The sequence below is a fragment of the Gracilinanus agilis genome, chromosome 5, assembly GCF_016433145.1.
Source record: "Gracilinanus agilis isolate LMUSP501 chromosome 5, AgileGrace, whole genome shotgun sequence".
Lineage (NCBI taxonomy): Eukaryota > Metazoa > Chordata > Mammalia > Didelphimorphia > Didelphidae > Gracilinanus > Gracilinanus agilis.
In genome coordinates, this window is record NC_058134.1 from 286,514,487 (window position 1) to 286,584,346 (window position 69,860).

Here is a 69,860-nt window from a genome sequence, read left to right on the forward strand (position 1 = left end):
GAGGAGAATATGTGGAGATGTTCCCAGTGGAGCACCCCTACCCACTCATGCCTGCCTCTCTAGGCCATTCCAACTATGCTCTGCCCCCTCCTGAGACTCATTTGACTTTCGAACCCGCCCCGTTGTGCCCGGGCAGAGCCAAGCCGTCAGGGCGAGGGGAGACGGGAAGCCGGGATGAGCGCAGGGCTCTGGCCATGAAGATCCCCTTCCCCACTGAGAAAATCGTCAACTTACCCGTGGATGACTTTAACGAGCTGGTGGCCAGGTATCCACTGAGCGAGAGCCAGCTGGCCCTGGTCAGGGACATCAGGCGGCGGGGCAAGAACAAGGTGGCCGCCCAGAACTGTCGGAAAAGGAAGCTGGAGACCATCGTGCAGTTGGAACGAGAATTGGAGAGGCTGGGCAACGAGCGGGAACGGCTCCTCAGGGCCCGAGGGGAGGCCAACCGGACCCTGGGGGCCATGCGCCAGCAGCTGGCAGAGCTCTACCGAGACGTCTTCCGGAGGCTCCGGGACGAGGCTGGCAACGGCTACTCCCCAGAGGAGTACGCTTTGCAACAGGCTGCGGACGGGGCCATCTTCTTGGTGCCCAGGGGAGTCAAGATGGAGACGCCAGACTGAAAGGGGAGAGACATGAGGAGGGAAAAGAAATGGGAGGGAGTAAGGGGAGCCTGTCCTTCTTCCCCTTCTCCCAAAGGTGCTCCTCAAACTTGGCCTTCGGGGCGGAGCTTGGTGAATCGATGGGGAGGGCTCAGGAAGGGCATCTTTGGGGAAATGCAGCGTAGAAGGAACAAGGAGGGCGACTCCAGGGGAGCCTGGTTTGGGGGCATGTGGGAGGCCTGGGGGCATCTGCCTCCTTCCTAGTCTCTCCTTTCCCTTCCATTCCCCAGACAGGCCCTTCCATCTCCGAGGACTTATATTAAGCTTTGAAAGATAAAGTCTGATACAGAAAACTTTATTTGGTTCTTCTTCACTTGTACAATTTGGGCATCCACGGAGCTGTTGGGGTAAAGGTGGCGGGCCTGGGCAGGGCATGAATGGAGAAGATCCTGGCTAGCCTGACAGCAGAAGGAAGAAAATGGCAGGTTCTAGAGACTCGCATCATCTTCTCTGCCCTTCCCAGACCAGAAGTCCTCCGTTGGGACAGGGGACGCTAGTCGGCACAAGATACCTTCAACCCCCCACTTTTCAGGGCCATTTCCCCCCCAGAGGGCTGGGGGCTGGGAAGGAGAGGCAACAGGGCGGCATCATCAGAGGCTAACATATCCCATCCTGCCCTTGTCTCTGAAAACCCCTCAGTTCGTGCTCTGACCTAACTGATAAAGAGCCCGGATAGATCTCATGGGAAAGTTTTAAGTGGGCTCCACCATTACCAGGGATCCTCACTGAAAAACGGGATAATATTCTCATCCCTTTAGGATAGGCTGGCTAGAGTTGTTTGGCCTAGATCAAACGACTGTGTTCCCCGAATTCACACACACTGTTTGACTGGCTGGGCAAATTAACTCAGAAATTCAGGAGGAAGCTAGCTTAGGAGTGTGCCTCAGCTCCAAAGACATGGGTCAGCCGGCCCGGGCTGTTTACAGGAGAGACAAGATGGTGGGGAAAGACTGGCAAAGTGGGACCACAAAGACTTGGTACCCCTGAACGGACCCCAAGCTGGCTGAACGGAAAGTCACCAAGAAAAGAAGTCGGCTGGTGGGGGTTGTGGTGGAGCATAAGAGGCTAGTAATATCATTAAGCAAGATGGAGAACCCAGGAGAAGAGAGGTTGAGTTCCAAGGGGATGGAGAAGGGGGAATAAAGAGCCATCCAAAGTAATTCCTGTGCATTCTCATTTCCAAAGAGTCAGAACAAGGATATATGATTAGGAGAAAGATCAAGACCTGGGGTCGTTGGGTGGCTGGGTAGATTGAGAGCCAGACCCAGAGTAGGGTCCTGGGTTCAAATATGACCCCAGACACTTTCTAGCTGGGTGACTCTGGGCAAATATCACTTAGCCCCAATTTCCCAACCTTTCCCAACACTAATGCCTTGGAACCAATATTGATTCTAATTCAGAAGGTAAAGGTTTAAAAGAAAGTTTAAAAGATGTTTAAAAAAAAAGAAAGACAAGCAGGACTTGAAAGCAGGATGTGGAGCTAGAGATGTTTATAATCTTAAAATCTTTTTTCCCTTTCCTTAGAAATGCCGCCATCTCTCTAAAGTTCGTTAGTTTTTCATTACATACATTCAATCCTAGTTTTAAAGCTCAGAAAAATGAGTAACTCCAAGTGGTCCATCCCACTTAATGACTCAGAAGCTATCTGGATGGCCCCTACTCTACTGGAGGCTCTAGGTTGGCTTTCAGGGAGCTGCCTGACCCCCAGCTTCCTGAAATCAGATTTCATTGATTTAAAGGGATAGTTGAGTCACTGGGTGAGGAATGGACCCCTGTGATCTCATTAGTAGAGGGAATTCGAAGGTGAGGAAACCAGTTCCCTGGCTTTAAGACTCTTCCCTGTTCCTCTGATTTCTAAAAGCAAAATGTCCATTCACGAACAATGATGGACCATACGCCTTACAACTATTAGACTATTAGATATTGCTATGTCCTTTATATTGTCTCATGTGGTCCTCATAAGATGCCTGGGAGGGAGGTGCTGTTATCCCCATTTTATCGATGGTTGACTTTCCCAGGGTGAGTGTCTGAAGTCAAGATGAACACAGGATTCCTAGATTCCAGGCCCAGAGCTCTATGGTGCCAAACAGTGGACCCCTGACAAGGATTCTTAAAAGGGGACCCCCAAGTGGAAAAAATTCCACTTTACCTCAACATAATGGACCCATTATAATCCCATTGAGAAGGTCCATGTTTTAAAAAGCTGAACATACCCTTTCCTGGAGGTAGATCATCTCAAAGTACCAGAGTGGGGAAATACCCTAGTAGACAAATGTGCACAAATGAACTAGACTAGAACTAGATTACAAGAAAGTGCTCTGTGCCAGTCTGAAGAATGGGGTAAGGAGGGCTATGATGCTGAGAGCTCAGGGCAGAAGCTGCCCCATTGGATTTGAACTTAAGGCTCAACTGGCTGTGGATTGGGGAAAACTATCAAAAGGGCAGCTGGGGAGCCTGGAGACTTGGGTTCAAAAGCAACCTGACACAAGGTTAAAAAGCAAAGGAGGGCCAGTCCCACTGCTAAGGTAGGACTCATTGTTTACCTTCTGTACAACCAAAGGACACATGTGAGCCAGCAGAAGACACTCCCATCCCCCAACTGCCCACCTCTCCCAGTCCAGGAAACATCCCCAAACATTTGTCCTTCAGATCATTCTTCCCTACCCTAGCATGGTAGTTTTTCAGTGTTATTGAGGGCATTTGTAAAATGGAGATAATAGCTCATCTGTGCCCCATGATTGGGAGGGTCAGACAACTGTTGGTTATCAGTATTTTGATATTTCCCGGGCACATTAGAAGAGCTACAGACCCGTTAGCTAGTGTTACGTTCATCACAGAGTGAGTGTCTTCAAATTAATTTCAGAAGGTGCTGCAGAGGGAGGAGACATTACAACAGGAGGCGGGTAATTCATTTTAAAAAACATTTTATTAATGCAAACAAATCAGAGTTGCAAGCTGCATGGCAGCCTAGAATCAAAAGCAGCTGCATACCAGCTAAATTTACAAGTGGCTTCAATGCTGGACCTTAAATGATGTTCCTGCAAAAAGAAAAGGAGGTTCATTCAGCAAGCACAAACAAGCCCATAGCCAGTTATCTCCTGCCCAGCTAAAACCTGGCTGATTTACTGGCAGAGACCACAGTGGCAATGAGGCCTCAGAGAACCCTACTACCTGCCCCATGAAACCGGCCACATTTTAGTCAATTTTTTTTAAATTTTAAACCCTTAACTTATAGGTGGAAGATTGGTAAGGGTAGGCAATGGGGGTTCAAGTGACTTGCCCAGGGTCACACAACTGGAAGTGTCTGAGGCTGGATATGAACCCAGGGCCTCCTGTCTCTAGGCTTGGCTCTCAATCTAGTCAACTTACTTTTGAAGGAGCCACTTGGATCCGCCAAAGGCCTCTAGTTTCTAGAGGGCTGACCAGTGAGGGACAGCAACTTTCTTCCTGGAAAAGTAAGAAACTCTCAGTATTATCTCCTCCAGAGGCTTAAAGCCATTTTCAAAATACACCCCCCACCCCCAGCCACCCCTTAAAGAAGAGTACACCCCCACACTAGCCCTTTGCAAAAATTAAACAATTTAAAAACAAAAATGCTTAAAGGGTATTCCTAAAGCATTACTGTGAGCCACTGCTGAGAGATGGGAAAGAAAGAGGGCCATAGAGGCCCAATACTTTCAAGTATGATTATCAACTAGGATAATTAAAATTGCTGAGAGTTCAGGGCAGACTTCTTGGAAGAAGAGGCCCTTGATGGGTATTAATTACATTCCATTTCATCATGAGGGTGAGTGAAGACACTGCAAAGGGGTTTTTAAAGACTGATTTGATAAGTACAGCTAGACTGGACTAGTTAATAATCGGCTGGGCTCAACATGATCATTTAGCAAAAAACAAAAAAAACGAAACAAAAACACAGAAAACTATAATTTCAGACAAACTATATGGACAGAAGTAAAATCTGTTCTTACCTACCAGTATAGCAATAAAACCTTTCCTTCTGGCTCTGACTGCTAGTCCTAAGAGTCAGATGTGCCTTACTCTTGTCTGCCTCCTTCCTTCCGATGGGCACTGAAACTTCTCTCCCTCCTAGCTTTCATGGATCGTGCCGAGGCCTGCCCCTGGCTTATCTCTGTACACTTGACTCCATACCACAAGTGTCTAAGCGAGGAGCCATTCGCGCTATACTTGCTAGCAGTTCCTAGTAGCTGAACATCTCCTGGATCTTTAAAGCCATTGATTGTCACGATTCCTGAGGTATCTGCAAACTCCCTGAACAGTTAAGGTTCCACCTGCCATTGCAAACTCAGCCAATAAAGCCCAAGGACTGGAGAACTTTTAAACACAGCATAACCATGCTTCCCGCCCCCTCCCCATACCCTCCCCTTCCCACTCATCCAGCCCCCACCCTACCTCCCCCCCACCAAGGCTTTCCAAAAATCAGTTAAAAAGGGAAGGGTAACAAACCAATGGAATGGAGTACACAGACCTAGTAAAGAAAAGCTTCTTCTAGTCTACAGGGTACAAAGTTGCTGGGATAAACATAACAGAAATGGACTAAATGAGGGAACCAAAAGGCTTTAAGGAATGACTTTGGAACGTGTCTTCTAGGAAGTGGGGCTCAACACTACACTGTATGGCCCAGTTAGATGAGTCTGGGTGATGTGTTACACTCAGAAGGAAAACTGCAGTTGAGACAGCCTCTGGCAAGGCTGCCAGAAAGTTACTCTCAACTCCCCCCACCTCAAAAGCAAGGAATTTGAGACCTCCCCCCCAGGAATTGCTCCCCCAAATCCAGCTCCATCCATTTCAACTTTTATCACTGCAGTTTTCCTTGAATGATCCTCAAGCCAGTACATGCTCTCTTAAATCAATCATGAACATGGCAAGAGCTTTACCCCCAACCTCCCTTCCCTCCATCCCTCAATTGGGGCTCTTCATTCTCTGGGGTATGGCATAACCCAGCTGGCTACTGCTGCTAGTGATCACTTTGAGCTTAATACTGGGAGATTGTAGATTCACTTTCTGGGAGTCAATATACACAGGGGGTCCCTTTCAGTTTCCATTCTAACAAAATTTCCAAATTATTTCAATGGTCAGGCATTTGAGAATATCCAAGCTTTTCATCAGCTTGTTAAAACACCAAAACCCTTACTTTCTGCCTTAGAATCAATACTGTACATTGTTTCGAAGACAGAAGAATTTAGGGCTAGGCAGTGGGGATAAGTGACTTGCCCAGGGTCACAAAGCTAGGTGTCCCAAGGCTAGATTTGAACCCAGGACCTCCTGTTTCAAGGCCTGGCTCTCTATCCACTGAGCCACCTAGCTGATCCCAACTCTTTAACCCTGAAGCTTTGTTTGCAAGGTTTTCATTCTTAGGAATCAGTAAGTCAGATTTTGTGACTAGAAATTTCTTACTAGGGGGGCAGAGAAGCTTTAGCAACTGCAATTGCCAGTTTCACCATGGCAGGACTCCACTATAGAGCACACAAGGACTCTAGGCATATACTCAGGAGTTGTGATCACTTTAGGAGGGGCCTGCCATCACCACCTTGGGTCTAAACTTGAAACTGCATGCTTTTGGGGGCAGTTTATGGGGGGCTTCGAGTAGACTAACTTAACACAGCACATTTAAAAAAGACACATTTATTCAGCGTCATGATCAGACTATTACATTTAGCAATCAACAGCATGGGTGCAAAAAAAAAATCTACATTAAAACCCTTTGTTGGAATGCTTTACACTTTCCACAGAACAGAAACTAAAATAACCTGTTATACAATTAGTCACAAATACAGTCCTGGTGTTTTTTTTGCCCATACACAAAAAGTATTGTCTAAAACATGTCTTCTTGTAGCAGCTAGGCCCTGCCACCACTGTGCTTGGCTGAGTTCACAAATCTGTTGTAACCTGTAGCTTCCCTGTCACTTCTCTGGCTCTCCTCTCCTGCTAAGCTTTGTTTCCTGTTGAACAATACGAATAAAGTTGTTAATCTAAAACACATATTAAGACTCAAAGCTATAATCCAATAGCAAGTTTTGTTCCCCATAGATTTTGCTGATCTGAATTATTAACATCCACAAATTTACTGCAATTAAAATGTTAACTATGTTGCACTGCTAACTACATTAGTATTACTGGGTTCATTAATAAATGTAAACTCAAGTGTGAAGCGAGAAGGTTTAATACTTACCTAACAGTTAATTAAAATCTTCTGCCACTGCCGTAACTACTGCTACTACTGGAACCACCATAGCCACCTAAGGACAAAACTCCTTCCCATCAGTTTTTCAAGGTTCACTCTACTCTATTTCCCCCAGGTTAAAAAAATCTTTCCCCATACCAATATTTTGTGGCTAGGGAGCAGGCTTTGGAATTACATACACCATCCTTGACAAGCCAAGTGTCTCAGGCTCCTTGAAGCTGCTTTTGGTAGTGAGTTCTTTACCCAGAATTCACCAACTGAAATCAATCTAACCCACTCCAGGGATTGTAGCCCTACTAAGTATAAGAGTGCCCAGTACTTTTTAACATTAAGTCCATTGAGTATGTGATCCCAACCTCTATGGAGCCTTAAACATGATCACAGAACTATTAGCTGTGCCCCAAAACAGCTTTGACTTAACCCATCCAACTTTAAAAGTCTCTTTGAGTGGCAGATAAAGATTCAAATATTCTACCTTGATTACGTGGTTTGGCAAAATATTGGCCTCCACCATAAGGGCCTGAGCTCCGGCCTCCAAAATTTCCTCCCTTCATGGGACCAAAGTTTGAAGACTGATTGTTATAGTTGCCAAAATCATTGTAGCTTCCACCACCTCCAAAGTTGCTTCCTAGAACAAAAAGAGGGACCCTGCTAGTTACTAGAAGGCAACCAGATGTTAGCATATCATTGCCATCCTCCCACAATTCTGAGTCACTGACAGCCCACTACATGGCCCTTTGTGCACTCACTTTCCATACTAGATGAGACAGCCTATTTGGATATAGTCCAATACATTATAATGCCACTGGCTAAGTAAAATATATCTCTGCAGGGCTTTGAAAATTATTGATCTATTACATAAAGAATCTGATCAGAGTACTACTGCCTATCACTGCTGGAAAATGTAGTGTCAAAAGGCCCAAAATATAGTCAACACTAAATTCTGCTATGGAAGTGACTTAGTAACCTAAGACACCATCCTGCATCCATCTAAAGACTTTAGGCAGGGAGTGAGGCGGCCCAGCTTAAAGCTGGGAGGAGGTAGCTTTTTGAAAACCAGGTTTCATGCAGTGCACTGTTCAATGCTGTTAAGAGCATCAAACCCAAGATATTAAGTACTTTTTTTTTTTTACTACAATACTAATCTAGACTACCACACCACAGTCCTTGTTTGGATTCACTTGATACCTACCACTACCACCGCCAAAGCCGCCTCCGCCTCCTCCGTTGTTATAGCTGTCATAGCTGCCACTCCCGCCATAGCCACTGCCCTGGTTTCCATAACCCTGTCCACCACTTCCATAGCCTCTGTTTCCTCCAGAGTAACCAGGGCCGCCTCCTCCATAACCACCTACAGAAGAATACAATTCTTCTCAGTAAGACAAATTTGACAGTCAAAAATCCATGCAAGCCTAAGGCTCAAGGCCAATATACAGCATGCATGTTATTTTGGGAGAAGCAGGTCAAGCTCAACACATGCAGCACTTAAATAGCAAAAATAAGATAAGCAAAAAACTAGGCCTGTTCTAAAGAGGAGAGTAAAGAATACTCCCATTTACCCAACTTTTAAGTCAAAGAGTACTAACCATCATTTCCAAATCCGTTGTAGCCATCTCCACTTCCACCATATCCACCACCACCACGACTGCCGCCAAAACCACCTGGAAGAAAAAGGGCATTCAGTTGGGAACCAATTGTAAAACCCTAAATTTTTTTAGCTGCACTCAACTAATAATCAAGTCACCTTTCCCACAAATCAAATTGTACTTGATTAGTTACTTCCTGGCTAAATAGGTGTCAAACCAAGAACTTATTCTAAAACATAGGTTACACCATTAATCACCTTGCCTCTAGTTAAAAAATAAGCTGCCCACATTAGTATCAAATAACCATTCAGAAACGGCCCAACAATAGAAAGGTCACTAATGACAAATAAATTGGTTTGTTAAGTTAAGCATGTCTTGCTTAATGTGAAAATACATACCTCGACCACTGAAGTTCCCACCACGGCCAAAGTTATCATTTCCACCAAAGCCACCTCCGCGGCCACCACCAAAGTTTCCAGAACCACTTCGACCTACAGAGGAGACCACCATTTTACAGCTAGAAACTATGCAGGAGACCAAGACCACCACCTCCACCCATTTAGTGGATTGGAAAACTTACCTCTCTGACTAGAAGAAGCACTGGCCATTTCTTGCTTTGACAAGGCTTTCCTTACTTCACAGTTGTGGCCATTCACAGTATGGTATTTTTGAACTAGATGAAACAAAAAGTTCACATCAGAACATCTAGTGACTAGAAATTTAAACAAAGCATATTTGCAAACCAAGCCTGGTTATTTTCAAGGCCACTAAGAATACTCACTGACTATCTTGTCCACAGAATCATGGTCATCAAATGTTACAAAAGCAAAGCCCCTCTTCTTGCCACTGCCTCTGTCAGTCATAATTTCAATCACTTCAATTTTTCCATATTGTTCAAAGTAGTCTCTTAAGTGATGCTCCTCGGTATCTTCTTTGATGCCCCCCACAAAAATCTTTTTCACAGTTAAGTGGGCGCCTGGCCTTTGAGAGTCCTAGACAAGATAAAAAAAAAAAGGGGAAAAAGGAAAAAAAAAAAGAGTGGAATGGTCAGGAGCTCACTTGACTCTCCATAGAAAAATAGCCAAAGGTGGGGGGACACGTACCTCCCTGGAAACAGCTCTCTTTGGTTCAACGACTCTGCCATCGACTTTGTGAGGTCTGGCGTTCATGGCTGCATCGACCTCTTCCACTGTGGCATAGGTAACAAAGCCGAAGCCCCTGGACCGCTTGGTATTGGGATCCCTCATCACCTAGGCCGCGAAGAAGGCGGGGAGGCATTAACAAAGGCCATTTTAGGCCCCCATCCCCACACCCCTGTCCTTTCTCGCAGACTCGGCACTTACCACGCAGTCTGTAAGTGTGCCCCATTGCTCGAAATGGCTCCGGAGACTCTCGTCTGTCGTCTCGAAGCTCAGGCCTCCGATGAAGAGCTTCCGCAATTGCTCAGGCTCCTTGGGGGACTGAACAAAGGATTGGGAGGGGAAAGGGTCGGTTAGGCAGTTCCCTGGGCACCTCGGCTCTAAAGGACACGTGTCCTCGCCCGCGTTCCGGTTCCGACGGATCAATTCCGAGACAAAGAGCAGGCCCCGAGCGCTGCCCTAGCGGCCAGAGCCGCCTGTCAGACTCGGGTCACTGATGGGGAAGGGGCGAAGAAAGGAAACGCAACGCATGCGCAACAAAGACAGACAAGAAAGACGGCCGGCTACGAGGGCCAACGAATAAAAAAATCTGTCAGGAAATCAAAACCCGCCCTGAATGACTTGGAGATGAAGCGGAAGCAGACAAAGGGTCTGGGCCGATGAAACGAGAGAGCGCCTGGAAACTGGGGAGGGCCGTGCGGGCTGAAAGCTCATGGCGGCCGGGCCTACAAAATGGCGACTCCGAAGGAGGGGGTGGTGGGTAAGGAGGGAGCAGGCCCGAGCAAGAGCGGGCTCAGAAAACTGCGAAGCGGATCGTGCTGGCGTATCGAACTAAGCCCCCGAGGCGGGAACGGAGAAGAAAGTTAAGGAAGTAGGAAAAATCTACATGTCAGGTTTGCCGACTCTCTTACCTCTGACTTCGACATGGTGAGAACAGTGGCAGATCCTGCAGCGATGCTTCTCCAACGACGTCGAGGACAGAAAGGAGCTGGCTAACTAGCGTATCTGCCTCCCCACCTCCGGCCCCGCTTTTTAATCCCGCCTCCTCGCGTTCATCATTGGTAGACTCCGCCCCTACTTAGCGATAATTGGATAACTCCAATCATTCTATCTAGCGATTGGTCGGTGGTAGCGTATCTTTGCGTAACGTAATACGTTGCGTAAATTCCGCCCCAAGGAGGCTACTGATTGGCTTTCGAGAAGTTCTTTTTTTTAAAGCATCTGATTGGCTCTTCTGCCAGTCACTCTTGTTTGAATGTAGCAAGTTTTTTTAAAGGTAATTTTTATTTTTAATTTACTAAAATATTACTTTATATTTAGTGAGAAAAACACTAATAAGCCTGGAAACTGGAAAAATAGAGTGGCTAACAATTACTTTTAAATGCTTGCATTACTCTCAGAGCGCATGCGTGTCGCGACAGCGAATTAACGCAAGCGCAATAGAAAGACCTGAGGGCTATTTGTAACACGTGTAATGGCGGGGAAGAACGGACCTATGTAATACACCTGCGCAGTGGCGGGAGCCTTGCCCCTCTCTGCGCATGCGCAGTGGGCGGAGGAAGGGTTCTCCCTCGGATCGCGTGCGCAAGCGCAGCGGCGGATCCGTTTTGGCGGGCGGTTGGCGTTGCGCAGAAGGCGGCGGTGGTTCCTTGTGGTCCGGCCTCTTCGCAGAGGAACGGGGACAAGGTTAGGGTGAGAGAACGCTCTCAGTCCCGGGTAAGTGGAAAACAATCACGTCTACACTTCTAGGTCCTTGGAGCAATTCCAATCGGGCCCGTTATTGTGTGAAATGAATGGACCGCTGGGGTGGGGGGGGGCGGAGGAAGAGCGACAGGATTAGTTAACCAATGGGAGAGCAGGGGGCGGGTGTAAGTGTTCTGATTGCCTGTCCTCTCTTCCAATGGCTGTAGAGGAGGGAACCCAATGGACGGATTTGACTGACAAGACCATAGGCCAATCGAGCCTCCGTTTGGTGGTTCCGAGTAACGACATCGGTCCTTGGGCCACAGGAAGGCGGGAGGCGGGTTCTTCTTGCCCGAGCTGGGACGCTCTAAGCAAATTGGAGAGAAGTGCGCGGGGAGGTTGGGCTCGCTGGAAAGACTAGAATCTAATCCCTATGTAGGAGAGGAGGGTCGGGACTTTGTGATAGATGGACGAAGCGAACAGCCAATAGGAGGTCAAGCCAAGGAAAGCGCGCGGGGAGACGGCCCAATCAGTGCACTAGCGGGAGGAGGGTTTAGATTTGGGGTTCCTAGGAAGGAGGATTGCCTTTTGGGGGTGGGGATCCCCAGGGGATGACTTTGTTTTTCACGGAGGAGGCATATGGGCTTCCCCATTTATATTTCTCTGTCCTACCTGGTGTTTGTAAACCTAATTGATCTTCAGTGCTTGCCTGGGTTTGGTCCTTTTTCCATCTTAGGGTTCAGTGCAGGGTGATTGGGCAGAGGAAAAGCAAGACCGCATGTTTATCTGGAACCTTTCTTTGTACCCCATGTACACACGTACCCCAAGATCTCATGTTTGTCTGAACCTTCCTTTTAATCCTCCCTTCTCCCTCAAGCCCACATGTTAGTCTGGATCCTTGCTTTTAACGTAACATAACACATTTGTTTGGAACTTGCTTTTTAATATACCCACACACACCCCTTTTCTTTTTGTACTGAAGGGAATTTCAGACCTTTCTCCACCTAGTCCTTTTGGTCATGTGAAAGTACCTCAATTGGAAAAAACTGACCTAGTGGCCTTGGGAGATTCAGAAGTTTTTTGATAGCTAGAGAGTCTCTTTGAGGAATCAAGATGATGCCTACCTGGCTCACATTTTCCTGTTCACCAGTTTTGTGATCAGGGATTCTCAATCAGTTGAGTTGAATGAAAGAAACTTCAGCAAATGCTTATTGCTTTGTTCCAAACAGATTTAGTAAGGGTTGAGGAAGTAATATTCTAGCTTCTTCGAAGTGATTTAGGAAATTGTTCCTTCTGATTTTGTACAACAAAAATGAATTTTTAAAAAAGACTTAAGTAAAAACTCAAAATTTGCTTCACTGTAAATTTCCATTTTCTCTAGTTTATGCAAAGGATTCTGAGCAGGCCCAGTAATTTCTTTGGTTTAGAGAAATGCTGAGAAATTCCTTAATTTCATTATTGTCAAGAGTTGCCTGGTATACAGAGATTGAGTGTTTTGCAGCGAATTACACCAAAAGGATATATGTACATGACACTAGATCTGAACCCCAATCTTCCTTATGCAAGCTCTCTGTCCACAATAGCAGGATGAATTTGAAGTGATCTAACCAAACATAATCTCAGAATTTGACCACAGGGATAATATGGCATAAATTAGAACTAATCTCTTCATCATTTGGTTTAAAATTAAGGGAGAGTTCGATTTAATACCACATTTGAAGAGAATCTCATCTTAATCTTTATCTTTGATGCAAACTGGAGATTAAATGTAGGAAGAAAGATTTTGATAGTATTTGAAAATCAGACTAACTGTAGGAAAGCTCTTTTTCAAAGATCTAATCAGATCTACAGGCCTCAAATTATCCATAATATATTTTATGTTTCCTGTGCCTGGTTGAATAAAAACAAATTCATCCAAATTTTTATTGTGGTTACCAACCTATGACCTGTTAAATGCTATACATTTTTATTAAGTTCACAAATATTTGAGTACTTAAGATGAGTGTGAAAGTGCTTTTTTTCAAGGTGGGCTGTTATTTAGTTCATTATTTCTTGTATTTTTCAACCAGGTTGGACCTCTTACTTTCTGTTTTAATTAAATGGCTTGTTCACACTTTTTTTTTTGGAAACTAGGGTCCCAAATCACTCTCCTTTCTTCAGTCAAGATTGGACAGCAGATTTACCATCTTTGGAAAAAGGTGTCCACCTTTTCTGTGGGGATTCATCTTTATAGCCTGTTATATAATATAATATATGTGTAATACATGGCAGCTTGAATGACATATTAAAGTGAATAAGGACCATTGAAGTTGAAACAGCTTCACATTCAAACCTCAGAAATTTTTTGTTATACAACTAATCAGCAGTCCTTCCTTTAGTGTGTTTTGTTGAGAGTTTTTAACTTGTATCCATCCCTCCTTGCCCCTACCCTACAGTTTCTTCCTCATGGGATATTTTACTGTGGTTTACAAATGGAATTTTTAAGTTTAATATGACTAGAGTCCAAGGTGCTATAACTAAATGGTCTGGTAAATATTACCCCATTTCTTTTTTGTCTAATATTGCTAATGTGGTCAACTCTGAGTCAAAGAAATTCCCATTTGCCCATGTCATGTAGTACACAGGGTTTCAGTTTTCTGATTCAGACATTGAAGAATCTAGTTTGAGCAATGAGCTGGTTAAGTATACTGAGCAATGAATGACTTAAAAAACAAACAAAAGGCCATTTATCTTGAAGACTGTTAAGGAGCTAGGGGAACCTCTGTAATTGGGAAACTGGAGAGCAGGATAATGGTTAAAGCTTAAAGCTTGTCTCAGGAAGGAGAAAGAATGAAGGATGACCTGATTTACCACCCTGTAGGAAAGATGTAGATCCTCAGATATCCTGTCAATAATAGCCTTAGAGAGGAAGGAATAAGCATTTATTAAGCACTGTACCAAGTGTCTCAAAAATTTCATTTGATCCTCCATATAACCCTTTGAGGTAAGTAGGTATTCTCATCCCTGTTTTGTAGTTGAGGATACTGAAGAAGATGCAGCTTTAAATGATTTGCCCAAGTTCACACATCTGAGGTCAGATTTGAACAGGCCTTTCAGACTTAGTGCTCCATTTATCCCCTGTACCATGCAGCCACCTAAAGGTGCCTGGATTATAGTGAGAAAGCTGAGGGTGAGTGTTTTAGGCTTCTAAAACACTTCCTCTCTTCCCCTCTCCCCCCCTTGTCCTACTACTTGGCCTTTTTTTAAGGACTGCTTTTCTTACCACTTAGCTTATCAATTGTTGAGTCCATTCTAGTTCTTTTTCTAATGATGTGGAGATTTCTGACTTAAGAAGTAACAAGTAAGAGTTAAGAAGTAACCAGAAAGAGTTGTAGCAAGGTTTTCTTGTAATTTCTATTTACACATTGTTATTGATGAATGTGGACTCTTGGGCAAGCTTCCCCCTCCCTCGCATAAACTTTGATTTCCCCTGGCTACTTGTAAAAGATGAATCTTCCTTGTAATTGTAGTAATGGGAAGGAATCCAGGTCGTCCAGAGAAGAGTTGGCTTGTGAGGAGTCCAAGACGCAGATTTGTTGGGATTTCTGTGAGCCACTGTAAGGCACATATTCATTTCTGATGACAACTTTACACTTGTGTTGGCAGAACACCCACAGTGACAACTGCCTGTGTTTAGTCTGTCCAGGAGCTCTGCCCGCCAGCATGTTTGGGGAAAAACCTACACTGTTCCTCTCAGCAGCTATGTCAATAATAGACCATTCTGGGTTTATCATGTTGAGTCTGCCAAGGGTTTCTTTGGAAAGTTGTCTCAGTTTACCACTGAGTTAGCAGGGGCAATGGATGTTGCCTCCTTGGCTGTCTATACAAGTTATTTTTTAAAATGGCTGCAGTTTTAAATTTTAGTAGCTTAAGGCTTTGGGAATACTCAGTATTTGGCTTAATATGTACCCAAGATAAGATTAAAAGAGGGTTGATTCAGGAGAGAAATTCTACATCTAACTTAGGACTCTGATTTTTGCTTTCCTATTTTCCCCCATTCCCTTTACATCTCCACCTCTCTAAAATAATTTTAAACACAAAACATCAAGTCTTATCCGAATCATTTCTTGAGAACCAGAAGGTAAGGTCTATACCCCTCCCTGGAGAGGTCTCTCTTTGGACAAGAGGGCCTAAGCTCCCTCTGCACTTCAATGAGTTCCTCTATTCTAGGATGGTAAGCTTAATAGCTCATATTTGTGGACCTAGAGTTTGCAAAGGGTTGTCTTTATTTTGTGTGAGGTAAAGTAGTACCCCTTTAACAGATTTGTGTGTGTGTGTGTGTGTGTATGAGAGTGAGAGAGGTTGAGAGAGAGAGAGCACTTTTAACTATGATCAGTCACTCACTCATTCCCAACTTTTAAATCTGCTCTCTGTCTCCTAACGGCCCCTTCCTCCAGCTTTAAAATCATATGATTCAATGAATAATTGCCAAGTTAATCAGTCTTTGGGGAATTTCAAAAAAAACAATAGCTTTGATTAGTTTAACTTAGTGTTTCCTACCAGAGCTCTGGGTGTGCCCCTTGCTAATGGATAACTCACTTGTTGGCTTATTCAAACCAGTGCTTATTAGCTGGGTGTTTAAACCTCTTTAAAGAAAGGGCTTTCTAAGTAGGATTTAATGGGCTAGCTTGGCCTTTTCACTTTCATCCTCAGAGATATTTATTGTAGTTCTCCTTCCCACGGGCCCCAAGTCCTCTAAGTCTGAAATTTGTCCCAAACTAATGAAGTCCTGGACAAAGTTGGCCTTCTTGGCTTGTATTTACTTTCAGAAGAGAATGGAATGCATTTAGCCAGGGAGTTTGCTCTCACACTTTAGCAGTAGAGCTGCAGTAAATGTGGGATATGGGGGAAGAGGGGTGCATTTTGCAGCTACAATAGTTGTTTCCTGACCACTGGGAGTTTTTCAGCTTTGGTGTCTTCCTGTTTCCCAGGGATCATCAGCATCTCTGGGACCAGAGAAAGGAAAGAGTAATCCAAAGCACAGTGAGCACATGGAACTAAATTCAGTAAAATGAAGCCCTGTCTTCTAAGAGGTCAACTGAGGCTCAGCTGTGAAGTCTTAGGTTTCATTCTTTGGTCCAGCCCCTTGACCTCTGAGAATCAGAGAGCTGTGTAAGATAAGTTGAGGGCTGATTTTCGTGGTCTTTCACTGTAGCTTATTTAAGAATCTGATAAACTAAAGGAGGAGCAAAGTAATAGATAAAAGAAAACCCAAGAGATAATCTCCAGACCTCATTTTGGTACTTCTAAATTTTCTCTGCTATCATAGCTTACCTTGTATTTCTCTGGGGCACAGAGTCTGTGAACTTTTTTGTATGTCATAGACCCCTGTGGCAGTCTTTAAGCTTAGTGACCCTTTCTCAGAATCATTTTTTTACTGCTTAAATTCATACTTGAAGGAAATCCTCACCCCACCCTCCAAAAATCTCTAGGACCCAGGGTAAGAAGCTTTGCTTTAGAGTCATCCATTATTTTTCTGGGAGGGTTAACAAAAAGACTTGGAGGCAGCAAGATCTGAATTTAGGTCCGCCCTCCAATCTCTCACACTATTACCAGGAATAAGTCATTTCACTTCTGAGCCAGTTTAACTCATTGATAAAATGAAGGGATTTTGGCTCCCAGATCTTCAGAGGTAGGGAGGAGATTACAAGTAGTAGCTGGGTGAATAATTAAATCTAATTTTCTTTATTTCTTACCTAGTAAGTATCCTTTTTCTGTCCACAGTTGACTGATTGGATTTTTTGTTTATCCTAATGTCTCTGGAGGTGCTAAATGGCAACTTGACCAAAAACAACAAAAAACCCACAAATCAGTCAGCAAACATTCATTAATCAGCCTACTGTGTTCCAGGCTCCTGGGGATACAAAGACAAAAATGCCCCACAATGAGCTCACTTCGCGATTTGTCCTAGAAGACCCAGTACTCAAGTATGTACATACAAAAGAAGTCTCTTGTACTTGGGGTAGGGGGTGGAGAGGACTTTTTGATGAAGGTAATACTTTAGCAAAGTGGCAAAAGAAACCTAGTATTCCATGAGGCAAAGGTATTGGGGGGGGTGGGGGCACATTGCAAATCTGGCAGGTCAGCCAGTCAAAAAGCTCCCAACATGCAGTTTCTTGTTCTGAGGAACCCCAAAGAGTCAGTTTGATGACTGGGGAGTAATGTATATATAAGATTGGAAAGGAAGATTAAGACTAGGTTCTGAACAGATTTAAAACCCCCAAAAGAGAACCTTCTATGCAATCAGACAGAAAGGGACCATTGGAGTTTTGTAAGGGAATTGAGTTTGTACTTCTGGAAAATCGTTTTGGCAGCTGTCTGGAGGATGGATAGGAAAGGGCAGGGTAGGGTGACCCATTAGGTAGCAATTGAAATAATAGTCCAGGCCAGAGGTGAACCCTTATCTAGGGTGGTGACCCCATGAATAGCGAGAAGGTAATGGATTCAAGAGATATTGAAGTGGTAGAAACAGCCAGATGTAGCAGTTGGTTAGATCTGAGGGGTGAGGGAGAATGAGGAGGCAGGTCAAATGCCAAACTGGGTAACTGGAAGGACCGAGGTACCTTCTTAAAAAATAGGGAGATTTTGGGACTAAGCTGATTAATTTTAGACCTATGTATTTGAAGTATCTAGGGCATTGAATTTGAAATACCTACTAAGCAAGCCTTCTGGAATTGTGATGGGAGCTCTGAAGATTTCAAAGTCATCTGCTTAGAGTTAATCCCATGGGGACTGATGAAGTCAACCTTTGAAAGAAAGTAAAGAGAATTGGAGAGGGCACAAGGAGCCTCAAGGAACACACAGACTAAGGGTGAGGTATGGACAATGAACCTGCCTTGGGACCTGAAAAATGGTCAGACTAGGAGGAAAACCTCAAAAGATCATTGCAAGAACCTAGAGGAGAGAATAGCCACGAGGAAAAGGAGTCAGCATACTTCAGAAAAATTGGGAAAAGGCAGTATAGGGGAGTATGGGGATCATGGGAAGGGAATAAGCATTTATTAAGTGCCTACTATGTACCAACCAGCAGCTACATGGTGCTGTGTATAGAGCACTGGACCTGGAGTGGGGAAGACCTGAGTTCAAATATGGATTCAGACACTTAGTAGTTCTGTGACTGGCCAGATTTCTGTTTCCTCATCATAAAATGAGCTGGAAAAGTAAATGGCAAACCACTTCCAATGTCTTTGCCCAGAAAACCCCAACAGGGTTATGAAGAGTTGGACACACCTGAAATGACTGAAGAACAACAAATGTACCAACTACTCTGCCAAACTCTACAGATACTCTTATTTGAACCTCATAACATCTCTTTCGGGTAACTGCTGTTATTATCCCCATTTTACCTTTGGAAAAACAGACTTAACAGGTTAAGTGCCTTGTTCAGAATCACACAGCTAGCTAGTAAGTATTTTTGAACTCAGGTTTTCCTGATACAGGATATTATTTTCCTGATAAAATACAAAATCTTATTTGCCATTAGACTTGGCAAATAAGGCAAACATTGAGTACCTACTAGGTACCAGACACTAGACTATGCTGTGTAAATAGAAAAGGGTGGGGGGAGTTCTTGCCCTTGAGGAGCTTCCATTCTAATAGGGGAAAATAAAACTGAATGGGAGAGGAGGGAGGAGAAGGAACCCAATCTGTTGGAGAACTCAAGAGAAGTCCCAGAGTAGTTCAAATCTACCCTCAGATCCTTAGTAGCTATATGACCCTGGCCAAGTCACTTAATCCTGGTTGCTTCAATTTCCTCATCTGTAAAATGAGCCAGAGAAGGAAATGGCAAACCATTCTAGTATGTTTGCCAAGAATCTACCAAAGGATGTTGAAAAGAGTCAGACATGGCTGAAAAAAGACTAAGCAACAACAATAAGGTATTGGGAGTTGAAAAGATTGGGAGGTATTTGAAGGGACATGACATGTGTTTTGAAAGGCCCCAAAATAGAAGGGGAGAATTGGGAGGTCAAAAGAAGCCTTTGACCTTTGACTGTCAAAGACTTGACTGCTTTAAAGAGGCAGTAGTCCCTTGCTTAGATTTTTTTCCCCCAATATGAAGTACTGAAAGGGTGGGCAGGGTAGGAGAGGCCAGAAAGAATGTTAGGATTTAGAATAAAACAACTATTTTTTGGCTCAAATGGAATTCATTGGAATACTCTATTCTGGAGTCCAATAGTTGGAGATTAGCCATTTCTTTAATCTGCTCGTCTAGTAGTGGCCTTTCTGGGCTATTTTAAATATCAATATATCTGGAGCATGGAGCATACTTTTATGGTGCTGTGGCACAGTAACTCACACTTAAATGTCAATAGAGACACTTGCAAAGACCTGCAAGGTTCAATAAGTTCTGGTGTGGGTTTGTTTCTCCTGTCATCACCCATTATATTTTTTTTACAGCTTTTAAATTGCTACAGAGAGAGATTGGTCTGGATTGTAATGGATGGTTAAGGAGCTGCCAAGGATACCCTTGTATGGGGTAGGGAAAAGTTCAATACTGTTTTGATTCTATTTATCTAAATTGTAGGCTCTGGCTTGAATATAATTCATGTTGCAGATACACCAAAGTGATGGCAAAGCACAAAATTATACTGTACATTGAAGGAATGTTGGCCATTTTTCCAATCCTTGAAGTTCTGCAGTATTTTCAATTGCATCTCCTGTCTTGGTTGGGTTATATCAAATTCCTTTTGCCTCACCAACATTTGCAAAACATTTGAATTATGTTCGAAACTCTAGTTTGTGATAAATGCAAATTCAGTTTTTATATTTGTGGCATTTCTGTCATTGGTTAGTAACATGGAATATCCCAAGATGTGTGAAGTAATTGAAGCATAGCTCTTTTTAGAAGTAGAGCGATGAGGCTAATGACCCTGCTGATCTCTTTCATTCCCAAACTACTTCCTACTTGTAATGTGCTGGGAGAGTAGATACCAAGTTGTTTATTATAGAATGATGCTTGAAGAAGGTGTAGGGTGCCAATAATAAGGGTGGGCTCTTGATTTCTAGTTTAACCCATTGGCTGGCTGCCATATGGGACTATATCTACTGTCAAAGTTCTTTTCTCTATAAGTCAAACAAAAGTGTCACAGCAAAGTACTAATAATCACTAATATTTCAAAACCAAAGGAAATTGCATATCCTATTATTGGGAAACAGCAGGTTCCAGAAGCGATCCGTCTCACCTTAAAATTGTGAGAAGATATACACTCACCAGGCTGTGCCTTTGCACGAATGTAACCATTCCAAAAACTGGCATTGCTGGAAATCCTAGCCTTCTGCTAGAAAGGTGCCTGTTTCCACATTCCCACAAGTCTCTGCCACTTGGTGCTTCATTCTTATGTCTGCCCAACCTGGGGTCATGTTCCATCACTACTGGGAATTTTTATGATTGTTAATCTAGAATTCTGATCTGGTAATCCGTTAAGTATCAGTAATTTGGTTGTTTTATTTTATCAAACCCGACTTTGGTTTGATAACAAACACAGCTAATTTTTTGTGGTAGTTTAAGAGAAGGTAAATGAAATCCTCAAAGTAGCCTCTTTTTTCAACTGATTAAAAAAATAAAATAAAATAAGCAAAGTAAAACTGGATTAAAAAGATAATTAGGCCCTGGGTAATTGAATTACAACTAGCTGAAACTGTTTTAGCTTGGCTAACAAGAGGTTTTTTCTCTTCACACCACTTCTCTCTTGTTAATAAAGTTTGGGTCATCTGTGTGTGGCTTGTTAATGATAGGGTTGTTAACGACTACAGTTAATCTTCCTCCCAAACTCTTTCCTAATCCAGTCTTTTAAACAGACATTTAAACAGCTTTTACCTCCTCGAATTGGGTGCTCCTGAGCTTTTCGGTGGAGGTGGAGTGATAGTTATCAGCCCATTTAACAAAACCTGAGACAGCCAGGACAGCTCTATGTACATCTCTATGGTATGTTTTTGTTAAAATGCTACATGGCTAATACTTTGGCAATCATAAATCTGGTGGGAGAAAGCATCTTTATAGGTGGCATTTTACTTTTATGCTGTTCATGTAACATACCCAAAGACCATCAGCACACAATTCCATAAAGAACCAAGAATAGATATGGAGCAGATTAAAGGACTCTTTTAAATTTGGGTTGTTTTCATGAGCTCATTTCCCTGTCATGAGGCTGGATAGGAAGGAGTGAAGGACTGGTTCTATATTATTAGTGCTGTAGATGATATTTAATCTTCACCCAGATCATTTCCCAGTCCCCGTCCAGCCAGGCTCTCTCTCCTCCAGAGCAAAGCCCTAGCCTAACAGAACCATCCCAGCTTTTTTCTTGTTTCATTTCCCCCATGTGTGGTAAGAGATTTTATTTATAACCTTTTTCCTGGCATTTAACTTTGGACTTTTTTCACTAATGATGTAGAAAAGACCCTGTGTTCTTAGTGGGCAAGGAGAGACTTTATTGAAACCTTTTTTTTTTTTTTTTTTTAAGAAACCTATCAAGGCATCATTGTAGTTCATCTTTTATAGTAGTTGGCCTGTCTTCTTCCTCAAAAGAGCTGTCTTTGGCTTGCCTAGTGGTGCAAAGCATGCTAACAGATGCCTTATTTTAAACACTACCAAGCTTCCCTAAAGGCAAGCTTAAGGACATTCACTGTCTGCCATCAGTCATGGAGAGGTAATGAAAATGTGCTCCACATGTGGCCTAAGACAAGCCACAAAGGGATCTGGCATTGGAAGCAGTGACCAAGAAGCAAAACAATAAAGCGGGATTAGTATAAATACTGGAGATCCAATGTGGGTGGTTCGGTGGCTCCAGGATGGGTCTGTTCTTGTGTTGAAAGAACCAGCCATGAAATTGTCAACCCCCAATCTCTCCCTTCCCCCCCTCCCCCACATACACACAGTTTCTGTGCTAGATAGGTGAGGATTAACCCATATTTTAAAAATTCTTTACCTTTTGTGTGCTGGTTCCTCTGCCCTCCCCCACCCCTCCAGCCACCCCTTTTCCTTTTCAGAGAATTCACCCGGTGAATGATCTTGCTTGTCAGCAGCTTGGAATGTGAGTTCTGGCTGTGACCAACTATAAAAGCCCTTTGATATCTTTCTGGTTGTTAGCTCACTAGCAATCTGGCTCAAGAGCTCTTTCCCAGTAGACTCCTGGAAGGAACAACCCTAGTGTTCAGAGGTCTGTCTGTGTGGCAAATTTACCTCTCTGTCACTGAACCAAAGCCTTGATAGAAGCTGACAGTACCCCAACCTCTCCCATCCCTTGGGGTCCAAGCTGCTGGAATTGATCTGTAATGATGCCTTTACCAGAAAGCTCTCCACTAGTGCTCAGGACAGACAGGGTCGGGAGTCGTTTTGCTTGAAAGACTTTCTCCAGAAACATGAGAAGCATCAGGCCCATCCCATGGCAATTTCCACAAGGATAAGGTTGCACTTGGAAGCTTGTCCTCAATTTCTTCCTGCATGGTATCTAGATTCCACCCTAATCACTCCATCATCCTGCCAACACTGTCTCATTTCTCATGCTGGTGAGTCGCCTCCTCCCATGCTCAGTGTGCACCACCAGTCTCGCTGCTTTATCTGGTGCAGGCCACGGCCCTTAAATTGTCCATCCAGCTTTGTGTTTCATTTGACCCTAATACACTGGGTCGAGCTGTCTAGGAGAGAATTATGTCCCCTTGGCTGTCTGAGTGCATCTCTCATTTCTCACTGCTGCTCCTGAGCAGATCTGTAACTTCAAGGTTAAGATAAGACACATTCCATCAGAACCATGTCGTCATCCTTGCCAGTTTCTGATCTGTGACTGTCCGGGAGATTTACCGGACAACTGCATGCCATTCTTTACGGCATATTAGGGTTGGACTCTGACTCTTGGCAAAAACTCAAGAGTTGGTCTGTCAGCTGCTACGGAACCTGTTTCCCCAAAGGAAAGGGCCCTAGCCCTTGTGGCCTTGGGGCATTTCTTAAGGGTGCCCCAGAGGGGTGGAATTAGCAGCCTGCCTCTCCCTCCCAGATTAGGGGAGGGCAGAAAAGAGGTGGAAGCTTCGGGTTTCTCTTCCCTGCCAGTTGTTTTTCCTCATCTTGAATGATCCTGCAGAAATTTAGAGCTGCTGACATTTCCCTCTACCTTCTTACTGGCTTTACTACCAGTTGCTATTAGTTACTCTCTTCACCCTGCAGTTGGTCCCCAGAGCAGTTCTGAGTCTCCAGTAGTGATGATGAGTGTTTTTGCCTTTGAGGACTGAACATACCTGGGCTTGTTCTCTGAAGGCTTATTAGTTCCTGCTGCTCCAAAGAGCAGTGGTTCCCCAGCCTACCCTTGTAACTCCTTTGTGCTGCCTTTGCATGCTTAGCTCCGGGGGTTACTTTACCCCTCAGCATGTGATATAGTTTAGCAGTTGTGGAATCTAGAAGGTCAGAGATTTCCTGCTGTTGTTCCAACAGGATCCCAGCTTACATACCCTTATCCTTGTCTTCCCTTTCAGCCTTTTGGTTTTCATTTAAACCCACTGCCTCTTTGGGAAGAAGGGAGTTGAGAGAGAGTTAGTTGGTTCGTTTTACAGATAGGAAAACTGAGGTTTGCTATAGTCATATGGCAGGTTAATAATTCTTATTTCTGGAGTAGTGCTTTGTTTGCAAACATTCTCCAGATGAACACTATAGAAGAAACCTTCGGAAGAGACAGCAAGATTGGTACAGTCCTTTGACTTCTACTAAGCAGAAACATCAACAGCTTTTATTCTGTGGATTTCATTTGGATACCCAGCTCATCTGATGACATATTGTAATTTTTCTATCTTTTCATTTCTCAGATGTCTCAGAATCACTTTCTTAACATTTTCAATAAGGAACCACCAACCCCTGCTTTTTTTTTTTTTCATTTTTGAGTATTTCTATTGTCTATATTCCTTTATATCCCTTCCCTTCTTACTCTGGCAGGACCTTCTCCTCACAATGGAGTCTGTGAGCCAAAAATCAGATCTCAGGGTTTGCAGAATGGACTTTTTAGGGCTAGGTTTATGGGGTTCCCAGTTTGCTGGAGGTTTTCTTTCTCTTCTTTGTCTTGTTCTTCCTGGTCTCACATCCTTACCTGGTCTTTTAATAATGATTTCCAAAGCACAACTGTGAGATTATTTGGGAAAGGTTTACTTTTTACAATCATTCAGTAATCTAGGTAACACAGTGGCTAGAGCCCTGGGCCAGGAATCAGAAAGACCTAATTCCAACCTGGCAACTATAAAATGAAGAGAATAAAAGCACCTACCCCCAAGGGTGTTACAACACCCTGGATCAAAGGAGCTAACATTTGGAGTAAGGAATTTAGCATGATGTCTGGCACTGGGTGGGTCCTCCCCCTCTCCTCTCCCTCTCTTTCCTTTCTTCAATCCTTGTTTGTTAACATGGCTGATCCGATGCCTTTGAACAAAATGAAAAGTAAGTCTAAGATTGTTATGATTGTAGAGGTTTAGAACTTTTCTTTCTTCCCAGTTCTGAACTTAGGACCCAAGTTCAAGTTTTTGTCTTTGTGACCTTAGGCAAGTCAGTTAACTTTTGTAGGCTTCAATTTCTTCACCTGTAAATTTTAGGATTTGGAATCATTGGCCTCCAAGGCCCTTTCTTAAGTCCTCTGAATGAGCTGACCGAAGAGCAAGGGAAGCCTTACTTATAGGGGCCAGATTATCTTCTTTGGCTGGGGGTGGGTGGGAGAATGGGTAGGTTGTCACATTCCTTGGGCCTGGATTCCTTCCTTCTGGGGGTGCCAGGGGAGAAGAGTAGATGAATTGATCCCTCCTTCCCCCCCCCCCCCCCATCAGCTATCCCTGTGAAGACCCAGGAGGAAGACACCCTCTATAGCCTTGGGAGGTCATTTGCTGTCTTGGAGCCTTAGTTCCCTTGCCTGTAAAATGGGGGTGAGACCTAGTGCCTGCTTCCTTCCTGCCTGTTTGCGATGCCAACTGTGAGCCATTTTGGTGAGGTGGATCACCCCCTCCCGCCTCCAGGGAAGAGTTTGTGTGTCCGGGTGGGAGAGGGGGGCCAAAGACCTGGAGCAGGCCTGCCCTAGCTTCTGGGGCCTCCTCCCAGTTTTCCCTGAAAAGGAAAGTTCAGCCTTTTAACTTTTCTGACTGCCTCTCCCCCTCTAGTGCTGCTGCCAGTTGCCTTGACAACGACTGTGGCAGCTGCGCAGTGGCACTGAGACAGCTGGGTGGGGGTGGGGGAGCTACCACCCCGCCGGGCCCCAGACCTAGGAGGGGAGGCCCCTCCTCTTAGCCCAGAGGGAAAGAAAGAGCTGGGGAGAGCCGGTAGGTACAGGAGGGTTAGGGCCATCCTTCCTGCCCCTCTGGGGCCTCTCCCTCTTCAAACTGAACTGAAATAAATGTCAAGCCCTCTTTCCCTGGCAAGGCAGGAGAGGGCCTGGCCACAATGCACTTAAACCCAGAGCTGGCTCTAACCCCAGCGCTCTGACCCAAACTGCCATGCTCCCGGAAATTCCAAGGTGAGTGGGGGGAGTAGGGGGGCCCTGCTGGAACCTGCCATTTCCTGGCTTGGCTCGGCTTGGCCGAGGTCGGTGGCTGCTTTTATTGGGCATTTTTTATTTCAGATAAACCACAGTTCCCCCAGAGAAGCTGAGGGAGCTTTTCCAGACCAAGGGAGAAGGAATCTGTAAATGCTCTGCATCCTCTTCCTTCCCTTCCCACCTCCTGGACCCCCAATATACAGAAACCTGGAGTTTCACTACAGGAACAATGCTGGGGGAGGGGATGTAAGGGGAGAGCAGGGCCTGTGGACTCTTTGCTGGCTGGATTTTGAAATCCCTTGAATTTTGTAGTTCCTAACTATAGCTAGAGATTACTTCTTCCTCCTCAGATTTATTTGAAATTCCTAAAAGCAGTTTCCACAGCTACCTGCCTCTCCCCTTTCCCCCATGAACTCAAGTCTTAGTGATTGTTATTCTGTCCTGAAGCATAACTCTTTAAGAGTTGACCCCTTCACTTTTCTGGAATTATCTTCTGGCCAGAAAGGAAATGGTGCTTTTCCCAGGGCACACAAAAGCGCCCCTCAAGATGACAGCGAAGCCAAAATGGACTTTTGCCAAGAAAACCGATTCTCTTACTCCCTTAACCCAGACTGAAGGGACCATTTAACACAATTTAGATAGAAACCCCCAAATGATGATGACGACAACGACGACCTGGCAATTCTGTTGAACACCCCCTTAAGTACATATTTCTCAGCTTAACTCAATTTCTATTTGTGTTCCTCTGGCTTATGAATGGCCTCTCTGTATTTCTAGTTCTTCTGTTGAAGCTTCAGACTGGGGGGCTACTCTTCTTGTCTTTCTCCTTGGCTCAAGAGTCAACTTCGTTTGGGGAAGAGGAGAAGCATCTCTCCCCAGCTGCTGTTGGTAGGGGGTTATCCTTGGGAATTACTCAACTAACCCATCATCTCCTTTAGGTTTCTGTGGGTCTAATCATTTCCCCCTGCCCACTCTCATCCTCTGTAGAAATAGGGTTGCCACAAGCAGAATTTTAAAGGGGAGACTTAGGGAGAGCTTCATTTGTGTAGGTTATGTCCCTGGGGGAACAAACTCAGCTTACATTAAGAGAGTCCCTAAAATTGTGTTGCTGAAGGGGTATGCCATTGTTCTACAATTAAGGGCCTGGTCAAAATAATTAGAGTAGGGGGGGGAAAACCTTTTTAAATGGCCGCTAAGCGTGTTTTTTTTTTTTAGAATGGCATTTTTAAACATGCAATATGGTTTAAGTTGCCCTTGGGCAGACTTTGAGGTTATTTGGTCTGTATACCATTCTTTCAGAATGGAGATTTTTCATGTCCTATTTACTTTCTTGGCTTGGATTTAGACACCAGAATAGGCAAGTGTTCACTTCCTGAATATCAGGCACCAAGGAATGACTAGGCTGGCCTTCAGGGCTTTTTGGAACCCCTAATTTATCATTTTGGAGAAAAGAGCTTTGAGAGTAGAGTTGGTTGGAGTTGACCCATTTATTGATGGCCTTTCATAGACCTCATCTCTGAAGCTATTCCTTTAAAGACATAAGCCTCAATCATTCAGTTCCCTGGAAGCAGAGACTGACAAAGTTCAAACCCTCAGCGCGGGTCCTAACCGCCTTGCCCTTCCCATTTGCAGGAACCGGGTGGCCTTAGTCCTTCAGGTGAAACAGCGTGCGCTATGGGAAAGAAAACCAAGAGAACAGCCGATAGTTCTTCGTCAGAGGATGAGGAGGAGTACGTCGTGGAGAAGGTGTTAGACAGACGCGTGGTTAAGGGGCAAGTGGAATACCTACTCAAGTGGAAAGGCTTCTCTGAGTAAGTCCCTTTTCTCTCTCTCTTTCTCTCTCATACATCAAGGTTTCTTATGGTTCAGATTTCTGGGAATCAGGGAGTGGGGTGAATTAAAGATAGGACTAAGATTCAAAGAATTGCCTTTACTGTTTTCATTGACCTTTTTCTTCTGAAATGATCACTGGTGTTAGGTATTATGAACTTTGGGGAGGAAAGATAGCCCTATGGCTATCAAGAAGCATTTTTCTTGGCTGGGGATGGGGAGTCAATTCAAGTAGGAAAGTACCTATTTAATCAACTCTAGGTGAAAGCTTTGATATCCAGGTGATTTGAAAAGGAAATTGAACCAACTCTAGAGAGCTCTTTATAGGTAAAATGGTGGTTCTAGACCTGTTTTATACACCTTAGGGTAAGGTTCAGAGGTTTTCACCAGACATCTCATAGGTGTCTTGGACTTGACACATCTAAAACAAAACTTCTTATCTTCCCACATCATCCTTCCTCTCTTTTCACTCCTTTTCAGTTGAGAGCATACCATTGTTCCAACCACCCAGTCATGTTTTAATCTTCCCTCTCCTTTAGTCCTCATGGGCTGTCTGTTCTATCTCCACAATACTTCCAGCACCTGTCACATCTTCTCCATTCCTATGGTGACCAATTTAGGAGGAGGTTCTCAGACCTCTCCTCTTTCCTTTTCTAGGAGTCTCCTAATTACTCTCTCTCTCTCTCTCTCTCTCTCTCTCTCTCTCTCTCTCTCTCTCTCTCTCTCTCTCCTTCTTCTTCTTCTTTCTCTAATTCATCTTCCTCACTGCTCCAAAATTAATATTGCTAAAACATAGATCTGACCCTGCTCAAGAAAGTCTGGTGGCTTCCCTCTTGCCTTTAGGACTAAATACAAACTCCTCTTCTGTTTGTCCTCTAAAATCCATCATAGTCTGACTACAGGCTATATTTTTAGGCTAATTTTACATTCATTTCATTCACTCCCTCTTAGCTCCTTGTTATTACCATCCCTGAGCCCTATAGGATCATGGAACAAGGGCTGGAGAAGACCTCAAGGCTGTCTCTTATAATTTCCTCATTTTACAGAAAACTGAAACTCAGAAATGCTGAATAATTTGCCCAAGGTTGCCATCTTGGATTCAAACCCATGTTCCCTAATTCCACTCTCCTCATCCCTCTACACTATCCCTCTTCACCTCTGTTTCTTAGAATTCTAGGATCCTTCAGAGTTTAATCCTAGTGCTCTCTTCTTACAGAAAGTCTGACTCCCCTCCCCCAAAATTTTGTATTTTATTGTACATGTTCTATGTTTCTGACACTCACCCATCCCTTGGAGGACAGGGGCCTTTTCCCACTTATCTTTGTAACCTCATCACCTAGCAACCCAATGATAGTATACCATCAGTTCCTAAAGGAACCCTGCTTATAAAAGCTCAGGGACTGTTTGTACATTTCTCTTACCCCCATAAAATGCTCCTCCTGTGCCTTTCTTCCCCCCACACCCACTAAACTGAAGCCTTCATTGAGGGTAAAGGGCCATGATCTCATTCATTTTTGTCTTCCATAGCCTTAGTATGCTTTTATGTGATCAGTAAATGTTTGACTTCACAAGCACTTACAGGAAAAACTGTCCTTGCCCTCAAGGAGATTTCCTGTTGAATATATCAGAAAACACCTTTCTTCTTATAGGGGAGGGCACCGTTCAGTCAGAAGAGAAGTAGAACTCTGTGGTAGGTGGAACCACCTCTTTATTGCCTTGAAGTGACCAGAGACCATGGGGTCTTAAAAAGAAACCTTGGAGACTGTCCAAAGCAGTCAGAGACAACCTTTGGGCATAATCAGAAGAGAGGGGAGCTGTTGAGGCCTATTGGGGAAAAGCACTGGTTCTAGAATAACCTCCTGGGGTCTTAGATCTCAGTTTTTTCATCTGAAAATGGGGGAGTGCAACTAGATAGCTTTGAACTCCCTTTGAACTTTAAATATTTAATATTCTGACCTTCACCTTGGTGTTGTTCCTTTGACTAGAGAGGGTGATCATTCAGGCCCGATCTGCTTCTTTATGCTTGACAAACTGCCTTCAGGAATGTGGTTAGAGAAAGCAAACAGCAACCTTGAGGCATTTCCTGACCATTAGTCTTTCTCCAGCCTTACCTGGTGGCCTGGAGTTCACAGGTGAATGCTCTACTATAGTGATTAAGGACTTGGAAAGGGACCCTCATTGTGGTTCTCTTTCACTTGATGAAGTGTGAACTGATTCAGTGAACCAGAGAGAAAACCTGTTCCTCTTTGGGGAAAGCTGGTAATTCCTAGATTCCGGTCTGTACTATTTAGCTGGACAGCAATAAGATGCATGTGTTCATCTTAACTTGAGAGCAGAGTTACCAGGGGATCAGTTGTACAGATCTGAAAAATTACTCAATTCGCTAGTCATTGTTTTTAAAATATTTTTTAACTCTTGGGCAGTATTTTAGGTGGCAGATTCAGGTTCTTATAGCCATGGCTGGGTAAGTGTTAATAGCCAAAGGGCTTCAACTCCAGGGAAGACTTGAGCCATCGCCAGTGGCAAGTATTTATTTACTCAGCATCTCCAGCAGCTAGTTGGCTCCGTGGATAGATCACCTGGAGACTGAAGATCTTGGGTTCAAGTCTAGCCTTAGACACTTCCGCAGCTGTGTGACCCTGGGCAAGTCACTCAACTCCCATTGCCTAGCCCTTACTGCTCGTCTGTCTTGGAATAAACACTTGGCATCAATTCTGAGACAGAAGATAAAGGTTTAAAAAGAAACATATCAATGTCAGGTACTGGGTATACGGACCCAAGTCCTTGCCCACCAGGGGCCTGCAGAGCAATTCAGAGAGGGAGAGAGTTCTGGAGGCCTGGAACACTAGGAAGGAAACAATGGTGGAGAGAACTGAGGGTGGAAATGAGCTGCTGTGATAGAGGGGGTGTCCTCGAGCAAAAGCGGCAGGGTAGTAGAGCTGGGAGGGGGTAATAGGGAGCCCCCTGAATATGGAGGCAAAGGGCTGGGCTCCCCCTGTTTGACATGGGGAGCTCCCCACCATTCAGCTCTGCAGCCAAAGAGTCTTAGAAACACCTGGACTTTGGGAAGGTTGCACAACCAAGAATGGGTCTGAGGCAGGACTGGAATCTAGGACTTCCCAACTTCTTGCTCTCTACTCCACTACTTGGTGTTAGAGAAATAGCATTTCATGTGGTTTCAGCGTTTCAGCTACTTCTGCACCATCACAGTACAGCTCCTTCTTTGACATTTTTCCTCCCCCTAAGACTAAGATGGAAGGACAGGGTCTAGGCCAGTGAGGTTCAGTGACTTGCTCAAGGTCACACAGCCTGGCTCTATCCACCGAGCTACTTAGCTGTCTTGGTGTATCATTTCATGACTAGAAGGGGTTGGGGGGCTGAGTTTGAGAGGGGCTCAGTTGTCTCTGGGGTCATATTGGAGCCTGGAGCCTCTCAGAGTGTCTCCTTAGGCCAAGGTGGAGGCTTCTTCTATGCTTGCTCTGGGCTTCTATGCTTGCTGCTAGGCTCTCCCTGTTCTTTAGTTCTTTAGTTCTTACCCTGGGTTGCATGACTTATGGGACATGTCTTTCAATGGGGAGGAATGAAACTGTGAACTGGATATTTTGGGGATGTTTCTGGGACCCTGCTAGAAATGCATTCCAAGTCCTGACGGGGTGATCTTCGGCCTGCAGAAACGCCTCTGCTGTCCCAGCTTTCAGCCTGGAGAAGGGGAGGCCATGGACACTGAAAGTTTTCTAAAGGTTACAAAATGCAGAGACTGTGCAAAGTCTGAAACTGTTGGGAGCCCCCGAGGCAGCCTGCTTAGGTAGGGCAGTGTTCAATTACAGAAACTTGATCAGAGGGGCACCTTTTCTTGGTTTGTGAGGGCTAATCCAGCCCCCCTAATACAGGAGAAACCTGACTTTGGAGCTTGCATTGTTGGGGGGGGGGGGGGGGAGGGAAACCAGGCTGAGAATTCTGCTGCTGAGGAGTAAAGATTGAGTGTCTGTTTAGTCCAAACTAGGAGAGGCGGCCCAAGCAATTCTGAAATGTATTGGAACTCGGATCTTGACTTCTTTGTTGTTCTTAAGCAATAACGATGTGTGCCTAGGCAGCTTCCCTCAGGAGCTGCAGCCGAGGCTGGCTCAACACTTCCTTGGCTCTAGGAGCAACTGCAGGGCCTCAAGTATTGGCCTGAGTCCTACTTTCTTTGATTGGGGATAGAGGCTTTCTCAAGGCAACGTGATCCTGTGAACCAGGTGTGGGCTTTGACACGAAAAACGCTGGCAGTTGGTTACTCCAGCCAGTGTGGTATACCTCACTGATCCCCTCAATGGATCAGACACTGTTTGGATGTGTGACCTTTGTTTCCTTGAGACAGATCCCTGGATTTTGTTGAGTAAATACAAGCTCAAGTAAATGAGACTCTTTGCAGGCCAATGGCTGAAAAAATCATTGTGCAGAACACCCAGGCCTTGCAGACAGCACTTATGTAGCATGTTGGGTTTCCCAGTATCAGGACTCCCTGCCTTGGGGGGTGCAGAGCACTTTCAGAAACATTGACGGCAAAGCCCACTGGGATGGAGAAGGTGGCGATCCTTTGTCGACTCGGCTATTATTAGGGTTTCTTGATGGACATAAGGGGAAATGATGTGAGCCCAAACTTGGTTGCCTTGTTTGCTACAGGCTTGACAGTCCTGCCTTTTGGCTGAGGAAGCTCTTCTCCAACCCTGATAGAGTTTTCTCACTCTTTCTTTCTCCTTCCCTTTTGTCCCAGGGAACATAATACCTGGGAGCCTGAGAAAAACCTGGATTGCCCTGAACTGATCTCAGAGTTTATGAAAAAGTACAAAAAGATGAAGGAAGGTGAAAACAACAAACCCCGGGAGAAGTCAGAAAGCACCAAGAGAAAATCCAGCTTTGCCAACAGTGCTGAAGAAATCAAGTCAAAAAAAAAGAGAGAGGTGAGTTGGTCTTATCCCCCCTCACCCCCTTTTCTCTTTGGTACTTGTTTAGGGGGATCCGGTTTTGGTCCTGTTAGCATTCTTCCCAGAATCCTTGGCTGAGGGGAAGCCATGGAGGGAACAAAGAACTTTGAGGGAGGAATTTTGTCTCCTGCTCATGCCCCCTTCTGGCTGAGGAAAACACTGTGCCCCATTTAACCCCAGCTCACTGTACAACAATTCTCAGGCTGGCTCTGCTTCTGTAGAAGACAGAATATGAGTTGTTAAATTTTTGATGAAGGGGAAAAGGTTTTGGAAATGTCCCAAATTTTAATCTGCTCCCCTTCTGCCTTTGTTGCAAAGATGCTGATTATGCTTTGCCCTTTTGGGTTGTAAATTCTTGGATATTGTTTTAAGTATTAGGCCAGGAGTCATGTTGTAATCATTTCAGCTTCAGCCCTTCTAATTTCATCTGGTTTGTCTGGTAACTGGCACAAGCTGGTTTGGGGCCTTATACTATAAACATTTTAGGATATTAAAATCTCAGCGCTGGGAGGGAAGCAAGAAGCCATCCCACCAAATAACTCCACTCTTGGCATGAATCTTTTCTCTGCTACCCTGCTGCCTTGCCTCCCACCACAAACAAACAGGTCACATCCTCCTAGTTAACAAAATAACGGTATTTGTTCATTTCCCCTAGTCTTGATCTCAACCTCCACTAAGAGCTCCCTTCCACTCTGTTTGGTTAACAAGTCTTTCAAGGAAGTCAAGTTAATGAAAGAAGATTCCTAATTTGGAAACTCTAGAAGAAAGCAATTGTTTGAAGTCTTTTTCCTTCTTCTTGAGTATGTGGTTTTTAATGACACTGCCATTCCTCCTCTCTTCACATACATTCTCCCCAAATGCTTAGAGAAGAGCAATGCAGGTATCTTTTAGAGATCCACCAATTCTTATTCCAAGAAAGTGGTAAAGATCATTTCTTCTTTTTTTTTTTAACAGTTAAGCTCTGTCTTAGAATCAATACTGTGTATTTACTCCAAGGCAGAAGAGTGGTAAGGGCTAGGCAATGGGGGTCAAGTGACTTGCCCAGGGTCACGTAGCTGGGAAGTGTCTGAGGCCAGATTTGAACCCAGGACCTCCCATCTCTAGGCCTGGCTCTCAATCCACTGAGTTACCCAGCTGCCCCCAGTAAAGATCATTTCTAAGGTGTTGTAGCCTTTAGCATTTTTAAGTGATCTGGTAGGAATTTATCTTATTAGATGGCCTTTATATAAGGACCAAAGTAATTCTTGATTCTTGGTAGGAGAGGAAAAGAGATCGGCTTTACCCAGAACTTAAATGAATTAGAAATATGAGGCTCCACAAATAGGAATGGGCCATATATGCTTATGTGTCCCTCTTACATTTTCCCTGTTTTACTACCTTATTTGAAGACAGATTTGGACATCACTGTGGCATGTTACTAGGGTAACATTGTGTCTTCCTTCTCTCTGAGGAAAGGGAAATCTGTTGCCTTTTTGCCTCATTTTTAATTTCTCCTGGCAGGCAAAGGTTAGCAGAGAGGGAATTCTCTTAATAATCCATCTTATACTTGGGTAAAGTCAGAGGAGCAAAAAGTGCCTGGCACTCAGCTTCTTAACAAGCCATTGGTTGGCGACTGTTGCTTTCTCGGCCTAATGTGACCATACTAAAAGGAATAGCTTGGCCTGGAGCCACTGGCCAGGGCACCAAGTATTAGCTGGGCCAGATTCAGAGTGGAGCCGACCTTGAAAACAACCCTCAGCCATCCTCTGTCTCTCACCTCTCATCTGGGGGCCCCTGGCGGCATTTTCAGTAGTGCTGGCTGGCACATGGCAGGCAGCTGGAATGATCTGTGAGTGTGTGTTTTAAAGGTACAGGAGGGGATTGCATTTCTTTCCTTAAACCACCACAGAAGAAATTTGTTAGTCGGCATTATGCCTGATTTAAGATAACTGCCTGTGTGATGATTTTAGCATTTTCCTCGCCTCAACTCCTTTTTAGCAGCTTGAACATTTTTCTTCCATTTTTTTCTCCTTCCCTCCCTATGTGGCAAACTGTTTTCAGCCGCCTGCTATGATTTACAGCTCAGTCCCTGTGCCAGCATTCCAGCTGTGAGCAGCTGTGTGCACATCTGGGAACCTTCTCCCTTTACCCCCGCTCCCCCCAAAAACAAGAGCTATATTCTAAGAGCCCACATTTCCCCTTGATCCATGGAATTTCCTTCTCAAATGAAGGTTCTATTGGGACCTTCTGAATCCTTTATGCTTTGTTTCTCCCAGAAGAGTGAGAAATTAGTATCAAATTAAAGATTTTATTATGAAAATGAAACACTAGAGATTTCGCTTCTTCAGGTACTCTTCAAATCTGGTTCCATGTTGCTACTCAATAGGTTAACAATTATAATCCTGTAACTGACTTGAAAATGAGCTTTTAAAAAATTCATGGTCTGTGAATCTCAGTCATCAACTTACTAACAGCCAAGTTTGCAACTAGGGCTGGCGGTTGAGGATGGACTGGAAAGAGCGTTGCATTTCAGTCAACTCTGGAGAATTAACAGTGATCTCATCCCTCCTACTTCATATCCCTCTCCATCCTGGAATGTAGACTAGAACCAGGATGGGGTTGGGGCGGGGTAGATATGAGTGTAATAGGATAGAGGTGTCTCGGTGTCTTAGTGTTATAAATCCTATGTCCGTTCTTATATTAGTACAGCTAATTGTTAGGTGACTTTTAGAAAACTAATATTGTAAATGGCAGGGAGCATTTGTGAGTGTCTGACATTAGATTCCACACTCATAGTCTGCCATTTCTGTTAAGAGGAGAAATGAATTTTCTCATTGGTCCCTGAGAATTTAAGATGAGGCATTGCATTTAATCTGACTTGTTATGTTTTCTAGCAGGTTTTTTCATTTACATTATTAATCATTAGCATATTATTCTTCTAATTCTGTGTTTTCTTTTATCAGTTTAAATAAACCTTAATGTTTCTCTCCTGACTTATTTTCTTAACACAAAGATTATCCTATTTTATCACACTCATATATCCCAGGGAGTTCAGTCATTCAGTATGTCTCCAAGTTGTTTTCGCTACTATACAAAGGTCTTTTTCTGAATACTTCCATCGTATATGGGATCTTATCATTGACTTCGGGGGGTGGGGGGGGGGCGCGGCGGAACAAGGTGGGTCTTTTCCCAGTAATAAGGTCTGTGGATATGAACAGTTTCATGATTTTTCTCCTGTAACTCTTAAATTGTTTTCCAGAATGGTTGGACTTCACAGTTCTGCCAGTGCTGTATTCAGGGGACTGAATTTCCACAGCTTCTTCAACATTGACTATTTCTATCTTTTCACTTTCTTGTAAATTTGATGAATATTAGATGAAATCTCAGAGGGGTTTAATTTCACATTATTTGTTGGGACCATTTTTTCATATGGTTGTTGACAATTTGCTTTTTTTTTTTTTTTTTTTTTTTTTAAGAAAAAAATTATTTATTGCATTTTTTTCTTTTTGAAAACTTTATGTCCTTTGACCACTTCCCTATTAAGGAAGGGCATTTCATTCCATAAAGATGAAAGCTCAGAGTGAGATGGCTGAAATGTGCGAGGCTTGAATTTGAAAAGAAGTAGTTGTAGAACAAATGAAAGGAATGTGTTTTGCATGATTGCACAAATATAACCTATATCAAATTGCTTGCCATCTCAGGGAGGGGAGGGGGAGAATTTGGAGTTTTGAGGAACAAATGTTGGAAATTGTTTTTGCATGTAATTGGAGTGAAAATAAATAAATAAAAGGTACTCCTTGTGTAGCAGATAGTAACCTTAGAGAGCTCAATCATGATACATTTTAAATTTCTTATCAGGGGAATCAAGGGCTATTTGGCACCTGAAACTTTTGAAGGCAGTCCTGCCTTCTTATAAAAAATGGCTTCATGCGTAGTACAATCTCAATGAATCGTTGATCCAAACTGCAGGCTCTTACAGGTAGTAAATGTTTAACAGAGATCTACTGAATGGAAGCAGAGTGTTGAGGTGATGCAGCAGATAGAGTGCTGGAACTGGAGTCAGGAAAACCTGAGTTCAGATCCAGCCTCAGACACTAGATCAGTGACTCTGGGCAAGTCATTTAACCCAATTCACCTTAATTTCCTCATCTGTAAAATGAGCTGGAGAAGAAATAACAAACTACTCCATTGTCTTTGCCAAGAAAACCCCAAAAGGGATCACGTATAGTGTTAACAACAACTGAATGGAATCCAGTGTCTCCCCAGAATTTAAGGAATAAATAGAAGTTAAAGTAATTTGAGCTGGTGAAAATATTTTTCAGGTTAACTTAGGTTGCTCTTGGTAGATCAGAGAAATGGTTAGTTGTATTCTTTCTCCCAATTGTGATGCCTTAATTTTTGTTTTTGTAGCAGAGCAATGATATTGCCCGAGGCTTTGAGAGAGGACTGGAGCCAGAAAAGATCATCGGGGCAACAGATTCCTGTGGAGATTTAATGTTCCTAATGAAATGGTGAGCGTTTTGGTCTCTGTAGTTCAATGGAGCAAACGTTTACCAAGTCTCTACTATACTGTGCCAAAGACATTGATTGTCCTGTGTTCTGGGGATACAAAGACAGAGGGGAAGTAGGTTTTGCCACCATCTTAAATTTATTTATTATTTGTTTGTTTAGGGTTCATTTAATTCATTAATTAATTTAGGGTGTTTTCCCATGGTTACATGATTCATGTTCTTTCCCTCCCCCTCCGTAACCAATGAGCAATTCCACTGTATTTTACATGTGTCATTGATCAAGACCTATTTCCATATTATTAATATTTGTATGAGGGTGCTCGTTTAGAGTCTACATCCCCAATCATGTCACCGTGGACCCATGTAATCAAGCAGCTGTTTTTCTTCTATGTTTCTACTCCCACAGTTATTTCTCTGAATATGGAGAGCATCTTTCTCATAAGTCCCTCAGAATAGTCCTGGGTCATTGCATTGCTGCTAGTACAGAAGTCCATTACATTCTGTTTTACCACAGTGTATCAGTCTCTGTGTACAATGTTCTCCTGGTTCTGCTCCTGTAAGAAGGAAAATTTAGGTATTTATAGATATATATTAAAATATGTGGCCGCCAGGAATCAACAATTTAGGTTGATTCCGTAATTAAATCAGACCCAAGTCAGCATCGGGTTGAAGAGTTTATTTACAGTCTGGTAGGTAAAAAGTAGGAATAAAGAGAAAAGGAGAGAGGCTAGTCCAGGCCAAAGGCCTGGACGGAGAGAGAAGGTTACAAAGCTTAATAAATGAAGCTGTAAGCCACAAGGCCCAACAGCCAGATAGGCAGAGTTTAGAATTGGCCCAGCAAGGCCAAGGAAGTCAGCCTAACTTACCCACGTGACAATATAGAGTGTAAGCTGTCTGTGGTCTCAGGAGATGCTTCTTCCAGTTCGAGATGGCAACTGCTCCCACAGGAAGTTCACTAACTTACTTAAAGAGATACCTCTATCTAATTCAAATGGACAAATGGCAGTTTCTACATTGATTTGGACTGCCCAAAGGGCAGTCCCTTATTCTTGATTTGTTACTTATTGTCACATGTGGGTAACTCGTCTCCCCTCCTCACTAAGGGAGGTTAGGGTGACATCATTAGCACTCCTAGGTTGAATAGAATTTTGACTATTAATGGGCTCGAGCTAATTCTATTTACACACTCCTTTCACTCTGCATCAATTACTGGAGGTCGTTCCAGTTCACATGGAATTCCTCCAGTTCATTATTCCTTTTAGCACAATAGTATTCCATCACCAACAGACACCACAATTTGTTGAGCCATTCCCCAATCGAAGGGCATCCCCTCAGTTTCCAATTTTTTGCCACAAGGAGCACAGCTATAAATATTTTTGTACAAACCAATTTAAATTTATATGTGATGTAGAGCAGCATTTAGAATTTCTGATCTCAGGAATATTGATTATCTTTAGGGATCCTTAATCCTGTTGATGTTCTTAGAGAGTCCCTCAGATTGAATTGCCTTCTTGTTTTCTGACCAGGGCAGTTCTGGTCTAGGAATGTTAAGGAAATCCTCATGCTTTAATCTCAGGACAGACTCTTCCAGTAGAGCACATGCTACTTACCAGAGTGCCTATTTGTGTAGTATTATATAACTAGCCAGAGCAAGTCATACTCTATCATGATAGCTGGTGTGGCATTGGAGAATGCAAGGCTTCCTAAGGCCTCCAGCCATTATTGAGGAAGCGATTTTCAGATAAGATGAAAAAGAAAAGAACTGTTTTTGCAATCAGCATTATTAAGGCCAGTACTGTCCATAGTTATCTCATCCAGAAGAGGGAATGGCTCTTAGCTGAACGTGTGGTACTTCCCTTTACCTCTGTTCCAGCTTTGCTTTAAGACACAAGGTGATTGATGATATGTCCCTCACTGGACGGATGCTGCCTTCTTTCTGTTTCCAAGTGCTTTGGGCTCAAGATGAAGTCTGGTCTTTTAGACTAAACCAGAATGTTTAGACATTCCATCTTGAGTACCATGAAGGAAGCTAATTATCTTAAAAGTGGTTTAATCAGGGGGCAGCTGGGTAGCTCAGTGGATTGAGAGCCAGGCCTAGAGACGGGAGGTCCTAGGTTCAAATCTGGCCTCAGACACTTCCCAGCTGTGTGACCCTGGGCAAGTCACTTGACCCCCATTGCCTACCCTTACCACTCTTCCACCTATGAGTCAATGCACAGAAGTTATGGGTTTAAAATTAAAAAAAAAAAAAAAAAAGTGGTTTAATCAGTAGGCTTAATATATTACCTGATGGAAAAGCTCGTAGTAAATAACCTTAGAAGCTTGTGTTTGAAGAGCCTCTATTGTTTATGGAGAGGAATTGGTAGAGATTATCCCTTCTTATTCAACCACATCTGTTTCCTGTGGTTTTTAAGTCAGATTAACTCATTTTTCTACTTAAAGTCCAAACTTGAGACCCTGCCCTAAGCAGGCTTTCCTTCTGCACAAATGTTTGTATTCTCTCTAACCTCTTAACTCTCCCAGTTGAATGATTGATTCGTCTGTAAAACTGGGAAGGTGGAGCATTTGCTGGCCTTTTAGAAGAATTTCATGACTACAGTACAAGGAAAGTATTGAAGCCTCTTGGTTATCCCTGGAAGTAGGTTTATCTAGGCTGATGAAAATTCATCTTTAACCCAAATCTCATTTTAGCTAATTCTAAGAGAGATTTTCCCCAACTCACCCAATTTCTGAAAAGTGTGGTATTGTCTGAGTTGTGTTTCCTATCTCCTTTTGTTTTCTGTGACCCTTCCTCTAGCAATCCTAATAGTTTTAATATGACCCTAGGCAGGACATGACCAGTGAGTTTTTTAATCATGAGATGTTGGTCTCCGTTTAGAAGGTAGAGACCTATGTGATAAGAAAATAAGGACTGTTCAGCATGAACAATTGACTTTGGGGTTCAGGCCTAATTCTTTGTTTCTAGCTATTAGAGTAAGTTTGTTGTGTGATGAGGTAGCATGTATAGTAAGCTTGAAATTTCCAGTTCTCTCTTTTGAACAGCCAGGATTGTCACTTGCTAACATCCCTGAGTCCTCCATCCTACTCCTTCCACTTTGGAGACTAGGTACAAAGCAGGACTCATGACATAAACTGAGGTGTGTTTTCTTGAGTTTCTCTCTTTTAAATTTGCCTTTCAAAATATTAAGCCTCTGCTTTCCATTTGGTGTTAATAGTCTAGAGGACAGGCAGTTGATACCTTCCTTTCCGAACCACATTTTCTCTGTTTGCAAAATGGGAATTGTCCCTTCTCTCATTCGGAAGCCTCTTGCCATTGTCATAGCCCTTGTATGGAAGCATTTTCTGTCTGTGTCCTTAAGCTCGTTTTCTCTCTCCAGGAAAGACACTGATGAAGCAGACCTGGTCCTCGCAAAGGAAGCCAACGTAAAATGCCCACAGATTGTGATAGCATTTTATGAAGAGAGACTGACGTGGCATGCATATCCTGAGGATGCGGAAAACAAAGAGAAAGAAACAGCCAAGAGCTAAAGCAGGGGTGGCCTCTGCCATTTCTCTTTGTATATAACACATTCACTTCCTCTCTGCCTCCCCTTTCTCCCTTTCAGACCCACCACCCTCTACCCTAAACCCATTCATAAAAACGTGCTTATTACTGTGCCCCACACAAGAGATGTTGGTATTGGTTCTCTCATCACATACCTGATGGTCTGATTCATGATGTGTCTGTAGTGAAGACCAGCCATTTACATACATACTGTGTGTAACCCACCCCATTCTCCCTTTGCCCTGACTTCCCCTACCCCCACTCCCACCCTCCTCTTTGCCCGGAAGATGATGTTTAACTTTTTAATCACCCTAGAGTCTTGATCTTTGTCAGGATTGGATTTGAGGGTTTTGTTACAATGATGATCATTTTAGTTATTGGCTTTGGTTTCATTCAGTGTGTTGATGATCAACAGGCCTGGGAATCACATCGAGGTGTTGGGATAGGATGGGGAATTTGGAGATTTTGCAGGTTATACTTGGCCTGATTTTTATACAGCCACTAGCAACTGCCTACCTGCTAGGCTTTCCCCAAATCCCCCAAGGATACAGTGTGCCCAGTGAGGTCACATAGGCCTTACTCGATAGCCTCCCAATAGAAACACTTGGGGCCCTGGAAACATTACAAAATTTTTTCTTGAAGTACCTCGGACCCCTCAACTCATGTCTTTTAGCAGGCTTTGTTTGTTTCTGCAAAAGAGTCCAAAGTGACGGGATTGTTAACAGTTTGGATTGTTAGCTGTAGTGCATGTGGATGGGGAGAAAATCTAGTTCATTTTTTTATTATTAATGTGCGGTATATATATTGCTCCCTTCCCTTCCTCTTATCTGGTCTGTGTATTTATGTAGGTGTGAGTGACTGCCTGGTGCTGGTGCCAAGATCCTGGATGTTCTTGTTTTCATTCTCTCTCTCTCTTCCTTCCTCTCTCTCTCCCTCTCCCTCTCCCTCCCTGTCTCCATCACTGCCAATTCTTGTAGCCTCCCAAAGCATTCTTGTTAACTACCAAAGAGGCTTCAAACCATTTCCCCAATATCCTTTGTTCTCCTTACCAAGTCTAGGGAAACTAGGTCTCTTACACTCATACTCTACACACCATCAATAAATGAATAAAGGGGAAGCTCTCACAGAAGAGCCATTGGCTATCACACCAGCTTTGAATATGCATCCTTTTTGAGGTGGCAGATATCCTCACTGCGAAAGATTTTGGCTACCAAGAGCTTCCTCTCTATTTTTCCTTTATTTTTTTTATGGGATTTTCTCTCAGTTTCTGGAATGTGGCCCTTTTAGGAACTAGCTGGGTAGAAGGTGGCTAGACATTTGCATCTTGACACAACTTCCTGTTGACCTCCCCATCAAAGTAGGATCTCCTTTGGCTTGACCCTATATCTTGCAGGAATTCCACCCTGCCATTTTCCATGTTACAGTAGTCATATCCTGATCCTACCTTTCTCTCCTTCCTCCCAGCCTAAGAAACAAGATACTTCCTTTTTTTCTTTGTAGATAAGGTTTAGCAGATCATCAGGAAAAGTCGAGAACTTAAGGATCTTGACTATGGTCCTAGTTCCATAGAAATAGAAATAAATGTGAGGATTAGCCTTAACTCTAGGGATCAGGTTGGGGGGGAGGGTGGGGATGGATTTAAACATACTCGGCTCTCTGGCCAGGAACATTACTACCATTGTTAGATTGTTCAGAGTAAAGGGAAATAGGTCGATTTCTAATCTGTAGATCTCAAATCATGCATTGATTCATAGTGTTTTTGATCTCATTTGCCTGGAAGTTGAACTGCTGATTGGAGTTCTGTGCATTTCTATAAATTATCACAAACACCAGAGTGTACCACACTAGAGAAGATAGGCATTTCTTTCTGTAGCAGCCTGGTAGACTGGAATGTTGACAATTGCGTGTTTCCCCATCTGAGGCAGTGGGATTTGGTAAGAACAGGAAATTCTAGGCCTCTAGCAACTGGAGGGTTTTCATCTCTTCTCTCCCCTTGCAGCGACAGAAACTATTCAGGCACAAGAACCATTAAGAGTTGATCATACTTGACCTGAGAAGAAGGCAGGCAGGCAGGCAGGGGTGGTTCTGACAAATGATTCCCAGGTCAGACACTGCTCCTCACCTCTTTACCCTGTGTCCTGCTACTTCTCCATTCCTTCTGTTGAATCCCAGCGCCACACTGGATCTTTGCTAGTATTGCTTTCACCCCCACCCCACAACCCCTCAATCTGTGATAACTGGTTTTTCAGGAATGTAGGGAGGCCATAGCCCTAGGCTAGGTGACTGGCTCCAGCCTCCCTTCCCTCTTTCCTTTTATAGAAGGAGGAAGGATTGCTGTCAGAGCTTCAGCAGCAGATGTCTGCCCATGCCCACCACACTAGCATTTTTTTTTAAGAGCAAAGCAGCTGGTGTAGGCTTTCTTGGTCCTTGAGAAAGTAGTTTCAAGTAGGAGCATGTTTTCCTGGAATCCTGTGCCCTTGGAGAAGTTAATATCTGTGGCTTAAATACTTTCATGCCTAGGTCTTAGATGTTAAAAATATGTGTTGGACTCTAGTTGTCATTCAAAAGTCAAGATCCTTCACAATAACTAGACTTCTAAGTCTCCCAGTTTCCTCTCAGACTGCCACTCCCCCTCCCCCCCAGCCAAATGGATTAAGTGGAGGGGGGTGGGGCAGTCAATTTAAGCCACAGGACCGGCAGATGGCCCCCTTGTTGAGATCTTAAACTGTCCCAGCTGTTAGACTACCAGCAGGAAGCAGCCTTGAGTTTGAGAAGAGACCAGAAATCCAGTTGTCTGTCCTAGGAAGTTGCTTGCCTTCACTCAGATTATCTTCAGCCAGAGAGATTCTTGCTCTAGCTTCTGGGATATTCTCCAGGATCTAAGTGTATTTGATTGCATTATGTGTTCTTAAGTTGAGTCACTAATAGCCTTGCCTCCAGCTTTTGGTTGTCTGTTTGATACCTGGAAATGGTGCTTTATAGATGGCACTTGAGTTGCTGTGGCATTGTGTTAGAGGTTAGGTGGATATCCTCAGCATTACCAGCTGGAGTGGTCAATTCAGTCATCCAAGATGGGCCTCTGACACAGGAGGCCACACATTTGTCTCTTGTGACTGCCAGAGGGTTGAGTCGTTGCCACATGTCTCTTTTGCTTTGTGGAGCCAGGGGTGGCAAGGTTATGTTGACCCAAATTTTGTCAGCTCTCTTCCAGAGAAGATGTTTGCCTTATGCCATACGAGATGCCATATTACTCATCTTTGTAGTGAATATGCCTAGAGCTGGGGCAGAATCATCTCTAACAGACTTGATGTCATCCTGTGGGGTAGATAGTCAGCATCGAAGGAGAAGGCAGCCCTTCTCTTCTTATTTGCTCAGTGGTTTGGGGGTTAGTGTCAGCCCTCACAGTTTGCTCCGAGTCATGTCCCATCCACGCCAAAGGAGGCATCCTCTGATGGGACTGCTGGCGTTCCAGCTGGAGTCAGCATCTTTTTAGGAACTGCTTGGCCTTTCCTCTCAGGTAGCCTTCATTGTAAAACCATGGCTGAATGGTAAGACTATCTGGCAGCTGTAGGCAGTGTCTTTAAGGTTATCTCATGCGTTCTTAACTTGCATCTTTAGAACCCTCTCAGCTTCTTTACTGTCCTGCTCTGACAAAGCCCACTCTGCAGTCATCTCTTCTCATTAGGCCAAAATCATAAAGACTTGGGTGCACCATAAACACTTGTGCCAGAGGTGTTATCAGGAGTCATTCAAACCTTTTTCTTGGCCCTGAGAAAAAGATGGATTTTGACCACTATGGTTTAGTTTGGCTGCAAATTAAGTGGCAGGACTATTTCCCTCCAAAATGAAAAGTCCTTCTTAATCCCTTACATTTGTGTCTTCATGGAAATCTCTGGGGAAACACAAGGATCTATAGTCATGCTGGGCAGGTGATGGGTATCTCTCGGTCTGGTAATAAAAGGGATTAAGAGAAGGGGGCAGGGGGGAGGCATTTCTTATTTGTCTAGGGGTTTAGGGGAAACAAACTATTTTGCCAACCTTGCTGGAGCATTGTCTAGTCTACCCTCCAATGTTAGAGGAAGTTTCATACTGGGTCTGCACCACCATCATATTGACTTTATAAGGACAGATGAGTGGTGTGGGTTGCTCACTTCTCAGATTACAGGTCTTTCCATTTGTAGCCCTGCCCTAGATTCCTGGTGGTCTGGACTGAAAGCTGCTGGAGTGCATTTGGTATTTCCCTTTACAGGGAGGGAACCCAAGCTCAGTACTCTCCTCCATTGTTTGTAGAAAAACTTCATGTTTCTGATTTCATGTGTTCCTTAAGGTATTTTGGCCATATCTCCTCAGAGCCCAACTCATTGAGGTTTTGAGGTGATGAAAGAGTGCCTTATGGACCAAATGGAGTATTCAAGGGTCAGAGAACTCTGGTTTGAGTAGCAAAGTAATTGGAATTTACTCACTAACCTTCTGTCAGTTGAGGTTTTTTAATTTTCTCTACTAGTGGTGACGGATTTGCACTGATCCATTCATTCTCTTGACTAGTCCTTTGTTACCAGTGGTATATATTTGCAAGCTGTTGGCTCTGTGTTGGGGGTTGTCACAGCCTGTAATCTTGGAATAGAGGGACACTGACTATCCCAATCAGGAATTCAACCTATGATACTGGCTTTTTCATGAGTGGTGTCTGCTTATCGTTTGTGCTTAAGCTGGTCACAGACCATATCTGTGAATGATTTATTCTCTTAAAAAATGAAGGTAATTCAAGGCTAGAAAATGTTTTCATTTTGGAAGAGAGGACTTAACAGCTTGTTGGTGAAATGGGAGTCCTTCATCCTTGTCCCTGACTGAAGGGGTTCCAGTTGAATCCCTTTGACCAAGGGTCATTCAGGGCAGAGTTAGAATAGATATCACTTCTTTGGTAGAATTTCCATACAGACAGGGATTTTGTCTTACGCTTTTCTGTGTGTGCCCATCATAGGACCTATCATAGTGCTTCATGTGTGACAGATGCTCAGTAACTGCCAGATTTACCCAAACCTCATTGTAGCTAATGTCCTGGTTTGTAAAAAACATTTATTTTATTGAATGGTAGAATGTGTCCCTTTGGTAGATCACACAAGAACAACTTCGATTCCTTAACAAACCTTTTACCAGAGCTACTCATCACCCTTTTAATAATTCCTTTCCTTGACAAAATTTTTAAGACTGATTAGAAGGCCTGAAAACAAGGAAAGAGTAGTAAATGGGAACATGGATTATCCACAAGTAAGCTGCTCTGCTCCTTGAATGGGTGAAGATTGCAAAAATATTTCCAGTTTCTTTTCTCTTCAGCTGAATTTCTTGGGTTTTAATCTACCTCATTTTATCAAAATAAGTTCTTCAGCTTGTGTCATTGCTGCTCTAAATGTCATCAGTGACTGGTTTCCTAAGGGGTGGTTTCACCACCTCAAAGTGAACGCACATTCTTTTGCCTTTTTTCTCCCTGTCTTTGTTTTCATGTTGCTTCAGCCCTTCTTCTGGAGCAGTCTTTTCCATCTAAGTCTTAGTTTGTGGGAGGCGGCACTCCTAGGGCCTGTTGCCTTTAAGGATAGCAAGGAAAGGCATTTTGAAACAAGGTGTAGAGGAAGGCGAGGGCAACCACTGGAGAAACCTGTGCTCACAGGCAGCTTACACAGAAAGAGCCATTAATTAAGACATTTCAAAGTCAACTGATTGTGGTCATTAATGTCACAATAGATCAAAACCTCATTATCGCAGGCTCAGTAAAGAGCCTTCAGTATTAATCGGAAAATCTAATAGGAAACTATTATCGAGAAATTAGACCAAATTGAATCCGATGAACTTCCCATCTCGTTATGCTCTGTTTTGGGGTGTGACCATCAGTTCTGATGCAAGCCCAAGGAAGTCCAGCTCATGCCGGAGGGGATGTTATCCTCCCAAGGGGCTGGAACTAGTCAGACTTTCTCAGCCAAAACCCCAACCCAAAAGTGTTCTTGTCTAGATCTTACAAGGATTTGTTGATTGACCTTCCTGGTTTTTCCCCACTGTGTACAGACCCCCGCTGGACATTGGGGAATTGAAAGGGGCAGAAAGCTGCGATAGTGTGACTCGCCAGGTTGGAGTTGGCATGTTATTAACAGCCTTTTTTGAGGCTGGCCTTGGGTGTTCCAAGTTGGAACATTTGTTTCTAAACCAAACCTATGGAAATGATATTTTTACCAGAGATAAGATTTCTCACTCCACCGTTCAGAGTTGATCTGAAGAACCATGAATAGTTGCTTTTGGCCTTTTGTCTTTATTGCTAAAAGATTACTTGAGAAGGAAAGAATGTCTGCTTGGGGAAAAATACACTGCCTCATGAACTAGTGAGTTGCCCATCACTGGAGCTATTTGAGTTAAAGCTGATCGACCTCTTGGAATCTAGGATGTTGTAGACAGGATTCATGTTTTAGACCAAATGACCCCCTCTAAGAAGTTAGGTCAAAGGGCCCTGGTAAATTTGAAAGCAGCTTACCCCATTATGAGCTTTCTCTATATGCTGTCGCTCTCTGTCACTCTTTAGTTGGTTTGAAAATGCCACCATAACTGGAGAGGAGATGTTACAGAAGGAAGGGTGTCTCTTCTCTCAGGGGTGAGAATGGGCAGTGCTGGCTGCCATCAACATCCCTGCCCTGCTCAGCTTTGTCCAGAGATCCAGTTCCTTGTGGAGAGCGCCATAGTGCAGTCCAGCTCTCTGCTGTCCCTCTGGTCACACATGTTTCTGGTCCTGAAGCCCTTCTCTCTAGCATCCCGAAGAAGCAGGGACTTGGTGCTCCTCTTCTCTGCCCTCAATCCTCGGTGCAGGTTTGTCCTGATCGAAGCCAACCTAATCCTATATAATGTTTGGTGTTAAAAGCAAAATACATTGGAGTTGAGTGGGGTAAGGAAATCGTTTTCATCTTACCAACAGGTTCTTTAAATAGCAAAAAAAGAAGAAAAAACACCTGCCGAGTCTAGAATATTTGATTTCCTCACAAACATGCACAGCTTTACCAGAGAGTTCTTATGAGCAGAGACGAATCTGTTGTGCCCCAGAGCTCCTTACCTGTCCGAGGTGCTTGGCAGGTGCTCACTGTCTGTTGTTTGAGAACATCTTTTGTGCAAAAGGATGTATTCTTGCACACATTTCTGTCATGTAAACCATCGGCGTCCAAGGCCCACTCTAGGAAGTGGAGTGATTGATTGAGGAGGACATGGCACAGGAGTTGGGTGTGGATGCTGACCCCCCTCAACTGACTCATAGCGGATGACCTTGGGCAAGTCATTTTCTCTCACTGCCTCAGTCCCCCCGTCTGCTAAATGGGGGCAATAATACTGACCTACCTCACAGGGGTGTGAGGCATTGCCAATTGCTCAAAAAGTACTTTAGGATCTGTAGATGGAAGCTGGGAGCTGAAGTCTAAGCTTGGCCCAGGCTTTAGTCCTCCCTGAACTGTCTCCAAGAGTGGAATAACTTACTTAACAACCCAGGCCAAGTTCTGTGTATCTCATCCTCCCCTGCCCCCTGCCCCTCCGGTCGCCCTTCATCAAAGCTGCTAATTCAGATGTTGACAGTGTTTTCATAAATGTTGGAGTCTAATAGCCAAGAAATAATTGTGGAATTGTAGGGGGATGGAGGCACTCTGTCTTTCCACAGAGAAGGTGGGGGTGTTTCTCTTCTATCTGGATTCTAGCGCCCATGGGCAGAGAGCAGAGACCCAGGCTGCCCCAGGAGCAGGAACAGCCCCAATAGTTCTGATTCCATTCTTTCTTGACTCTATCCATACATTTACAATTGATCTGATCTTAGGACCGCAATAGCCCTCCCACCATCTCTATGGAATCCGTTCCCAAGCTTCCTCCTGGGATCTTGTGTGCCTCCCCTTATTTCCTGTGTAAGGGAAGAATATGTATATTGCCACATTGGAAATAACCATTTTTAGAGTATTGTTACATTTAACACTCCCAGACTAGGGTGTTGATGATGCTCCTTGATATTTCATCCAAACCGTTCTATTCAGAATCTCTTATTTCTTCCCCTATGTTCACAACCTGGACCTGACATTGTTTTTACTGGTCTGGTTTGGAATGACTTCTCTGGGCCCCACTTTGTTTTCCTAATCATAGGCTTCATGGCCTCATTTCTTTCTCTGTTTCAGGGGGCTCCAGTCCCTGTCCCCAACAAGATCCTTTTTTCCTTCCCTTATCCTCAGCCCCGGATCTGTAACCCGTGAAAAAAGCACAAGGTTGTGGCCCCTTGCTGCTGTTACATGTTCCTTTATGGACTTCTCTCCTTGTTCTTCACCCAGCGTCCGAAATGCCAAGCACGGCTCTTGGGAAGTCTGGATGATAAGAGAGTGCTCAGTCACCACAGGCCAGGAGTTAGAACTTGGATTCCTGGCCCCAGAACCCCTCTCAGCCAACCCCACAGACTGGGAGCCAGGCTGGCCCAGAAGGCCAGAGCATCTCACCCTGCTTCAAGGTGGCTTTCTGTACCATCCAAAGCAGAATGGATCACGATTTGGAGCCAGATGTCTGGATGGAAAATGGGAGACTGAATTTTCAATGGACTTTGTTTTGTTTTGTGGGGGAGTTTGGGGTGTGCTTCCTTGGTTTGATTTTAGCCAAGTCTGGCTGATTTTTTTTTTAAAGGAAAATGATGTATGTTACACCTTTTAAATGTAAATGTTTAAAAAATAGGCATTTATGTGTTTCCACAACTGACATCCAATGCAGACCTCATTCTCTCCCCTTCCACCACCTTCCTCCTTTTCTCCCTCTTTTCATACTCTTGTATTGGTTCTAATAAATGGTTGCTTTTCAAATCTGGATCTTGGGGAATATTTTCTAGAGACTGGGCCAAAATTTAACCGTACCTTGTCATGCTTCCCAGAAAGCAAATTGATTTTCACTGTCTCTTAGAGTGGCCACCACCTAAGGAATGCAGAACCTTCATGGCCAGTGTCTTCTAAGATGACAGCCCTGTTGGGTGCTGTAGGACAAACGGGTGGACTACACAGTCTGCCGCAGAGATGTGTATGAGGACTCAAGACCGATGTGTACTATGGACTTCAGAGGAGAGGCAGAAGTTCTGTTGGGGGAAGAAGGAAGGGTTCATGGAGGAGCCAGTATTTAAACTGAGGCTGGGACTTAACCCCCAAAGACTAGAATTTAAATGATTATCCATGCCACAGTTGACAAGGCCACTCTTACTCAGACAATACACAATGGGGAATCAAATGCATACTTGGCTGTGGAATACACTACCTTTTTGTGCTAGGTTGGGGAAAGGCCAAAATGACTCTTCCCTGGGCGCCCATTCGCTGTTGGGGAACATGGCCAAGAACGTCCTTGGGGGGGGATTGAGAAGCCGGCCTACGAGTAAGCATATGCTCCAGATGGTTCAAATGCAGATCATTAAGAATGTGCTGCTCTCTGTAGACCTCCTGTATTCTGGCACCTTAAGAGGTGGGCAGGATTCTTGGGAGGGAAGCCGGTGGGCTAGACTTGCGTGTCTACATGTCAAGTGATCCCTGTCCACCTGACTCCCCCAAATCTATGGTTATTGCCCTCTTGTCTTGCCTCCTAGTCATAGTGTCTCTCTAGCCTGGGCTCATAAAGTCTTATGGAGACATCTGTAGGTTGGCTTGCTTTATGGCCTGAGACCTCATAAACATGGGACCGGAGAGCCATTTGGTCCACTTCAGAGTAAGACCCTTCCGGACATGATTCCTATCCTGGTTTTTAGCCTGGGAATGCCGTCCTCTTTCTCCTCTGATCTCCCATCTATTTCCCATGGACTCCTTGATGCCCATCTCTGAAGACAGGACTCCATTAAAGCCCACATTAGCTCCTTAGATCACGTGGGGGGGTTTGTTTTTGTTCTTAAAACTCAACTTGTGACTTTGGATCAATACTTGTATCCACTGGAAGGAAGAAGAGTGGTAAAAGCTGAGCAGTTGGGATTAAGTCACACAGCTAGGAAGTGTGTGAGCTTGGTCAGATTTAACCTCCCAGCTCGCAGACTAGAGCAGATGTTCTTAACCTGAGGTCTCGGTACTTGCTTAACCGATGATGATGATTTCAATAGAATTGCCACCATCTTAGAGCTTACATTCCTCTCATTTTAAGGATAAGGATTGATAGAGATGATTACATAACTCTAGCCCTTGACCAAAACAGGACTAAAGCTCAGGACTCCTGACCATCCATCTAGTCTTCACGATTCAAATATTCAGCAAGTATATCATCTCTACCCTGCTCAAAGCATTGTATTGGACACAATACAAAGAAGAAAATATTCAAGGATCTACTTGGTCTCTTAGAACCTACTGAGGGATTATGGCACCCACACAGGTGTAATATGAGGAAGAATGTGATTACAGCAAAGGAAAGATCAGAAAAAAAATGAGGAAAATTTGAGGATCAAATACTTTGAGCTAGAATGTAAGTATACAAAGAACAAAGAGTATTGTGAAATGTGGCTCCAAGGGGCAGCAAGGTGGATTGAGAGGGACCAGAGGTTCTGGGTTCAAATTTTACCTCAGACATGTCCTAGCTGTGTGACCCTGGGCAAGTCACTTGACCCCCATTGCCTGCCCTTACTACTCTTCTACCTTGAAACCAATACAAAGTATTGATTCTAAGATGGAAGGTGAGGGTTTAAAAAAAGAAATATGACTGAAACTAAACCTTAGATGGCCTTCAGGACCAGTCTAAGGAATTTTCATTTTATCCTAGAGGTAATAAGTAGTCCCGGATGATCTTGAGCAGGGTGGTGATAATCTAATCCATGCATGGGAAAGATAATTTATTCAGCCAAATAGATACTGGTAGTTTATTATAATGGTCCAGTTGTGAGCCGAGAACAAGTATTGTTGGACTGTTTCCTTCCAATGAGCTACCCAGTAAGTCAAGAAAGGAGTGTGTAAATAGGGTCCAGGATTTGAGCTAACATCTTAACCCAGATTCCTTTGAGGCTCCCTCCCCCAAACTTAGGACTAGAACCCAAGAATCTTATCTTACCACACGTAAACCCAGGTTGTCTTGCCTTCCAGCTTCCCTTTAATTCTATCCCAAAGTCCCTCAGTTCCCCAGAGCCAAAAAGAGAGATGGCCAGCCCAGGGTACATGGCAGTGATGGGGATGGGGGGTGGGGGTGGAAGCCTGTGCTTTGCTGGTGGGGCTCCAGTGGCCAGCCCTAAAATAATAATGCCCTCAGGAATGGTCAGAAGAGCTGGGGCTGCTTAGACACGTGGTAGTCACAGGTGGTTGTGGATTTGGCAGAGGGTCATAGTTTGGGGGAGATGCTGTAGCTGGTGAAGCTGTGAGTGTGCCTGGGCATGAGGGCCATCCTGGTCCAAATGTGGCCACTCCAGATGCTGAGAGGGCCAAGGAGGCTTTGAGAGGCCTTTAGCTCTAAGCTCCCAACTGCTCGGGAGCACCAGACATCTCTTTTCTTTGACTAATCAAAGGCAGAAGGAGGCGGAGGAGCAGTCCCCCTTCTCATCCCATCCTTCTTGACTCTCAAAGCCTTTCCCCTGCTCTCCCTTTTCTGAAGATGTAGCCTCTTGCTTTCCAGTGGGCATTTCTCTCCTTTCTCTTTGGCTGTGCCTGTTCTGTTCTTTTTTGTCTCTCTACTTCTGGGTCTCCATTGTTCCTGCCCGGCTCTCTATTTCTCATTTCCTCTGCTCTGGAGCGCCAAATCTCTCCCCTTCGGTTTGTTCCTCCCATCCTCCCTCCCGCCCCACCCCATTTCACAACCAAGTCTGTCCTCCTGTTTATCCTTCAACCCTCCTAGCCCACTTGATCTTCTTCAAAACCCTCAGCCCTGGGCCCCTTTAAGAGATTCCCTCCACCCCTTCCCACCCAACTCTGGAAACAGGTGCATCTCTCCCAGCATGGAGATGGCGCTCCCCCCAACAAGCACATCCTGGGCCGGGAGAGAGGATGGGGTCTCCACAGCCTCATCATTCCTAACTAGACAAAACCCAGATTTGCTTAGGAGCCAGAGAGACTGGAGGCAGAGCAAAATGGGGGACTTGGGGGCCATTGAAATCGGAGTGTTTTCTCCCCTTTTCCTTTTGTTCCCCTCATCTCCTGGTGCATGTGTGTGTGTGTGTGTGTGTGTGTGTGTGTGTGTGTGTGTTGGGGGGGGGTGCTGAGGTATCAGCCACAGATGATGAAGCCTCTGAAATTGCCCCTCCCTTTGCACCAAACCTTGGGTGGAGGAGGGGAGTTGGAGTGAGCCACAGATGGGTTCAGGAGGCCTCCCTTCCCCCCTCTTCCTCAGTCCCCCGCCCAGGGGGCCTGACCTTTTGTTTTCTGAACAGAACACAGGAGTACTTGGATCTCGGTAGCCTGCCTTCCGGTCCCCCACTCCCAGCTCGCCATCCCCCTTCTTAGCATTCTGAGCATGTCGGCATACCATGGAGCTGGGGAAAAAAGGCAATGGGGCTCTGGGAATTCTCGGCTTTGTGGAAAGGGCCCGGACCACTTTCCTTTCTTTTGTCCCATGACCAAGGGGAACACAGAAAGATGCTCTTTCTCCTCTCAGTGCCTCCCAGGGCTTCCCCTGGTCTCTCTCTCAGATAGAGGACTGGGGGATACCAGGAGATGGAGGCAGACAGGTAGGTAGGAAGGTAGCTGGGGGCTGGGTAGTTCTGAAGAGAAGCAGAGCCAGTAGGCACAGTAAGGAGAAAGGGACAGAACTGGATAAGGAGACCCTGGGAAGGGGTGGATACCAGAGCATGAGGCCAGGGTCTGGAGAACATTCCGGGGAGGGGGAGAAGCAATAAGGCTGAGAGGGAAAGGGGCAAGTACCAAAGATCTGGACAGAGGGAGAAGGGCTGTCTTCTTCCTTCCCAGTCTGGGTCTTCGAAGAGGAGGAAGGACATTGCCTTTGTCCTCCCTTCCCTGGTAATCCAGCTTCTACCCAGCCCCTCCCTCCTAGAAGCAACTTCAGCTTAGAGCTTGGCACATAGTAGGTGCTTAACTAGTACACACTAGTTAACTTCTGACACCTCCCAGAAGACAAACACACCCGCTGCCAGTGTGGCATATTTTTATTTCTCAAATGAATAATTCACCTGTTAGAAATGTTCATCATAACCCTTGAAGTCATTGATGACATCTGGGGGTGTCATGAAACCCAGGCTTGGGATTCACCGGCCTGTCCATATGTTCCTAATTTCATCAATTCTTCCCCTGCTTTTGCTGCCCCATTTTCCTGTCAGATGAATTCTCTAAAGCTGCGCACTTAGTTCCTTCCTTCCTTCCTTCCTTCCTTCCTTCCTTCCTTCCTTCCTTCCTTCCTTCCTTCCTTCCTTCCTTCCTGCCTCTCCTTCCCCAGCCCACAACCCAGAAAGTCACCCAGCCAAGTAGGCAGGAATGACTTTCAGTTTCTCCAGAAGAAAGAGTTATGGAGGTCCTTCCTGGTTTCTAGAGGGAAGTGAGGGATAGATTCTGGGATAATGAACAGGAAACTGACTCTGACTCCCCATTACTTTCATTTGTGTCCAACATAGATTAGGCATCTGTGGGGACTTGGGAATCAAGCTTGGAATTAGATTAAGGGAAGGGGTTTTGAACCTGGGGTTCATGAACTTGTTTTTCAAAACTATTTGGGTGGGCAGCTAGGTGGGTCAGTGGGTAGAAAGCCAGGACTGCTGGGTCCTGTGTTCATATATGGCCTCAGATACTTCCTAGCTATGTGACCCTGGGCAGGTCACCTAACCCGAATTCTCTTGTGCCTCGTCTACCTTGGAACTGATAGATAGTATTGATTTTAAGACAGAATGTAAAGGTTTGGTTAAAAAAATGGAGAATTATTTCATTATAATGATTTCCTTTGTAATCCTATATATTTTATTTTAGGAATTTAAAAACATTATTCTCAGAAGGAGCCTACAGATTTCACCAGACTGACAAATACGTTTAGGACATACACAAAAAGGTTAGGAACCGCTGAGCTAAAGGAAGTCTGAAGGAGGGCAGACAGGGCATGCCCCATTCATGGGCTGAAGGAAGACTGATAAGGAAAGGAAAAAGGGAGAATTGCCTCCCCTCCCAGGAGCCTTCCCCAAGTAGCAGGAAGGTTAGTTGGGGCTAGGTTTAACACTCGTGGGAGAGCCTGAAATTCCACCGCTCCATACTCGGTGGCTCTAGGACAAGGCTGAGAGTCAGATATGAGTCCACAGAAGAAGCGTTTTATTGGTCTGGTAAGAGCATCATCCCAGGCCCCAGGGAAGATGCTTAGGGTGGGGCAGCTCCTTTTCTTCTCCCCGGAGAGTGTTCAGTTTCAGCTTTCCCTGGAGCCTGAGAAGAGAAGGGCACAGATAGGGGAGCTGACTGCAGCTACCTGTAGGGATCCTCCAATGTCATGGGTCTGATGGCTCAGGAGTGGCAGCAGCAAGCGAGATGTCTCCAATAGGAAATGATCCAAAGAGCATGGATGCATTGGCAATAAATGTATCACAGTGGTCTATTAATTTTTTTTTAATGGCAGATTTTTCTGTTGGGTTCATGCTAATACTAAAAGGTACCATTTTCTTTTCCTCAACATGTGCCTGAGAGTTGGTAGAAGGTGTTCTGGGAGTCTGGGAGTGGGGTGGGGGGAGGAACTAAGGGAGTGGACAAAAGAAAGCCAGTCTGGAATTAAGCATTTATCATGGATAAACCACAAAGTAGATAACAGAAAGAGGATATTTTGGGGTACCAGTGCTGACTCACGAAAAAGAAAACCCAGTCAAAAAGTTAGTTGTGCAAGGGGGTTTAAAAAGTGTCTTTCAAGGTCTCCACTGCCTTTGGGCTCACTGGGCTGGACAGGGCTGAATGTAAGCCAAGGATACCTCTGGGAGAAGAGGAAGAAGTCATTGGCATGATGGAATGAGAGGAGCTGATCTCGATTTTGCACCAGGACAGCCACACACAGCAGTACATCAAAGGTCAGGTCTTTTTGGGGAGCCCACCATTCAGCAACTTCCTCTGGAGGTAGAAAGTCATTGTCAGAGGAGATGTTAGGCAAATCAAAGACCATGAAGAAGTTAAGAATTATGGAAGGGTCAGAGGATATGATGGGGTCAAAGATTTATAGAGTTCATGGTAGGATCAGTGTAGAAGGTTAAAAGGGATCTAGTGGATTGAATTTGGGCTGCTTACCATCCTTGGTCCTTGAATGATCCCAGTTACTGGAGTTTCCCTTGCCTCCCTCCAACCCTCTAATCTCCAGCACTCGAAGGGCATCTTGGTGTTGCAGGTCCCTCTGGAAACACAGCAGCAACCAGCTTTGGGAGTATGGAGTCAGCTGGTCAGACTGTCAGAGCCTTCCAGTCCTCATTCCCTTGTACATCCATCCCCAGCTCCCTCTAATAATCCCAGGTTCAGTTTCCTGCATCTGCACCACTACTACCACCTTCCTGAGCTCCCAGGCCTCTACTCTCTCAGCACTGCTATCCCTTCCCAGCCTTCCAGGGTTTCGAGTCTGACCGGAGACAGAAGAGCAGCTTTTCCTTGGAGACTTTCTCAATATGGTTGGAGAGTTCTGGATCAACCAGTCTTAGCAGCTCCTCAGAGACACCTGAAGGGAGGATGTCAGTCTAATCCCAGGGACATTCCCCCCAAAACCTTTGTTACCCCCCCCCATCTGCCTTTGATGCTGCACTACGTGAGTCTGCCAAATGGGGGCTCATGGTCTATAGACAGTGGCAGGATAGTTACTGGAGAAGGACATGGGCAGGAACGAAAGAGAAAACCCAGTTAAAAATCAAGTATCTACATCATTAATACCACCATCTTCGACCAGTTCTGAGGCTACTGTGCAAGAATCAGCAATACCAGGGACTGGACGTCCCACTGAGCTGGCCCTGCCCAGACAGGGGATGGATGCCTCACCCTGAGGCTCTCCTCCCCTTCCCCAGGGTCTCTCTCTCACGGATCTTTCTCTTGATGCCTTCAGCTGTGAAATTCATCCCTGCCCATTGCATGAAGCCCACAAAGCACCAAAACGCATCAGCCTCCGAGTCCAGAGTCTCCAGGAATCGGCTTACAAAGTCATTCATGCCCTGGCAGTAACCCAAGTCTGATAAGAGGAAAGGGAAGAATTTCTTTCAGTTGGATTCACTTTAGCAAAATTCATTAAGCATCTACAGCAGGGGTCGGCAACCTTTTTGGCCGTGAGAGCCATAAAAGCCACATTTTTTAAAATGTAATTTCGTGAGAGCCGTACAGTGCTCACAGTGCCGCTCCTGTAACAGTGCCTGAAAAAAAATGGACTTTATGGCTCCTGCAGAAAAAGCCATATCTGGCCCTCAAAAGAACCAGATATGGCTCGAGAGCCTTACGTTGCCGACCCCTGATCTACAATATTCAAGGCACTGAGCTGAGGCTGGATAGTTTATGTTATTTTTTTTGTAACAACCCTTCCATTGAAGCAGCCAGGTGACTCCGGATTGAGAGCCAGGTCTGGAGACAGGAGGTCCTGGGTTCAAATCTGGCCCCAGATACTTCCTAGCTGTGTTATCCTGGGCAAATCACTTAACCCCCCACTGCCTAGCCCTCACAGCTCTTCTGCCTTGGAACCGATACACAGTATTGATTCTAAGATGGAAGGGAAGGATTTGGGAAAAAAAAAAAAAGATAAGATGAAGTCCCTCCTTCTCAAGGAGCTTCTCCATCTTAACTGGGAACTAAGAGGAACATATAAACAAAGAGCTAAGAGGTAAGGTAAAATGAGATCAAAGTATAGAGGAGAAATCCAGGTCAAGGACTGAGAAATCTGAGGAGGAGGAGATCACTTTCAGTTGGGGAAGGTCAAGGAGGGAAAGAGAAGCAGCCAGTTTGGGACATAGCAGAGACACTTGGTGGGAATATTGGAGGAGGGGACAGAGGAAACTGGTTTGAGGGGTTAGAGGAGGAATTTGGGATACAAGAAGGGATAGAAAAGAAGAAAATCAAGTCCCAAGAAAGGAAAAACGAGAGAGGATGCATGCAAGAGGAGAAGGGAGGGATATGTTATCAAGGATGGGACTTAGTGAAGCTACACAGGGGAAGGGGGACAGTGAAGTCTCTGATAACTTTGACCCTTGAGAAAGAAAAGAAAGTCCCATCAGGAAGCTCCACCTTGATGAAAGGCAGTGTAGGTGATGAGTATCTCCCGGACTGACAGCAGCTTGACCAAGCCCTCCTCCCTATGAAGGAAGAGATGACACTTGGGCACCATGATTACCCATTACCCAATATCCCATCCCCCAAGACTTTGATTTTCCATAAAAACATCAGCCCTCCAATTCCCCTAACTCATCCAGAATCTGGTTGGCTTGGCCCAGTTGGGGTTAAGGAATACCAAGCATGAAGGCTTCTTCCTTTTTCAGCACTGAGCCTTGGAATACTCGGGAGTGACTCACATCCTCCCCACATCCTAGGACCTTCATGAAGGAAAGTGAAGTATAGGGGTGAGGGCTGGGGGTCGAGATGGGGGCAGTGGAAGCTAGGGAGTTTGTCTGAGTATTGATTGGAAGACCAGAAAATCCGAGACCCATCCCTGCCTCCAGTACCCTTGGCCGGCTCACTGGAAGTAAGAACGGTGTCGGTCAGTTCGGGGAACGTCAGCATCGATGTATTTCTGGGCCTTCCTGAAGAGCTGGTCATTGAAGACATGAGACCGAAGTCTGTTCTGGGTAGGGGAGGAGAAAGGGTTTGGGCAAAGCTCTGTTCTTTGAGTCTGCGGACCCCCTAGTTCCCAGCTTCCCTTCCCCGGACCCCATCCATCCATCATCCTCTTCCCTTACTGCTACTCCAGGGGTAAACCCCAGATGCTGGGACTTCTCTGCTTTCCAGTGGGGGAATCAGGATGCTTCCTGTCCCTTTTATGGAAGGTGGTCTTGGGGGAAGGAAGAAGAGAATCCTTTTCCCCCAGCACAGGAAGAAGTGAGGAGGGCAGAGACCACCCCACCATTACCTCCTGAGAGAGACAAAGCGTCTCCATGTCCCTAGCCCTTTGGCTTTGGATAAGGTGGCCTTGGCATGGCTCCTTCCCCATGGCATGGATATAGATCCATCCTCAGCCATCCTGCATATGGTGGTAGGAAGAACAAGGGCAAGCCCTTTTCTAAGAACCCACCATTGAATTCATGACTCTTTTTCCTTTAAACCCTCACCTTCTTCAGTCTTAGAATCTATACTAAGTATCTTCAAAGGCAGAAGAGCCCTAAGGGCTAGGCCATTGAGGTTAAGTGACTTGCCCAGGGTCACACAGCTAGGAAGTATCTGAGGTCACATTTGAACCCCCTGAACCACTTAGCTGCCTCTGACTCATGATTCTTTTTGAGTCTCCATTGGAATTCTTTAGAAGAAGGCTCTGCTAGGGATTACTTCTTCCTTTTCCACTGGCTCCCCCCCATTCATTCCCCACCCCAGTCCACGGCTGGCGGCTCTCTCCCACCTCAGCCAACCTTTCCAGGGGAGATGCGTTCTTTCTTATCTGTGTCTGCAGCGCTTCGTACTTGTCGATGGCCGTGGCAAAGTCCTCTGTGGGAGAAGGGGAAGCAGATGTGGGGGGCAGGCTGGGAAGCCTGGCCGGCTCTACCCCCACCCGCCCCAGCCAAGCTGCCCCTCCAGGCCCGGGGGCGCGTGCTCACCGTCCGCCGGCACCCTGAGGCGGGTGGCATGAGGGTAGCGGGCTCGCCAGGCCCACTTCATGCCATGGTAGTAGGCCTCCAGCTTGGTATCTAGCACCTTCCTCTCCTCGGCCGTGGAGTTGGGGGGATACACGCCGAACAGGAACTTCCACACCAGCTTCCTCTCTCCAGCCTCTGGGCCTGGCATGGCCAACACACACAGCGAGCTCGGACCCGCCCTCGGAGGGCGTCCCCTGGGTCTCTAACACAGCCCCTAGCGCAAGGCCTCTGGCAGGGCCCCTTGACCCACTGAAAGCCTGGCAGCTCTGGGTGGGCTGGAGGGAGGCCACCTTCCCAGGCATCACCACAAGAGGGCGGTGGTGGCCCTGCTCAGTCCGTCCCTGGTACTCACTCCTACATCCCCCGGACATCCAACTGGCTCTGGGAGCTGGGAGTCTGCTGGCAAATCCAAGGGAGGCGTCGGAGGGCAGTGGAAAGAGCACACTGTACGGGGAGACCTGCGTTCTAGCCCGGCTCCTCGACGAGCCGCCCGGGGACCTCGGGCTAGCCCCCGGCCCCTTTGGGCCTCGGTTTCCCCATCTGTGCCATGAGAGGGTTGGGACTAGACGACCTCTAAGCTCCCCTCCGTCTCTCAGATTCTAGGAAGCTGGAAGGCTACTGTAGCCGTCTGGGGAAGACTTAATAAGGTTGTAGCTACAGGAGAGATTTGGGGAGGGCAGGAGTGAGGAACTGGTCGAATGAAAGAGATAAGGGGGAAAAAGTTAGTCGAGGGGGCTTCTTGGGCTTCCCTGGGGCTTTCAGGAGCCACGAGTCAAGGGAGGACTTCAACTGGCCTCTCTGGGTCTCTTTGCCTCCCAACTGCCAATTTGGGCGATAGTTTGGGCTCTGGGAGACATTTAACCTAGTGGCTGCCTAATAAATGTTTAATTTGGTGGGGAGGCCAGCTAGGTAGCTTGGTGGATTGGGAGCCAGGCCTAGAGATGGGAGGTCCTGGGTTCAAATCTGACATCAGATGCTTCCTAGCTGTGTGACCCTGGGCAAGTCACTTAATCCCCATTGCCTAGCCCTTAGCGCTCTTCAGCCTTGGAACCAAAACACAGTATTGATTCTAAGACGGAGGGTAAGGGTTTATAAATAGAATAAAAGAAATCAAGAACTGCTTCATTGATCCCTGGCATCTGGAGGGGCAAACTTTCTAACCCCCAGAATTGCTGGGCTTAGACAATGTTGGGGGCAGGAGGGAAGAGATCCTGCAGAGGGTACCCCGCTTTCCTACTGACCTTTCTGATAGACCATTCTCCGGAGTCGGGGGATGTCTAATCTTCCCACTGAGTCAAAGAGGCTCTCCAGGGAGTCAGTTGTCGAGGGCAAACTCTCTGGATATTTAGGGGGACTCTTCTTCAGGGGGACTGCGTTCTTGAGGACCCTGGTCTTAGGGTGGCTTTTCTGGGGCTCCTTGCTCTTCTTCCCTGAGGGCTTTGATTTGATATCCACCATGATGGTACTCCTGTGCAGAGGGAGCAACGGGGAGCTGTTCCCCAAACCAATCCTGCACTAACCTCTACCCACACAAGGATGTGTTAGGTGCAAAGATGGTGCCTTGTGGTCTCCCAGCCATGTGTGTATGCCCAGCCTTTGGGACAAGGCGCCATGGCCACAGCGCATGAGGGGGTCACTGCAGATGAAGGGAAGAGCTGGACGTGTCACCTACCAATGTCTGATTCCCCCATAACTCCCCAGCCCCCCCCTAAAGCCCTCCAGAATCTTTGTGCTGTTAGCAAACTGGGTTTGGGAATTCCTGAAGTCGCTCTGAGGTCCCTTCCCCTCCCTGGGGACCTAGAAAGAGCCATCCTGAGGATCTGACCTTAGGTAGGAGCTCAGCCATGGTAGCAACAGGCCGAGCACTTTTGCGCATGGAGCCAGGCCCAGGATTCTCAGGGTCTTCGGTTTGGCCGATTGGATGAAAACCTCCAGCCACTTCCTGTTGGAGAGATGGAGGCCTGCAGGAAGCACCCTATGACCAGCACCTTCCCCAGCCAGAGCCTCACTTTTGGGGGCTGGGGAAGATGGGGGGGGGTCACCCAGAGTAGGGGAAGGGGGCCCTTGGGGGAGGCCAGAGGAAATGAAGAGGACAAGAACATCTTTCAGATGATTTACAGATTACAGAATGAACCCAATTCTCCAGCTGAAGACCCCAAGGGACCCTGTGGGGCTTAGAGGGCTTGGAAGGAGCCAGGAAGGAGGAGCAATGGGCCTGCCTCTCCTCAGCCAAGGGAAGATCCTCACCTAAAGAAATGCAAGCAGTACAGGAAGAGCTGGAGGGCCAGAGATGGCCAGGTCCCTGGGTACATATCCTAGGGGAGCTGGGATAAAAGAACTAGTCCTGGGGCAGTGGGGGCCCCTCCCCCCAAGGCGCTTAGCTCACAGAGGGCATTGTGGGACCTGCTAACTAGGCTCTTTCTGCTTTCAATACTCTCTCCCTGCTCCCTCTGGTCTCTCTCTACCTTTCCATCCATCCTTTTCTGTCCCTTCCTCCCCTCCTTGCTTCTTTGTGTGTTCATGGAGCCCGGCTTTGTTTTCCATCTCCATTTGTATCTCCATTGTGTCTGGATGCAGAGACAAGCACACAAAACTGCCTCCCCCTCCCCAAAGTGCATTCCCTGAAAACAATTGAGCACATGGGCTGCCACCATCCCCATGCTGCCTTCCATATTTGTTGTTTGCCGTTCATTAGCCAAAGAGAAACTGCTTTACTCCAGTCTGACTCCATAGGCTCTCCTCCTTCCCTCTGCTCTCTTCTCTTCCCTTCCAGCCATGCTTTGTCTCTCCTCTCTTTGCTCCCGTCTCCTTCGTTCCTTCCCTTGCTGCTCTTTGCCCATCTTCTCCTCCGCCTTCTCTTGCCTCCAACTTCCCCCTCATCTCCTTCACCGCTTCCTTGGCCACACTCTCAGCTCCTCTCTCGGTCCTCAGTTCTGTCTCCTCCCAGCCAGTCCTCTGGCCCATTTCTGCTCAGCTGGTTGGCCCTTAGCACTACCCATCTGGTGGGGGCATTGGGATTCCCAACAGCGGGGAGCCCAGTAAGCTGGCTGCTGGAGCGGTCAGCAGTTGGCCTCACCTAGAATGGGGTTGGCTAGACCAAGAGGCTGGCAGAAAAGGAAAATGGCTGGAGCAGCTGGAGCCCAGCGCCCCCGAGGCTTGGCATGGAAATGCAGCGGGGAGAACAGAGGGCGACCGGCAGAAAGGAGGGATGTTTGCAGCTCGGTTGACCCTCGGGACCTCCGAAGATAGTCTAAACAGCCGTGTGAGCCCAGCCAGGAGACACCTGACCCCAGCTGCAGTCTCCACGATGGGAGATCCCAATGGGCAGCTCGAGGCTGGACGTGATCATTAGGGGGACTGTGCTGCCCCCTAGTGGACAGAGGGGAAACGGGGATGCTGGGGCAGGGAGAGACACCCCCACCCCCAGCCCACTCCTCTAAGCAAAGGCTGACATAGAAACAGACTCAAAAAAAAAAAAAAAAGCATAGAAAGACGCGTCCTTGGGAAGACGTGCGTGAAAATGCGTTGTCACAGGATTGGCGGTTGGTGAATTCGTTAATTTTTTAAAAAAGGAAGATGTGCCCTCCGTGGTCCATCTAAAATCTCAGCCGAAAGGACTCGGGTTCGGATCAGGAGGTCTGCTCTCCTGCCCAGTGGCAGAGGGATGGGCAAAACGGTCTCGGGATTCTGCCGGCCACAGGACAGCCCTGGCCTGACACACCCTCGTGCAGCCCCGATTCCCCCCCCCCCCCCACCCCTGGCTTGGGGGACCTGGAGCTGAGATCGAGAGGGAGGGGCTTGTGTGAAGGACGCCAAGTCCTAAGAGCAGGAGATTTTGCGTGGGGACGTGGGAATGTGAGAGCCCCTGACAACACAAACCCCTCGCTGTAAAGATGAGGAAACCGAGGCACAGACGAGCACGTGGCTGACCCGGTTCTGTCCAAGTAAGAAGCAGGAGAGGCGAGCTGCCGGCCCAGGGGCTCTTGGCGCTGCTCAGGCCTGGCAAAGCGGCCATTTGGGCACACGTGTTCATACGTGTATGCGGAGGGTGCAAGAGCTCTGCTGGGCATCAAGTGCGGGCGAAGAGATGGATGCGTGTAATAGCCGGGTGCTCAGGTGGAGCGCCGGCATGGGACCGTGTCTGCAGACCGGGGTGGGGAGTACTGCGCTTGCCAGGCAGCCGTGCGGGGCCTCGTGAGCAGCTCTGCATGGAGCAGCTCTGCATGGGGCTCCGTGACAGCCCGCGTGCTGCCCCCCGGCAGATTTATGGCCCAGAGTGAGGTGCAGCTGTGTGCAGCTGGCTATGCAAATGTATGCAGATTTTCCTCGCTCTGTGCCCGGCCTGGGTAGGGAGCTGGCATGGCGGGGAAGGGAGCTGGCCTCACCAGGGTCTCCCTCACGACCCCCTCTTCAGGGGAGGATGATCTGCAGTCCCACACTTGGCCCATAAGAGATCATCAGAGCATCTTCCCTCTCCCGACAGTCTCTCCTAGGGGTCTCACGAGGGGATTGTGGGAACCATCTCCTTGGGCAGCCCATCTCCTGGGGTGCTCAGGGAAGGGATGGGAGCCCTAACACAACCCAAACCGTGGATCCCCAGAGAGGAGAGGCCGCATCCACTACCCCATGGGCAGAGAGGAAATTAGAGCAGTTAACCCAGATTTTTCTGTCTGCGGCTCCATTTCTCCTGCTAGAATGACCCCCTCCTCCAGGAAGCCAAAGGGCACTAGAGGGTTCCACTTCCAAGAATGACCCCCTCCTCCAGGAAGCCAAAGGGCACTAGAGGGTACCACTTCCAAGAACAAAGCACTTCATCCCTCTGGACAGCCAGTCATCCAGTTTCTTCCTCTCGATTTGGGATCAAATGAGACAATGTAAGCCAATGATGTGTAAGCGGGATCCGTTACCTGGATCTGCCCAGATGATCATTGGCCACCCCTTCCCTAAGGCTAGCACCAATCCCACCTGCTTCCTTGCCATTTCCCCATCTTCGATTTCTCTGTTGGAAAGAGGAGACACACTTTTTACCTAGGCAAATGGACCTAGGTGCTGGGCTCTATTGGTCTGGGAATGAAGGCCAAGGATGGCGCTGCTTTCTCTCTCCTCTCCACAATGGTGGGTGGACAGAGACCAGGCACATCCTTCTTGATTTTACAATCGCAATCCCAACTGGGAGATTCCTCATAAAGACCACAAGGGGTCGCCCTTGCGCTAGGAATAGAAAATCTTGGGCAACCGTCTAGACAGAAGAGTTGTGGGGTGACAGACAGACTGTGGATGGAGGATGTCACGTGTGACTTCTCTCCTGTGGACAGAAGGGTCCTTACACTCATCCAGTCCATTCGCGTGCCTTACTCTTATCCCTTATCATCCTACCACCTGCTCCCCCACCCGCACCCCATTCCTCTTTCCATTACCTCTGTTCAGACTGGGGGATATGGACTCCTGAGTCCCTGATCACTTCCCCTAAATCCCCAAGTCCCTACTGCCCCAATTTCAATGGACTGAAGAGAGAAATTTAGTTAGGCAAGTAGGTTTGCCTGACCCAGAGGCAGGAGGATGAAAGAAATGACCTTGGAACCAGGGAATTTGGGGACACTAGTCCAAACCCTGAACAACCCTGGAGCACTTGGTCCTAGAGATAGAAGGGAACCTCTGGGAAAGAGGAGAAAAGACAGGCAGCCAGGATATCTGGGAACAGATATCAGTTCTCCAGGACTATTTTACCTCCTGCCTGTACCTCAGTCTTCCCTATTTGATAGGGTGGCTGGAGAGATGGGATTTGGAGATAAAGGACAGGCTTGAAATCCAGGTACTTCTACTTATCACTTGTGTAGGCAAATTGCCAACTGCTTCCTGTGTCTCAATTTCCTTATCTATACAAAAAGAGGGTTAGACTAAATGACTTCCAAACACTTCCTGTTCTAAATCTCCCCACCTCCAGAAAGAGGAGGAGGAGATAAAGAACTCCGGGAAAGGACCTGGAGAATTTAAGTGACCTCAGGAAAGTCCTGGCTTCAGGTTCCTCCTCTGTGACAGCCGAATGATAACTCTTACCTTTGGAAGGGAGGTTGAGAAGAGAACGTTGTACACCTTACAGAGCTTTAGAAATGTGTTATCTTTGGGAGAAACTGAGGCCAGAAGCTTGGCTGTTTACTGCAAGGCACTAACCCTCTCTGGTCCTCACTCAACTGGTTTATCATATTTATTTGCTGATGATAAAATAATTAGGTTGTGTTAGGTATCTCCTAAGGTTACTTGAAGCTCTGAGATCTCTGATTCTTTGAGCCTTGTGGGTAAAGACAGCTGAGACATTTAGAGCTAGAGAAAGGACTTTGGCAGTGAGGACTGGGTCAGGAAAAAGAAGCTAAAATAGCCCTCTCTCTGGCCCTCTTTCTCCCTCCCCCCACTGCAGAAGGACCAGCCAATCCAAAAGCCGCCTATCAGGTTACCATGGCAACCTTGGAATGAGCCTTTTCTATGAGGAAAAGGATGAGTAGGCCAGGTGAGGATTTAAAGAGAAGTGATGGGTACCACAGCATCCAAAGGAAATGGGTTTTGGTGGGTTTGAGGAAATGGGATGGGATGACCCTTGGAGGCTGAATTGTGCAACTTTAGAAAGAAAGTACAGTTGAGGATCTGTCTGCAAGTGGTGATGGGGAAAGCAGAATCTCAGGGAGGAAAGGGCCCTGGATGATGTCAGAGGACCAGGGTTTTAGTTAGGGTCATACCTATGACTGACTGTGGTTGAACATGTGTCCCCCACCTCCAGGTCCTAATTTCCTCATCTGTAAAATAAGGCAGGTAGACTGAGTGATTTTTAGAGTAGCATCAGGATCTCAAATTCTCTGACTCCAATTTAAGGAGAGAAAGATCTAATATAAGGAGAGAATTTGGAAGAGGAAAATGATTGGTGCTAAGGAGAGACAGAAACTACAGTAGCGGAATCAACTGCCCAGGCAGCATGAAGGACATCCTGGATGAGGAGAATTAGAAGCCCAGGGAGATTCCACTCACTCCATGTGGCCATCAAGGCTTGGGAGCACTGGCATCCTTCCTAGAGGAAGGAATGGAGTTAGTTACTTCAGCAATCCCAAACCACTTAAAAATACAGACCTGAGATGATGTGGGCTAGTAGATCTGAGGAAAGCAAAGGACAGACTAAGAAGAAGAAAGAAAATCTGAGAAGAATGTGGAGAATATGAAATGAGGAAGCAGACAAAAAAGGAGGTCTCCCTAACACCACTAGGGTTATTGAATTTCCATAATGCCAGAGGTAAAAGGAGATAGATGGATAGATGGCCACAGTGCCAGAGGGCTAGGTAGGACTACTACCAGGTAGTTTTATTTCCCTACATTCATCCTGGTACCTGGGAGCCCCCTCTATACACACACACACACACACACACACACACACACACACACACACACACATACACACACACACACACACAAAAACAGAGAGAGATGGAGACAGAGACACAGAGAGAGAAAGACACACACACACACACACACACACAGAGAGAGAGAGAGAGAGAGAGAGAGAGAGAGAGAGAGAGAGAGAGAGAGCGCATTTTGAAATGGAAAGAGTTCTGACAGATTTGAGTAAATGGGATGATTCAGAGCTAGCTAGCACCTCTTTTTTCCCTGCCCCACTTCCTGCCCCTGAGTGCTCTATTATTTAAGGACACCAATGTATGCCCAACACACCCAGAGCCACATTCATCTGCCCTTGCTTTTCCCAAGGGCATTGCTCACACCTTCCTCTCTTTGTAGAATGTTCTCCCTGCCCTCTCTCTACTTAAAGAAATCTTACTTACCTTGTTCCTCAGCATCCTTCTCCTACATGAAGCTTTCCTTGATCACCCCTGCCCCTGGGCTCCCTCATTCCTCTGAGCACATGCTCATTTAGCCATTCATTTAGTCATTCACTTGGCAACTAGCATTTCCATTCTTTCCCTCCATTGATTATTACCAATTTATCCTGCCTATATGAAATATGTGTACAATACATATATGTACTAGAGCTTGTTAATATGTAGTTGCATGTTGTCTCCCCCATTAGATTATGAGATCCTTAAGAACAGGGACTAAATTCTGCCTTTTTTTGTATCTCTACTAATTAGCACAGTGTCTGGCACATAGTAGGAGCTTTTAAAATGTTTATTGACTTAAAAAATAGCATTTATTAATTGACTAAGTTGTGCCTTCCACAAGATTAGGTACACAGTAGGTGTTCAATAAATGTTTGAATTTATATGTATGTATATATATGTAGAGAGACACACAAATACACAATCACTAAGACTCACACTCAATCACATTCTTACACAGTCCCAGTCCCATTGGATCCCAGATTTAGAACTGGACAGAATCTTAGAAGTCACTGAGACCATACATGTGCCCTTATCTTATAGGTGGGAAAACTGAGGTAGAGAAGGGATGGCTCGAGGTCACATAGTGGCAGGACTAAGGTTTGGCCCCAAGTCCTCTGACTCCAAAGCCAGTGTTTCCGCCCCTGCAAACGTGTGCCTTCATGTGTAAAAACACTCACATGTCCACATACCCAGACGCACAAGCCCATTCATTTCTACACTCAGTCCAGAGCATCCAGAATGAATCTCCATTCATTCATTCTTCCCGCCTCTATAGCCAGCAGAGGGCGCTGCCGCCCACACTGCCCTCTGTCTGGCCTTGCTCACCTCACTCACCGGCCCTCTGCTGGAAATACGCGGTACAGCGGCTGCTGCTGCTCTCCCTTATCCCTCCCACCTCCCTGCTCCATCCACGCTGATGGAGAGGGGCTGGTTAGCGATTTCAGCGATCCAGAATAGAAAGCTACGTTTCCATCACCCTTGGGAGCGTGATTTTCTCACAGCATCCCTGGGAGGAAGGTCGTTCGTTCCAATATTTTCTCCATTTCAGAGATGAGAGAGGAAGCTGAAGATTAGAAGTAAAATGATCTGCCCAAGGTCTCACAGATAATAAGTACCTGAGTCTAGATTTGATCCCAGGTCTCTTGACTCCAAATTGAGGGCTTTTCCCATTGCACAAGACTTCTGGTGATCTTCTTCATTTCTCTTCTTCAGGAAATGTCCATGGGAACCCAAGCATCCTAGTTTCCACCTGAAATCCCTGCTCCTTCAATTAGATCTTACTCAATCCTCTACCCTTATTTCTGCCCCTCAAAACAGGAGGGGGGTGTCAACTTTTATTCAGTGTGCTAGTTTTGCTAAACTCTAATTTTTCTCTTTTTAATTTTTTGTTGAGGGATGGATCTGTGGAAAGAGGAGGGACATATCCAAAATGGCGGTCATGTAAAAACAAAAGCTACAGTAGCAATAATATTTTATTTAAAAAAACAAAACAAAACAACAGAAAGGGATGGGAGACTCAGTGTCTACCCAGTCTCTTTCTCCCCTCACTCTCAACCCAGCCTTCCAGGAAAGACATCTCCTCTGTTCTTAAATGGTAGTGTCTTCCTCAGTGGCACTCCCAGGAGGTGGCTAGAAATCAAGACTTGGGAGCTCCCAAATTGCAGTCACCTGGCTAGCCATTAACAACTCTTACAAGTTGTCTAGACTCTGAAGGAATTCCAGTTGACCCTCTCCTGGGGTCAGCTTTATGGAGAAGAAGGAGGCTTTTTTTTCCAGTCAGTGCTGGAATTGCTTTCCTTCCTCCCCAGGAGCACACGAATGGAAAATAGACACACCTGTGGGCACTTACAGGTCCACACCAACACAACACACATCTTGGAGACTTCTCCCATTGGTTGGGCACTGTGGGAGCAAAAATCCAGGTGTTCTAATTCTCTACCCAGGAAAGACTGATGATTCTCTCTTCCTGTAACCTCAGGTCAATCACTTTCCCCCTCTGGGGCTCAGTTTACTGATCTATAAAATTATCTCCAAAAGAGAATGACACTCTTTAAGAAACTTTGTGGCTCCGACAGTCAGACTCTAGGATTCCGGTGCCTCAACTCTAACTCCCAGGTTTTCATTTTGAGGAATTTGGGAACAAAAGTTAGAGAAGAAGAATCCTTTTTCTGGGAGCTTCTTTTCTTCCAGACCAGCACCTACACCTCAGGGCTCACACTGGCCTCCCTACCTCTCCCCACTCCAAACCGCAGGCCCCGGGGGCAAAACAAGACATTTGGGAGATAACAATCTTATGTTGAAAATTGGACCATCCATCACCCACCTCAGGAGCACATCCAAGGATTTCCCCATCCTGGAGCCCTGCTGCACTCCTCTGCTCCCCGGCCCCCTTCTGCTCTGAAGCTGCCTTATTCCTCCCTGAAGGAATCAGCGGTTCTGTTTCCTGGTCAGCTTCCTCCCTCCTCAGATTCCTCCATGGCTGGGGGCTTCTCCTCCATTTCATTCCAATAGAGCCTCAGGCCACTTTCAGGTCCACCTCCTAGCCTTGGTCTCCCCATCTGCCCTCTCCAGCCACCCACCCCCATCCAAAAAGCACATTTCCAAATGAGCCTGAGGACTCGATTTCCAAATTCCTTATTTCAGGCTGAGAATGAG

The 69,860-nt window shown here is 45.7% G+C and overlaps 3 protein-coding genes and 1 long non-coding RNA gene across 8 annotated transcripts in view; 2 read left to right on the forward strand and 2 right to left on the reverse strand.

Moving 5' to 3' along the window:
* NFE2 (nuclear factor, erythroid 2) overlaps window positions 1–827 on the forward strand; it is a 4,993-nt gene extending 4,166 nt beyond the window's left edge. Inside the window, exon 2 of the mRNA XM_044678746.1 lies at window positions 1–827. This exon is cut by the window's left edge and continues 397 nt beyond it. Coding sequence (XP_044534681.1) covers window positions 1–620 — 620 coding nt within the window. The 3' untranslated portion in view covers window positions 621–827.
* Window positions 828–3,566: 2,739 nt separating this feature from the next.
* HNRNPA1 (heterogeneous nuclear ribonucleoprotein A1) lies at window positions 3,567–10,571 on the reverse strand. 3 transcript variants are annotated; one of them, XR_006506357.1, is made up of 12 exons: window positions 10,501–10,571; window positions 9,794–9,910; window positions 9,554–9,700; window positions 9,232–9,442; window positions 9,031–9,123; window positions 8,849–8,941; window positions 8,451–8,525; window positions 8,057–8,215; window positions 7,340–7,492; window positions 6,853–6,919; window positions 4,029–4,106; window positions 3,567–3,697 (listed from the first exon to the last, which is right to left on the reverse strand). XR_006506357.1 is itself a non-coding variant. In XM_044677602.1 (11 exons), exons 1-10 carry the CDS (start codon window positions 10,513–10,515, stop codon window positions 6,864–6,866), a joined length of 1,119 nt encoding a protein of 372 aa, XP_044533537.1. In that variant the 5' UTR covers window positions 10,516–10,571; the 3' UTR covers window positions 6,290–6,622; window positions 6,853–6,863. The 3 variants fall into 3 exon arrangements, 2 of the variants coding, with proteins under 2 accessions (XP_044533537.1, XP_044533538.1); XM_044677602.1 differs by lacking the exons at window positions 3,567–3,697; window positions 4,029–4,106 and adding an exon at window positions 6,290–6,622; XM_044677603.1 differs by lacking the exons at window positions 3,567–3,697; window positions 4,029–4,106; window positions 8,057–8,215 and adding an exon at window positions 6,290–6,622.
* A 628-nt stretch (window positions 10,572–11,199) lies between these two features.
* CBX5 (chromobox 5) lies at window positions 11,200–40,938 on the forward strand. 3 transcript variants are annotated; one of them, XM_044677666.1, is made up of 5 exons: window positions 11,200–11,305; window positions 27,436–27,614; window positions 32,390–32,576; window positions 36,993–37,090; window positions 40,468–40,938. In XM_044677666.1, the coding sequence occupies exons 2-5, from the start codon at window positions 27,478–27,480 to the stop codon at window positions 40,616–40,618; spliced, it is 573 nt and encodes a 190-aa protein (XP_044533601.1). In that variant the 5' UTR covers window positions 11,200–11,305; window positions 27,436–27,477; the 3' UTR covers window positions 40,619–40,938. The 3 variants fall into 3 exon arrangements, with proteins under 3 accessions (XP_044533601.1, XP_044533599.1, XP_044533600.1); XM_044677664.1 differs by having other exon boundaries at window positions 36,990–37,090; window positions 40,468–40,937; XM_044677665.1 differs by lacking the exon at window positions 11,200–11,305 and adding an exon at window positions 25,763–25,782 and having other exon boundaries at window positions 36,990–37,090; window positions 40,468–40,937.
* Window positions 40,939–54,894: 13,956 nt separating this feature from the next.
* LOC123249568 lies at window positions 54,895–55,898 on the reverse strand. Its single transcript, XR_006506392.1, has 3 exons — window positions 55,814–55,898; window positions 55,504–55,639; window positions 54,895–54,970 (listed from the first exon to the last, which is right to left on the reverse strand). It is a non-coding gene; the product is annotated as an uncharacterized LOC123249568 (long non-coding RNA).
* Between the last annotated feature and the right edge of the window lie 13,962 nt (window positions 55,899–69,860).

Bases quoted from the DNA above. Each gene is read 5' to 3' on its own strand.
- HNRNPA1 (XM_044677602.1), bottom strand. The intron at 9,701-9,793 runs GTAAGTGCCGAG...TTCGCGGCCTAG, and splicing joins GCACACTTACAGACTGCGTG to GTGATGAGGGATCCCAATAC. The intron at 9,443-9,553 runs GTACGTGTCCCC...TATCTTGTCTAG, and splicing joins AGAGAGCTGTTTCCAGGGAG to GACTCTCAAAGGCCAGGCGC.
- CBX5 (XM_044677664.1), top strand. From the start codon at position 27,478: ATGGGAAAGAAAACCAAGAGAACAGCCGATAGTTCTTCGTCAGAGGAT. The intron at 27,615-32,389 runs GTAAGTCCCTTT...CTTTTGTCCCAG, and splicing joins AAGTGGAAAGGCTTCTCTGA to GGAACATAATACCTGGGAGC. The intron at 32,577-36,989 runs GTGAGTTGGTCT...TTGTTTTTGTAG, and splicing joins AGTCAAAAAAAAAGAGAGAG to CAGAGCAATGATATTGCCCG.